General features: G+C 45.0%; 3 long non-coding RNA genes across 4 annotated transcripts; 1 reads left to right on the plus strand and 2 right to left on the minus strand.

The window, feature by feature from the left end:
• The first annotated feature begins 17605 nt into the window (after positions 1-17605).
• Positions 17606-24307, plus strand: LOC147654338 (uncharacterized). The gene is made up of 2 exons (XR_015284975.1): positions 17606-17772; positions 18316-24307. It is a non-coding gene; the product is annotated as an uncharacterized LOC147654338 (long non-coding RNA).
• Positions 24308-53561: 29254 nt separating this feature from the next.
• Positions 53562-53938, minus strand: LOC147654339 (uncharacterized). Its single transcript, XR_015284976.1, has 2 exons — positions 53837-53938; positions 53562-53718 (listed from the first exon to the last, which is right to left on the minus strand). It is a non-coding gene; the product is annotated as an uncharacterized LOC147654339 (long non-coding RNA).
• Positions 53939-62801: 8863 nt separating this feature from the next.
• On the minus strand, positions 62802-68861 carry LOC147654340 (uncharacterized). Of its 2 annotated transcripts, none has more exons than XR_015284977.1 (4): positions 68161-68861; positions 67287-67425; positions 66001-66166; positions 62802-64801 (listed from the first exon to the last, which is right to left on the minus strand). It is a non-coding gene; the product is annotated as an uncharacterized LOC147654340 (long non-coding RNA). The 2 variants fall into 2 exon arrangements; XR_015284978.1 differs by having other exon boundaries at positions 68170-68854.
• Positions 68862-71522: the final 2661 nt, after the last annotated feature.

Raw genomic sequence — 71522 nt, forward strand, 5'->3', positions numbered from 1 at the left:
TAATGCTACTCCATTTTATTTAGCTGTGTGCTACTTCTCCTACCACTTCTTCTGTATGACCTTGAATTACTGTGGTTGCATTTGTTGTGTGGATGTTTTAAGGGAAAAGGGTGGGATTGAGATGCAGCTGTAGGGCTGGGACAAGTCTGTAACCACAAGCTGTAACCAACAGATCCCTCAGGATTGAAATACATCACTGCACTGTCTTTGAGGTGCAGCAATCCACAGATTTCAGATCCAGATCTGAACTGTCAGTATAAACTTATCAAAGCAAGTTCCATATAAGCTAGTGGCTTAAACTGCCTTAAAGAAAGAGATGATGAAAAGACACTTACCATGAAATGTGTTGATATGTTTGGTCAACATTTGAAGGGTTAAAAAGAAGTTTAAAAGAAGAAGTCAACTGAATAAAAAGAAAATAATTTCCTGGTTGAGCCAAAAATGCAGGTGAAAAAAGATCTGGTTTGGATGAAACCTGAAAATGTGGCATGAATCAGGAAATAAGCTGTTTATTTCACTGTAGGCTGAGAAATTTAATTTTTGTGTCCAGTGTTTCCTTTGAATGTCAATGTCATGTTTTGTTTTGAGTTATTTAATTCCATTTTAAAATATATACATATATTTTCTTGTTTTCTCTGCTGGGTTGATCAATTCTTAAAAGAGTATGAAAAGGTTAAGGTTTGTTTAGGAAATGTCAAAGTGAAATATTTCAGTGTATTAAAAACTTTTTTTATGAAAATATCTCATTAGAACTCCTCCATTACCCAGGTTCTCTGTTTATTTTTTGTAAGGATTTTCCCCTAAGGAAGGGGTAGAATACTAAGAAAGGTGGTTTAGTCAAACCTATTTGCTACATCAGGATGAAACAGGAAAGTGTTCTGCTCTCCCTAGTCTCTACATTTTAAAGCCATTTTACCACTCTTCATGATGTTATTTTCATTTTTTTTAGGGTGAACTATCAGTTCGTCATTTTGGTGTTCACTTTTGAAGCACTAAATCCTACTTACATTTCTGCCATGTAAGCCACAATTTAGCCCAGCCTAAGACTTCTCCCGTGTAGATCTTCTGTAGCTCTAGGCAGCAAGGTGAAATCTGACTGCAGGTTGTAATATCTCCAAAACCCAGCTACAGTACTTGTGAGCTTTGCTTTGGCCCAGAGTATTTTTCTTTCAGGAAAAAAAAAAATAAAATTGCAGAGACATAATATTTTGAAGCTTTGCCAAAAGCTCCTGGAGTGACCTGAGGGAGACCGCTGGTAGGTTTTTTGCACTGGTTCCCCATCTGTAAAATGGAGACAAATGACACCGAAGCACACCACCAGGGGGTATTTTGAGGCTAAATTATTTAATGTTTCCAAGGCTCTCAAAGCATATAGTGGCGAGCTCAGTAGAAAAGATGACATGTTACATAAACCCATTACACAGGCCTATGCAATTAGAAATGATAATAAACTTTCTCTATTCATGTGCAGGAGACAGTTTTTAAATATTAATAATGTGGGGGGTGGGGGGGGGGCTGCTGATTGTTGTTGTTTTTCCAAATGCCAGATGTGCTGCCTCTGCCTCCAAAACGAAGAAGGACAGTGGGAGCTCATCTGAAAAAGCAAAGCCACTCAAATATTTACATGTTACATCAGTACAGTGAGAGCTTCAGCTCACCATAAGTGGCACCAGTAACCTCCATTAACAACTTTGTAGTGACAAAGCGGTCCTTGTTTATCCATACTGGTGTTTGGAGTGTTGTTCACACCTGAGCTTCTTCGTTACCAACGTGAGAAAACAAAATCCAAGAATGAGTTTTCCTGAAGACAACGTCTCCTCTTAATTACAATGGTGTCTCCAAAGTTCTTCTTTCTCCCAGAGATTTCATTTTCTTTAGCAGAACGCAAAGCTGCAGCCAGGACTTTGGCTTCCAGCAGTATCCCTTCCTCCCCAGGATGCTGCTGTGCACTTCACAATTGAAAGCTGCAGCCAGAAGCTCAGGTAGCTCAGTTTGGCCTTACCCTCCCTGCAGCTTTCTGCTGTGTCCTTTTCCTGCATCCATGGGCAATCCTTTCACGCGCTGTGGCCAGGCACATTTTCACTCAATGGGCTTTACAAGAAGGTGTTGTCATACAAACTGGGGATTGATGATGCTGGTGGACACTCAGGAGGAGGACGGATGGCACAGGGACGGCAGAGGTGCAGACTCCACATGCAGCAATTCATTTGGCTGCAGACTGGGGATCTCAGTCATCAGGCAGAAATGGAGCTACACGTTTCTTGTTCAGCCACCTCATGTGGGCACAGACCAATGAACTTGCTTCAATGGCCGTGTTCTCTGTGTTGCTCAGCCTGAAAGAAGATAAATACCTCCCAAGTGTGCTGAGCACTTGCCCAGAAGGTCTAAAGAATGCAGGATTGCAAAGTCTGTGCAGTGCTCAGTCCATAATGAGCCTGTTGTCAATACTTACAGGCAATGTGGACACGGCCAGGAATAAACTCCGGCTGAGGAGCTGATCCAAATTCTTCCAAAGTCTGTGGCTGTTCTCCTAAGGACTAGAGCAAGAGGCCTCTTAGGAAGGTAGGCAGAAGTGGAAAGTGCACTATTCCCCAGGGCTGTGGCATTTGCAAGAGAATGCAGCAATCACAGCCAGCCAAATTATTACACGTGTTTTTGAGGAGCTGGAGAACATGTCTGCTGTGCTTCAATGGAGCTGACTGCATACAAGTCTAATCCTCTTACAATTTCAGTCAGTAGAAGTGCTCACACTGATTTCAAAATAACCAGGGGTTTGGCTCAGAGTGACTACTGACCATCACAATGGCACAGCTTTAGCTTACCTTACAGAGGGTGAAGAGAGCAGAAAAGAAAGGGGTGGTGATAGGGAACAAAAGGCTAGAGCTTAAAGTTAGCTCCTGCTGAAAAGGACGTGTGATAGCTGTGCTTGGATGAGTTTTTCCGAAGCTCAGAAACAAAATCTACACCCTGCCTAAACAACATGAGCTATGCTGCCCTGTAAATAGGAAGACAGAACAAGCAGGCTCTAATTGTCTTGCAATGGCCCTCCCCGAAGCTGCAGCATTCTTTACCTGTAGTCAAGCAGCTCCTGTAAAAGCCTCAGCTCTTTTCCTGCATTTGCACACATCAAAGAAATGACTCCCAGTGTGATCCTCACAAGCAAAGTGTCCTAATGATCAATGCGGGAGAATGGCAAATGCACTTGGCATCCCTGTGTAAAGTCAGTTTTGATCCATGGAGCCATTCAAACCAGCGCCGGTGATTAGTAAACCACATTCCGCAGTGCATGACATAAGATTTCTCCAGTTGAAGAAAGGACTAAGTCGTGTCTCTGGAACAAATGCCTCCATGAAATCTCTAGGCCATCCATAAACCAGATTCTGGGATGAAATTTCTGCCTTAATTCCAGCCTCTGTGGGAATATGAAAAGGGCATAGTGATATGTGTTAAATCTATGCGTATTTTTCTTTGCTTCTGCATCCAAGGTTTTTATAAGCTGTTCCACACAGTCTGTACCTTTTAAGACAGCTAGGCTGTCAATACATATTCTGGGAGAGGTGTCAGCAGCCCAGTTTTGATCTAATAAAGCCATATCTTTCATCTGGTATTCTATAAGGATCTGGAATGCATTTTAAAGGCACTGAGAGAGGCTGCACCTGGTCCCAGCCAAACTTTACAGAAGATAATTGCCAAATCACTATGATAATTAATTAGTGTAATGAAAGATTAATAATCTATGGGCATATCAATAAACCAAAGGTATAATATGCTGTGTAACCTGAAATATTTACAAGGTTAATAATTGGGCATGAATCCTGCAATAAGACACTAGTTCAGTCTTCTAAAATATTTTCCTGGCATAGCTGTTCTGGGATGGAGATCTGCACTGTTGGTGTCGCCTCTACATCCTGAGCCCCTAGTTCTTTTTTTTTGTTTTTTTTTCCTGAAGAATAGCTTGGGCTTTTCAGTCCAGCTCATCACTGGCCAGTTTGTGGATGGCCACCCTGGAGAGAGGGGACAGAGCCCAAGCCATCAGCTCCAATGGATCCTGAACTCAATTACTGACAGCAGAGGAAGGGGTAGTGTGGAAAGGTATGGTACTCCTCTTCCTCTGAGGAATAGACTTGGGTGGGGGGGGGCTTTACAAGAAGGCAGGATGTGGAGAGCCCACAGAATTTTGGCTGGAAAAGAGCAATGAGGCTGTGAGATTAATGTGGGACTGGCCTCTTCAGGAAATCTTCTGCTTGGGGGGGCAGTAGGGCAGAGGGGCAAGAGACCTTTCCATGAAAGAGTGAGAAATAAGCTTAGCAGATAAGTCTTTCTCTCTAAACAAAATTGCTGTGTTTATTCTAGCTTCAGTCTTATTTTTTTTTGATGGTCAAATAATCTTTCTGATTTAGCAGACATTCACCAAGAATGTATGTGGGCTTCTGTCTGGAGTTGCTGTCCCAGTAGTGCTGTTTTCCAGTAGAAACCGACAAAAACAGCTAACAGAGAAGAGGAGTGCTTTGGGCTCATACTTCTCTGGGCTATATTTCCCTCTCAGGGGGTGTTTGGCTCAGGTTCAATGTTTGGGAAGGGGTTCTATCAAAAGTGCTGTACAAATGGTCTTTCACTTGCAAGGTATAAATGAGAAAGTGAATGGCAAGAATTTCAGAAGTTATTTATGGAGAGTTTCAAAGGTTATTTATGATCAAGGCTGTGATTCTATACTCTCTATTCTGGCATGTCTCCTGATGGGGGAGCGATGAAGAAAAAAGGCAAGAGGGCTTTGAGGTTGTGGGTGATCATCTCTCAAATGTGTTCTATCCCTGCTGTGTCTTCCTTCCAAATACTGAACTTCAGTGACTTTCAGGCACTTCCATGACAAATATGGATTGGCCCTGGCTATGAAAGGCTCTGGTGTCTCATCAGCAATACCCTAGACTATCATTAAAAATAAGAACAATAGTAGAACTCAACATCTTCAGTTAACAGCTATGCATAAGCAGTATATGTAAATTAGCACCAAATCAAGACGAAACTTTAGTATTTGGGGTTTAATGCTTCACCTGCACTTTAGGTCTGCTTAGATCTAGTCTGAGTATTTGGTTCTATCTTCAAGTATTGAAGAGGACCATTTAAAAAAAAAAAAAATTCAAAGAAACCCCTCTTTGGTATATCTTAGATGGAATATTAAGATGATGCTTTCATTGTATTTTAAATTATGATTTGCAAGTGGATAAGCAAAATAAGAGAGGACCAGAGTCCCCTCTGACATCACCTGGCCTGACAAGGACAGCTTTCAGAAAGAGCAGAGTGAGGGCCTCCAACCTGCTGCGTGTGGATAGTCCCCAGCCTCAGCACAATTTTAATAAGGCCATCAGTAATTTAGGCACACCAACAATTCAGCACCATCAGCCACTGAATGCCCTGGGCTGTAAACTTTGTAGTTCACTGGTGTAACTGTGTCCTCCTGATCAGTGTGAGATGGTCTTTTTTACTTCTGTGATCTAGCAAGCACTTGCAGAACCAAAGAATGTGAAAATTTTGCTCAATATCACCTCTAGTGTGCTTTCTGGTCACTGTTGCTGCAACAGGGTTTACTGGTATTAAATGGTTTATAATCAAGGTCCTGATTCTAACAATTAGTCTGGGTTTATTTGGAGTGACTGCTAGGATCACTGACATAAGTAAGACATGTTCTCAAGGCTTGGCTCAGGTTGGTTAGGTTTGTACTCAGTGACAAGTCTGTCTAAGTAAGCTACTTCTCTCCTTGAGTCTGTTCCCAGAGCATCTTGTCTGTATTCACTGTGAAATTACAGAATCACATAATGGTTAGGGTTGGAATGGACCACTAGCAATCATCTAGTCCAGCATCCCTGATAGAACACTTTCTCTGGAGCAGTTTGTACAGGACCAAGACCAGGCCAGTTCTGAATATCTCCAGAGAAGGTGACTCCATGGCTGCTCTGTGCAGCCTCTTGCAGTACTCAGTCACCTTCACAGTAAGGTATTTTTTCCTCATATTTAAATGGAACTTTATGTGCTTCAGTTTGCACCCTCTGTCCCTTGCCCTGTCACTGGGTAGCACTGAAAAGAGCCTGTGCCCATCCTTTTGAGCCCAGCCCTTACGAAATTTCCATGAATTGGTAAGATCCCCTCTGTGTCTTCTCCAGGCTAAACAGAGAGACTAGCCTTTCCTCATAATAGAGATGCTCCAGTCCTCATGAAACATGGAATCATAGAGTTTCCTGAGTTGGAAGGGAGTTGTTGTCCACCAGGATTCCCAGGTCTCCCTCCTCAGGGTTGCTTTCCATCAAGTCAACCCCTCCTGGTGCACAGGGTTATTCCTTCCTCATTGTATCTCAACTGAGAACACGATAGCTCTTTGTGGACTGAAATCAGCTTTAGTTAACTCAGAGTCTTGTAAATGGCCCTTGTGATCAATGAACTGAACAGAAAAAATCTCTAATCAACAGAGGAGATGTCTCTGAGGCTTGGACTTCTAAAATTAGAGGAGGAATGGAACCTTAGTTATTACACTGTGGATTTTGACATATTCATGGAAATAATTGTGACAGCAGAGATGTAAACCTGGAATTAAAACTAGTGATGTGAAGACTACAGTGTCAGATATGCTAATTTCCAGAAGGGGTCTGAAGGGAGACTTTACTGAACTCTACCTACTGCATTTAATCTGTGTTTCTGCTGAAAAAGAAAAGCAGAAAAGCTTTTCTTCTTTTTTTTTTTTTTTTCTTTCTTTCTCATTGGCTTTCAAGTTAGCTTTCAGACTTCATAACTTATTTGGAGTACAAGAATGTTCCTGAAAAAAAAAAAAAAAAAAAATCTTTGATTCTTAGTGTTGCTTCAGAGACAGAGTAATAATTTGAGAATGAAAGAAATATTTAATCCAACTCACTGACAGGGCCTAGGAGGGTCTTTTTTATACCACATTTCTCTTTCTTCCATGTTGGGTGATACGGATTCTTAGAATAATGCCTTGGGAAGTTCTTAGGCTGAAAAATATCTTCTTGTGGAGATCAGAGTACTATGATTGAAACATTTGCATAAAAATTACTGAGAAATGCAAGTCTGTACTGATACACTTGCTAGACAGGTGTCATTCATCTACTACAAATACTGAAAATATTTGTAGTAGACCTCCATACTTTATTTGTTTAGCTTTTAGGAAGGTTCAGGCTACTGGCACCGTTATTTCCATGTTTTCTTTACCTACATTTGAGGAGAATGAGAGTTATACTTCAGTCTATTATTTCACAGGGGAGTGTACTAAGAAAATATTAATTTTGGTTGATGGTTCTAAGTTTGGTATCTGGTGCTTGTAGTCTTCGTTTGCAGGGCTGGAAGGAGTCAGAGTGCTTCTGCAGCATACAATACTGTAGTGTTCACTGTCTCAAAGTATCATACACACACAGGATGCCTGGTGTAGCAAAGGGGTAGGAGAAATAAGGGCTTGGGACAGTCACCTGCACTTAGGACCATCCCATTTCAACTGGGAATGAGCATTAATAAAGGCAGAATTCCTCAATGAAGTTGACTGGGAGCTGTGCAGGCTGGCAAGATGGTCACTGATGGCTAAAGAGTTAATGTTTTGCTAGTGAAAGGACATATTACTTATATTCATTTGCATGGTTGGGAGCAAGCCTGGACTATTTGTATGAAATTACTCCAGCTTTTGACTTCTTGCTCTTATCTGTTCCACCAGACTTTCTCTCATGACCCCATCTTTTCCTACTCATTTGAATTTCCTGCCAAGAGTGTGCAAGGGAATGCTGTCTGCTGCTGCTTGTGCTCTTCCTCCTTGACTAAATAATGGTTTGCCTTCAGGCTGGAGACTAGCAGTAAACTGACAGAGGAATGGTATCGGGCTTTTTGTTCCTTGTGCTCTCTGTTGTCCATACTCATGATGTCCCATTGATGATAGCAACAGTGGAGACTCTAAAATAGACAAGAATCCTCAAGCTGGGGAGTGTGCTTTGAAGTGGCGGGTGGCTTTGGCTGAATTGTCTGCTGTTAAGCTCCTAATGTTGCCATGGATGCAGCAGTGGGAGCAATATGGGAGGGGGGGAATGGCTCTCTGGTCCAAAGTAGCTTAATACTGTAGGCAAAAGCCAGCAGCAGCAGCAGCAGCAGCAGCAGCAGCAGAGGGAAGTTGATCCAATTTATATGAGCTGGGAAAGGAGCTGCTTAGTTCTGCTGGCTGTCCTTGATAGCTGAGGACAGTTGGTGTACTTGCTAGGTGCATACAGGGTCGTGTCTGCCTCCTCTGCCTAAGGACAGGTGCAGTGGCAATATACTTGACAACTCACAAGGTGTCATATCGTTAGCCTGTAATCTGCAGTGACTTACTGTGTGCCTTCTGTGCTGGGCTCCCTGAGTGGTCTAGGCAAAGTGAGAGCGCTTTCAGGTCACACAGGTCTCTCATCACTGTCTCCTGTTGATCTCAAATCAGCACAAATTTGTAGCATGTTGCAAATAGGGCAAATGTGGCAAGTTGGCCACTGCCTCCCTCTTCATTACCATGAGCAACTCTGTGAGTCACTGTCTTGCACAGCTGTCCCCTCTTGGAGGGTGCACTAGATGCAAGGAGTGCTGGCAGCCTCGTGCCCCATTCACCCTGACCTGCCAGCATGTCCCATGGAGAGACAGGGACTCTGGCCTTCCATGCCACGTCCTTCCTCTCATGTCAGACAAGTTCTGCAGAGCTCAGTGACCCCTCCTCACCTACTGCCAGAGCTTTCTTTGCTCTCCCACCCACAGGTCCCCATGCCGTGGATTAGGAGTTGCAAACACGCAGCAGGTTTCTGCAGCACAGAGTCTGATCCACAAGGAAACTGCAGCTCTTTGATAAGTCCTCCAGAGAGGACTGGTGCCTCTGAGTTCCCACAGCTAAGAGAAGAAATCCATGCTGACACATCCTCAGCTCTTTCCCTTCTCTTTTGCAGTGTAAGAATGTGGGTCTGCCCAGTGATATCCCAGCACAGGCCACCAACAAACACAGCTCCAGCTCCCTGAGAATCAGCCAGTAAGCAGGGCTTTGCTGAAGTCCTCTAAATCTAGTGAGGTGCTCCTCTAGACCCACTGATCCTTCCTCTCTCTGTCAGTGACTATGAGGAGAGAGATTTCATGTCTGACACAGGAAATACTACTATTTCCCAGGGATGTGGTGTGGGGCTATTTACAGGTGTTCTGGACCTTTGCCCTCTGTACTCAGCACACATGTAGGAAAATGGGGATTCCCTGGAGGAATGGGATCTACAGCAAGATGCCAAACTGAGTATTTCCAGCTCTAGCTAGTGCTCATTGCTGTATGGGAAGAGGAGAAAACAGTGGGAGCAAGAATATTGAATTTCCATATGCCTTCATTAAATGAACGGTTTCAGAACAAGTTGTTCCTGAGTTATCACATCAAAGGCTTCAAACTATCTGCAGCACAAACACACCCACTTAAGGCAAATGAGCTTTTTGTTCACTCAAAACTCAGCACTTCATTCAAGTATCAGCTTTTCCACATCCTACTGTCCCTGAAGCTATGGATGTATAGAATAATCCTGCAATGAATGCTGAAAAGCCTTAGTCAGGTGCTGAATTCCTCTCTTGAGCAACATCTGAACAGGGGCAGAATGGCTCAGTTTGTTGCAAACTGAGATGCTCAGATCTGTAATCTGGGCATAGCAGAAGCTGAGGTGCCCAGGCTTATTAGAGTGGGGTCTGGCTCCAAACCTGTTGCATGTGAAGGGAGCAGCTTTCTAGACCTGCTTGTACTAGAGAGGCTTGAACAGTATAACTCTTGACTGCAGCCCAACAGCAGCTCACACAAATCCTGCTATGCTTAAAGGTAAGAGCATAGCTTATGAGGAAAGCCACAGGGCTTGTGATAATCAAGATCCACTAGTCTGGAGAAATGGGATGAAATTTATCTGGGCTTCAAAGATAAGAACTGGATGTTACAGAGAAGGCTTTGTACACAACGCACTGGATGGCTGCAGCCGTCCCTTTGAGATCTCCATGGACTTGAAGTCATTCATAGTGGGACAGTGAGAGGCACGTGCTAATCAGAGACCTGTTCACGCAATCTTGAAGCTGCAGAGAGCTAACTGCTTTGCAGTGCCTTATTTCCATCTCCCTTCCAGCTTAATCTGAAAACACCTCCTCAGATAACCCTCTCTCCCTGCCTGCTCTTGTTTGCTTGATATATGAAGGCTTCAAGCAATTCTTTGTACCAGGTTTTGGCGACACTGTCTTGCTGCATTCTGTCACTTGCTTAGCACTGCTTGTAGTACATCACGAGGCCATCTGCAGGAGACCCACCACTTGGTGTAGTACCAAACTGAACTGTGCTGTTTTGTTTCCATGTGTTGTGAATGAGTGGTGCCAGGGCAGGTACAGAGAGCAGAGCAAGAAAGGAAAACCCTGTTATTGCTCTCTGGGGCAGCTGTGTCCTCTCACACCAAGAGTTTACAGGTGCTCCCCATAGAGAACAAGTCCGATGACAGGCAACTGCCTGTTGGAGTCCCAGACACAGAAAATGTCCCTTTATCTGTGCTGGCAGGCTCAGGGACTCAAGAGCCCACTGGGTTTAACGTCAGACCATGGAGAAGGCTTCTAAAACTGAGTGGAGGAGCTGGGAATGCCAATGTGTGAATTAGATAGAATTATGTTAAGTCACTGGGTGAAAAATACAGAGTTTGAGATATAGTAGTGAATAAGAGACAAGATGGAGGTTCTTGAGTGTTGGTTTGTCTTTGCCTTTCTTCCTTCTTCTTCATGGTTTCGGGTGGTATTGAGTGATTGGACACAAAAGTACACAGTGCAGAACATGGGTGTTTGGTTACTGGGTTAAAAGTAAAAATAAATTAGTTGGCATTCGATAATTGGATGGCTTATGCTTAAAAGGCCTTGTGGACAGACCCCTATGTCACTGTTTGTAGCTTGTTAGGTTAGAAGTAGAAGTAGAAGCACTTGCAGAAGTGCTTACTGTCTGTAAGAATGTAATATAGATAAGGTAAAATAAACATCCTTAGTCTGAACATGAAAACCGTCTCTCTGCTCCTCAATCTCGATCCTGGGGAAAAAAACTGGACACTTTTACATTTAAGTGTCCATGTAAAATGCAAATGTAAATGTAAAACTTCTACATTTGGTGCCCCAGGGACTTTTACAGCTGTCCATGTGGTGGACTTGGACCTTTCGCTGTACACACACCAGGCTTCAAGGCAGGGGAGCAGGTGCCAGTGGGACAAGCACTCCTGCTGAACCACGTCTCCAAAGTCTGCCATCCCCAGGGAACTGCTGGCTTTGGGGGGAGTCAATCCCTCTGTGCACCCATGCAGGCTTGTTTCTGGTGTTCTGTCTTCTTCTTTTTACTGGTACTGAAAACAAAATTCCATCTCCTGACAGCAGGCCAATTCAGCTGCAGATTCCTTTTTTGCCTCTGCCAGCAGTGCACACCAAATGCAGAGCTTGAAAGAGTTGCAGCATCCAAGTCTCTGCTTCTATTTCCTCTGAACTCTCCAAGTGACTCCTCTTTCAGGATGAAATTGCTCACACTTAGTCTAAGCTCAAAGGATTTGTTTAGGACTTGTTAGGAGGTTTTTGACAAAATTGATCTGGCTATTTCTGAGTTATACTGGGGGAGAAATATTTTTTAAAAGGAGGCTGAATATACTGTTAAGAAATATTTAAAGATCATGCTTGTCACAGATTAAAAAAATGGATTTTATTTTCATATATATCTGAATCTATTAGTAGATGTGTTTTCCAGAAGTTAGTGAACTAGTTAAGCTCTTGACTGGTGAACTCAAAATGAACCACAAGCACCAACATGTCAGTAAAACTGATTTTTCCTTCACAAACACCATGGGAGTGAGGAATTGCAAATAAGAATGTAACCATACAGCTGGAAGCTGTGTCTCAGAAGCATTTTCCGCTAGCCTTAATTCCGTCAGCATAATTTTAGCTGCAGTCACCCTGTCCACCAGCCCACTCGTGCGACCTACTCAACCGCGTTTCTTCCCAGAGCACACCTGCTCTGCCCTTTCCTGTCCCCACAGCCCCCCACCAACATTCCCACCAACATTCCCACTGATGGTTCAGCAGCAGAGAAAAGATACAGGGGCACCTTCTTGCCATGTGCAGCCTGGAAAGACACCAGTTCACACTGGGTCTGGATTAACGATTCCTGAAGCAAGTTATTCACTCACAACTTAGCTAAGAGTGTTCAGTCAGGCTAGAAATTTTATTAATGAAAGGTTAGAATAGAAATCTTTTTCCACTGGAAAATATTGACTTGGAAAAAAAAAATTGCCTGGGGGATTCATTTGGTATGTTTAAAAATTTCAAGGAAAAAGCATTTTCAAAAAGTTTTTTAGAAGCATTTCGTCAGAGTGAAAATACACGCCAAGTACAGCAAAGGTCTGGGTTTTTTTTAATACTGGTTTTAAAAGTGATTAAAATAAAATGTGTTCAGTAAAACATATTTTTGATTTTCAAATTCTTCAATTTAATTTGAGAATTAAATTCCTATTCATTTTGGGCTGAGGAAAATAAATATTAATCAGCATGACATTTATCTTGCATGCTTCGGGTGTAAGACAAAAGGAGCAAGCTCTGTCTGCAGAACCTTCTCCTTCCTCTCATTCACTGAGAGCTTTTTGAACTTGTCCAATTTTTTGCAAAGGGGTATGGAGAGAAAAGAAATTTCTACTTTCTTTTGATACAAAGGTTGCAATATGAAGCACCTGTTATTTAAATACAGTGAAGCCTCTCACAGCTGAACATTGCCCAGAGGAAACCAGACTTTGCTAATCATCGTGAAATGTGTGAATGTGATGTTCTGGGGCTGCAATAAAGACTTCATGTCCAGCTCTGATTTGGTTTGTTTGAATTAGGGTGGATTCCAGGAGTTACAGGTAGGGATGACATTGCTGAAGAGATCCACTGGGAGTAATGAACTAATCAGGAAATATGTCTTTGGTTGACAGCAGCAGCAGAAGCAGCATGCCTTTGTCCGAAGGCATGCATTTGTAAAGAAGTTATAATCCCGGTAAATACACAACTTCCACAAAGTAGTATGTGTGACTAAGCAGTCTGTGCTGCTTTCTGTGTCTACTTTGCCTCATGGTGTTGGACAAGCTGTTTCACTTCTTTCCTTTTGGATATCTTTGTTAGGTGGAGTGGACTTCTCGCTTGCATGTTTATTCAGCACCTATCACAGTAGGAGGCCGTGGATGTGACTGTAATACAAACAACACTGACGAATCCACGTTTCCATGGTAGGCTAAAAATCTTTTCCTTCTGCACCAAATAATGGCAAGGGTAAAAAATACTTTACATCCATAGATCAAAAACATTCCTGAGCACTTCCTGTAAAAGCTTTCCTGTAAAGTGGCACTGACTTAAATTGTGCTATGTGAATTGGCAGGCGGTTGTGGTCTGAACTTTTTTCTCCTGGATGCTAATTTTGTGAACACTGTCAGTTTCTGTGGGAAGAATGATGGTAAATCTTCTGTACACTTGCCCAATAAAATAAGGACACATCTGTTGGTTGCTATGTCCAAAGATAAAGAGGGGCAGTGGTTTTTACCCAGTCCGGCTTACTAAAATCCAGTTTCTGCATTCCTAAATTCAGAAGAGCGGTTCCATGGTGGAAGACCAAGCCTTTGTAGTGCATTCATGAGGCACTCTTTGCTAAGAAAGAGAGAGGGTATCCTCCTCCTTAAAATAGAAAATGTTTTTCCCTCCACTGAATTTTAGAAAAGTGCACTTACATACTACATGTCCAAACCTTTTGTGCTCAGCTGGAGAAACACAGATACAGCTCATGCCATGCCTTTAAACCTGGTTCCCTGGTGTTCTCTGAAGAGATTTCATGGTGTGGGTCTGCTTCCACTCACCACGTTGGGATGGCTTCCAGAAGGAGTGCCCCTCAGAGCTGCACTCCACACACATGTGCTGGGCTTCACACAGTACCTGTCCTCCTCTGGATTAAATTGCTCTCCATGAAAAATATTTGGCAGTTTTTTCCTCATCAAAGTCCAGGTCTTTTGATTCCCAAATAGAAAGCAAGAGTTCTCAAGGGAGTCCTTAGGCATGAATACCAGCGTGATAGGTAGAAGAGCTTTGCAAGACAAGTGAAAAAGCTGTTAAGCCTCACCTTTCCTTGGCTTGGTTAAGAGCAATTTATTTCTCTGCTGTGACGCTTGTTTGGGGCACATAGTGCTTTTTAAGCACTGCCATCAAGTTTTTTTAGTTTGAAGCACCTGAGTCTTGAGGGAAACATCCGTCTTCTGGGACTACTACTGTCTCTCTTCCAAACACTGTTCAGAAAATGGATTTTTTTCATGACAATCTTCAGTAGTGTTGGAATGAAAATACTGCAGCATCCTTTAAGCATAAACTTCAGCCTCATCTTCAGCAAATTGAAACTCTCTTCTCATGCACTATAACCTGTATATTACTTCTTGATCTTGATGTTCTTGCCTCAAGGCTGATGTTTTTTTTTAGACACAGCCAAGTGCCCTGGACAACTGTCTTCCTCCTCCCTCAACAGCAGGGCTTTCTTTGTTTCCAAATAAATATTATACAATACTGACTTTTTGCTTTACTTTGGCTTGACTACCACCATTCCACCATCAGAGAGTACAATATTTTTCCAAAGGTATAGTTCTCTCCATTCCTCAATTCCATATTTGAAGACTTCTGACAGGGTTACTCTGTCCCATGTGTTGTCCCAGACCTTCAGATATGAGATAGCAATATTTAAAATATCTGTGCATCTCTAAAAGCAGGGGTGTTCCCTCTGGACTCAGGAAGAACAGTGTCACTCTCCATGCATTCTTTCCTGAAATATCACCACCCAAGCACGTCTCTGATCTTCACAGGGGGCGTGGGATGACCCCTCTTGCAAACTTCACTTTCTGTCTGAGGATGGGATTCTGGCTGTAGATGTCCCAACATCTCCCTGCAATGTTGCTGAGAAAGGAACCCCATGTTATTTTGATGATTAGATTCTAGCTTAGAGTTGCAGGAAAGGGCTGAAAGATCCATCTCCCTCTTGAAGCCGGATGGATGAACTGAAGCAGCAGACAGAGCCTGGAGGGAGAAAAGAAAGAACTGGTATGAATATTAATACATATAAAATATATACTATGTGATGCATCTCTCTTCTCACACATCCAATGATCATCTATCCTCCCTCACTCCCCTCCCCTCTGCTCTGCTTCACTATGTCTATGGAGTAAATGTTGGATTTACATTTTCAGTCTATTTAAATCTCTCATTTTTGCTGCAGTGTAGCAGGGGAAAAGCCTTAACTCTCTGTTTGCTGTGCTGTATCTGTCTAAAAGTGGAAGAAAGAAAAGCTTTTCTCCAAGGTCTTCAAATGTTTCTGCAAACTTTTGGTCTTTATTCCCTATAGTCCCAACTGGGCAGAGGCCACTGAATCTAGCTGCACATATACTGCAATTTCATTAATTCAGTACCTATGAATTTTTTCCACCTTTGCATGTCTTTAAAATCAAATGTTTACAATACTGCATGATTAGCAGTCAGGAGGTCTTGGAATCTTTGCAACAAAAGTCCTTCTGTGTCTCTTGGCCTTCTGCAATGCTGAGGAGAGTTAATACACTCAAGCACACATTTAAAGGAAAGAGGTTCAATGGTGTAGCTGAATTTGCCACCTACCTGTCTGGGAGATCCCAAGTGCAAACAATGTGAATTTATTTCACGTTGAGCCTCCTTCCATGGGCTCTCAGGGCATGAACTGTAGACCTGACTCTGCTCTATAGCTGTCCCTGCGCTTGTAAATTCTGGGATAAATGCAAAAGCCTTCACCATTCTGCCTGAATTGAAATTTTTGGGCAAAAGTGCTTCTATGTCTGAATAGAGTGATGCATCATAAACCTGACAGTTGTTTTGTTCTGTGTTTCTATTCAGGACACCTCATCTTTGTCATGCAATAGATATTTGTAAGTTTTCAGAAGTGGCTAAAGGAACGAGGAACAAAAAAATAAGACTGGGGTTAAAATAATTCATAGTATTCAGGTTATCCTGGATTCAGGTTCCCTTTCAGACTTAGCAAAAGATGAATCTATTGAAAAATTCAGCATTGGCTTCCATCCTTTCTCTTTCTTTTACAACTTTCCTTAGAAGGAATTACATGCAAGAGGGGAGAGGACATGGATGGTTTTGGGCAGATGTGTCTCTGAGGCCACTCTGTAAGCTTTTACTGGGATAAGGGGAACATTCTATCAAGAAATCAATAAGAGATGTTACACCCTAAATTATCAAGAGTGCAATAGGAAGTGTTGAATAGAGGACAGGTTTGGCAAGACTGGAAAGCATCTCACAGGCTGAAGGATGCGGTCAGGCACTGACATCGGCCATCATCCCCACAGCTAGCAGGGTGCTTCAGACACAGGCAATCAGCCATTTGTCTCTTTCCCACTTGGCATGGAAATGGGGACAACTGAAAAAAGCCCTGTTCCCAATCTGATGGACCGGGTGCTGCCAAGGAAAGGCTGATGAGTGACTAATACTCTGACAGCTACACCCTAGTACTGTGTGGCATGGTCACAGCTGCACGGCTCAGTGGCAGTGGGTGGCAGGGGCAGGAGAGGAAAACAAGGACCTTGTGTGGTGACTGAGGAATTCCTGCAGACCTCCTAATTTCCACTGTTGCATTTCCCCACATATAGAGACAAAAGCAAGCCAACTGCCTTGTCTCTCACCTCAGAGGCGCTTGGGCTCTGAAAGGCTGTGTTTTTCTCCATGGCACAGGGTCAGAGGAGGATCAAGGCACTGCTGCCTCCCCTGCCAGCCAGAGTGCAGACAAAGCAGCCCTACCTGAACAACTGCCTCAGAAATCTACTTTCCATACTAGCTTGAAGGTAGAAGAAGATGGATTCCAAATATAAGGGCTGCTGTATGATCACCTGGCAGGTAGGATCTTTGGCCTGTAGGGAAATGGGAGAAGGTCCTAAATTTTTTGCTTGATCTCCATCTTCCCCTTCTGCCAGAGTTTGCAGTGAACACTTCCAGAAAGGTGCTAAAGTGCTGTTTTTTTTAAGATGTAGGTTTAGCATGCTGGATTTCATTTCATAGTGATTCTTTTATTGTGAATGCAGTGTTTGCATGCACATTGCAATAATCTTCTTTGCAGACATGCAAGAGCAGGTGGGTGGCAAGTCAAGTTTTGAGGCAGCCACTCACAACTAAAATATCTCACAAATAAAATATCCCTTAGATCGTCACTCCTCATAGATCACTGCCCAGTATGTGTGCTGAGTGTGGAATGGGCTTTCTGTGCACCACTGTAGGATGGGGTTATTAAAGTCCTTGGTAAAATACACATGCAAGGTGAATTGTGGAGTGGGAGCAGGAAGAGGGTGAATTAAGGTTCCCCAAATAGGCTTAGGCCTAAGTGTTTGCTAACAAGTGAGTGCTTAACTTGGCAACACTAATAACACTCTTTTATGGTAGGTTTATATATGAGCAAGAGGGAAGATGAATCACATTGCAGAAATAAAGTCAAGCACTCAGCGATGTTGAGAATTGGCTTGGCTGGTTAACGAAATAAAGGGCCCTTCAATCAGGGAGCAGAGAGCTAATTGTCTCATTAGCTTATCTGCCTGCATTGTATTCCCCTGAGAACAGGGTGGGAGATGGAAAGGAGACAAATGAAATAAATGAAGCAGTCTTTTGGGAGGAGGATTTTCCTGGGAACAAGGGCCAGTGGCTGTACTGAGGCATGCCTGGCTGCGTTAAAAGGTGAACCTTGGAGGGTGGTGGGAGATACCCTGGGACAAAACTGCTGGGGAGGGGTGAAGGAACATGACTGGGGAGGACTCTTCTGTCTCTGCTTCCAGCTTCCCTGCCTCACTCTTTCCTCATGTGGTTTTAGCGCCTTAACATCATGGTTCTCTGGTTTTCATATTGAGAAGTATTTAGCAGACTTGAGAGACCAAGCTAAAAGCAATACCTCTGGAATAATCCCAGAACCTCTTGGCAAAGCCACTGGGGATCAACTTGCACTGCCATATAGCATCCTGGGAGCAATAGTACCCACGAGATATTCTATAATTCAATATATAGCTTTAGGAGTTGCCATTCATATTGTGCTCGATCCTGCAAGGTGTTCTAACACTACTTTAATACCAGGGAGCAATGTAACACAAGGGGCCTTTCCATCAATTTTAAAGTAAGATCTTTGCACCAGCAAAGACATATCTTCCGGGTTTTGGTTTTTTTTCATGCTCCAAATGACTTCTTGGGTTTTTTTTTTTTCCTTTTCCTTTTTTTCCTCTTGGAAAGGGACTATTTCTAGGGTTGCTTCAGAGCTTCCAGAGAAGGTGTTGGATGCTGAATCACAAGATTTATTCTGCCACTAGAACTAGCAGCAGTGTCTTTTGGAATAGCTGCTCTTGTGAAACCTCCTTGCAAATGCTCTCTTAAAACTGGAAGGAAGTGAATTTCAAGGGCTGTGCTGTTCTGCCTACAAGCCCTGGGGCTTTGGGAAGAGGAGTTATCAGGAGATGCATTCTAATACAGACCTTCACCCAGCTTGGGAGGTTTGCTGAATACCAGCCTGCTGAATTTAAGCTTGCTCCTGAGATAATGTGGCATTAATCCCGGTAGGTATAATCTTATAAACTTATAGGGAAATACAGAAATAAAAGGAACTCTTGTAGATACCAATAGCTGTGAGTCAGGTTTTCTATGAGTCAATGGATGCTGACTGCTGAGATAATTCTCTGACCTACATGTTGCTGTGGAACCTGGAACTGCATCCAAGCTTCCTAGTATTATCCACCACAACCATTAAACAGCCCAAGATCATCCTGAAGTGAATGAAGTTGTGACTTCCTAAACCCTGGATTTAACAATGTTTTTTAGTGTTGCATTGCTGAAATATCACCGGGAGGAGGATTGTCCTCAAAACATGACTTGATTACAGAAAGAAAAACTCCTCTGAAAGAATTTATACTATTTCTGGTTTGAAATAATTTCCTGGTTTTGCTTTTAAATAGATGAGAAACCAAACTATTTCCCTTGATAAAACCTGATAAACTGCTTATTTGATGTGAAATTTAGTGTTCTGTTATGGGCTGCGAGGCATAAGGTAGGGATCCGTTCAAATCTGAGGCTGCTCACAGCAGGAGCCCATTTGCTGTCTAATTCCCTGATTTCATCAAGTCTGTTAAAGGCTTCCAGACTTTTAAGAGCTGGTTGCAAAAAATCCATCCAGAGTTGGGACGGTGCTTAAAATTGTGACCATGATCTCAAAGGAAAAATCCTTTGGGACAAGGGTTTTGTGTTTTTTTTTTTCTCAGAGATGTCATCCTCAGTCATTTTGCTTCTTGTTTATGAATGTTATGCTTTGAAAACTGGGGTGCCCATCCTGTGAATGTCCCTGGAATGGAAGAAATGTCCACAAGGGAAGCTAGTGAGCAATAGCTGCCTTGCCCTCTCTTCCCATGCTGACAGCCTCTCAGAGGGATACATACCTGTTTCTATGCCATCTGCCATTTTCACTGTTTTCTCCCTACTCATGTAGGTGTCTGTTTCCATCTCTCTAAATCCCTTTGCCTTTTCCAAAGAGGAAAATGTCATGATAACAGGGTGTGTGGGGGTAATGCAGGCTTTTGGAGTCTGCAACCATATTGGGCTGTCATCCAGCCCACCACTGATCTCAGAGGGAATGAATTCACCATCTGCAGAGAGTCCGTGTCTCACTGAAGCCATCTGTTAAGCTCCTCAGCCCACTTGCACTCTGAACAATGGCAGTGCATTTCAGAAAACCTGTAGGAGATCATCTCTCCTTCCTCTGGGTGACAGTGCACTCCTCTGAAGATGAGTATCTGTGGTTCTGCCAGAGACACAGCTTTTAGTGGCAGAGGAAGTATTTGTGCTCCCAATCTGAGCATCATAAAGCTCATGAAGAGCTGAGTGTGGATACCTTGAGGTTACTGAGTCTCTGGGACTGCTAACTTTCTCATCATCTTTGCAATGAGGAAGATCTTGGAACCTGCTCAACTTACCGTGAGAGATGGCTCTTCTCAACCTTCTTTTTCAGCAGGACAAAACAACAGGGATACCACCAGCATCAGCAAAGATCCTGTTCTCCTTCATTTAGAGAAAACACCACAGACGAAATCTTGGCATCACCATGCTGTTGACTTCAAAGTGAAACTGATGCACAGGCCCTGTCTACTCTGTTATTCTGGTCCATGCTTCAATGGGGATCATTTCTCAATCAATTTCTTCATTCCTGTAAGCACTCCTATTTACCTCTCATGTTGTAAACTGCCAGGCAGCAGGGTGTAAGTACTCAGTGATCTCCAACATCACAGAGGCAATCTAGATATTGCCATTATTAAAAGGCTTAGTCTGCCACAAGCTTATGAAACCAGGCTGTTTTTTCAGAGGCTCTTCATTAAGGGATGACTTAATTCAGCCATGTCTTTTCAAATTCATTACTGCACTGACCAGTCATCTGCTTCACCTTCGTGGAGCTTATTCAGAAAGCTGCTCTGTCTGGTAGTGGCTTCTTTCCAAAGGCAAGGACTTAATCTGGACACAACATCAGAAAACTGAAGCAGCTTCAGAGACAGGGCTGCCTATTTCCCCTGCTCCCACGTGTCTTCTTGGCTTACCTCAGTTGCCTCCTAAGAGCTGCTGATGCTTCTAAAACCACGAGATCCCTGGGTTTGCAGGGTGTTCCCAGATTTGCTAGGTAATTCCTGTCTTCCTCCGCCCACACGCACATTACTTGCCAGACTCTGAAGGAAAGAAGGAAAACTTCTCAATTAACATTTAAGAGAGAAACTTGCCTTATTTCACTAGAACAGGGATTTGCTCTTTTTGCCATTGTTCTACCACCTCTGTCCTTTGGTGGAGTCCATGTGGGAAGAGCCTCTCTTTTTTATTGTCTCACCTGCTGCTACCTAACCTTTGCAATCTTCATACCAGCCCCAGGGCAGCTGTCTTCCCAAATTCTGTTTTGGGAAATGAAGTCCTCACAGAAGATAACAGAGGGGAAAAGTCTCAGATATGAACTGAAACAGGGGAGGAAAATCTGTTGCCAGCCAGGAATAGGGCTTTGCTTGCAAAGGGGAGGGTGCCCTGATAGAGACGTCTTCTGCCACTGAATGCTACTGTAAACAGGGAAGTTTACAGTCAAAATGTTCTGTCAAAGAGCTGTCAGGGAGTCAGACAAATATTTAAAGAAGCAGATTTCTTCCTGAGGGTGAAGAAACACTGCTCAGCACTTGACAGTACAGCTTGGTAGCTCCCAGCCCTGGGGACAAATATGCTTGTCGACCCTGTATCCAAAGGTCAGTGATAGAGGAAAGGAGGTGAAAGAAAGGAAAACAGCCAAATAATTCCTGCATCCATGCAATCATGCATGGACAAGAGTCCTATAGCTATGGTGGGTCATGGTAGAAATAGGTCCTTGTCTCTACAGTCTTGCTGGGGAGGTGTGGGTGTGTATGTAGATCAGTCTCTCTGCCAGCCACCCTCTGCAAGGAGGCAAAGCTACATGCAGAGCTGAACCCAGAGGGCTGTAGCACATGCACCATTACCTTGGGAAGTACTCAAAGATGTTCCCATCAATTTACATGCAGATTTTTCCCAAGCCAGACACTGAAACTAGTTTTTGCACATGAACATGCACTCTGCAGGGGTCTCCTGCTGTAGAGGAAGGAACTTTGTGTAAACAAACGGGCAACATCTAATATCCCCAAATGAAATTAATTTCTAAACTTATCTGAGCAAGTAGGATGAAACCCTTGGTCTCAACAGACCTGCCAGGGTAAGTAAATTTCCCTGTATTTGAGAATAAGCTCATGCACCCTAAGGAGCTGAAATCCAGATCAATGCTACACCTATGCCCCTGGCCCAGAGATGCTGGTCTAACTCTTGTCCACTTTCAGTACTGGGGTGTGACCCAACCAACCAGCTAGCCAGGGAAGTAAAGGAAAGATGCTTACATGCTCTGAAAATACCTTTCTGCATGAAATTTCCCTTTCCCCAGACATTTACTTGAACTTTGTGCTTTCCCCAACCCTTGCAAGAGACAGTTGTGAGTCCGGGCTCTCTCCTCTGTAAGCATCACGGGAAATTTAAATATTGTCCCCTTTGGCTATGCTGTCTGTGGAGATTAGAAATCTTCTCCCTTCCCTGCCTCCCCCCAAGTGAGAGCCCAGTGCTCCAGCCCCTTCCAAGCCACTGACCTAGCTCTCCCTGTCCCCAGGGATGGGCTGTGCATCCAGGTCCATCCCATGCCAAAGGCTGTGCCAGCACAGGGGCAGGACGGATGCAGCCTGTGGATTGGTAATGCAGGCAGCAGCAGCAGCACCAGCAGCAGCACAGTGCACACAGATTGAAAGTGGATTTGAATATGGGCTCTTGAAAAATATGAGATAGCGCACAATATGTTTTCCTCGGTGCTGTAATGTATTTCAAACAGCTCACTTCCATCTCCTGCACTTTAATTAGCATGAAAATTGGCCAGTTCCACAATCCCTTTAAATACGTTCGGTGTGTTACCAAATATATTTCAAAAGCAGTTACATACAAGGAGGCCAGGGCCTGGGGTGGGATACAAAACACTCCCCATTTTGATCTAACTCATTACTAACCTGCTTTGTGGCCTCTGAGAAAGCAGGCTAGTGGATTCACTTCAGTTTTTGGTGGGGAAAATGTCACCAGAGAAAACCTAAGTACATCAAACTGTACCTCTGGCTGCTGGGCCGAAGGGCTGCAAGTAAGAAGGCAGGCAAAAATTGACACTGTTCACATCCTGCTCTCTCCCTGACCTGAGGGAAAGCCATGGAAAAAGCTGTCAGGGATGCTTTCTAGTCTGGGGACAGGTTCCTCTGTGGTGCCCCAGCTATCACTCCAGCCAGCAGGACTATCTCTAGGATATGTCTATCTGCTGGAATCACAGCAAGAGACTGCTGCAGGAAGGAATTGCTCATCAAATGTATTCTTGTATTTTGGGAGTGAAGAACAGCGTACTTGTCTAACCCCAGACTCAGACTGTCTCCAGGATAACCATTTCCAGTGTATCTGAAATGGCTGGTGGGTGGCTCACACACATTTTCCCCCCATATATTGTGCCCCTAATATTGCTGGCTTCCCCAGTGTGGGGGCTACAACATGAACTGGGGTTCCTGGGTTTGCCCCATAAGTGTAGCTGTGCTGACACAACTGAGAGGAGCAGCACAGGGCCGGGAGGGCGGGAAGCTATGGCAGCCATCACAGCAGCTGGGAGATGCTGTGCCTAAATATCTCCTGATGGCAGCCATTCAATCAGATGATTTGTAGTGGAGTTTCCCTTTCTTTGTGCTGCTCTAGAGACACCACTTCTGCCTGTGGATAAAAGCCAGTATTGCCCATGACTCTTCAAATGTGCTCTTGGCTCCAGTTTGCAGTCACTCTCCATCTCTGGGCCAGCCTTTTTCCCTTCCATGCACTCCAGAAACCCCTAGGCTAGTAATTTTTGCCACCAGACCCTGTTTTCCCACCTCCCCCAACCCATGTCGTTGCACAGGATGCCAGGGTTGCCTTGCCCCAGCTCATGAGAGGCTGAGAGGGATCCCCAAACCTCACCAGGACTGGAGAGAACACCTGGCTGGGCACTGTCCCCTCAATTGCATGTGGTGAGGAACACAGACAGTAAAGAAGGAGGAAAAACTTTATTCTACCTGCTAGAAATTGTTCTCCCCAGTCTTCTCCTGGCACTGCCAAGGAGGAGAGAAAGAGATGGAGAAGGGAAAAGGAAGAGAGGTCTCAGGAGACTTCCTGAAGCTTCTGGCCCATATCCCTGGTCAGACACGAATTTCCAGTGGGCTATGGAGATGTGCCAGCTATTTCCTCCTGTATTTTCCCAGTGCTTTCAGAGGTCAAGGATGACAGAATTTATGTTTTGTTGGGATGGTGGGAGAAGACAGAATTTTGGGAGTCTTGAGGAGGAGCTGCAACTCCCTTGTAGCATGACTATATGCAAATGCAGGTAATTTCATGGAAATGTATGTAATTTTATGCAGATTTAAAAGCTATTGACTTTCTGTCACAAGATGTTGGCAGCTATGGTATTTGTTTGAGTCTTTTTCTTTCCCTTTTGAGCCTTTTTTTTCCTTCTGGAACTTAAAAGAATTAAATATTCATAGAAACATTTCTATGAGTCACAGGGAGATAGTACATCAAGCTGAAAAGTTCAGATGTGTATCCAAACTTTCTCAAAGTGCTTTGGGATAGGAAGTGGGATCTGAGAGCAGACAGTTTTCAGATGCAGTCTGCAGGAAAGCCTTTTCCATCAGAACTTAAACTTTGGCTAATGGTGACCCAGCAACTTTTCTAAGAATAAATATGGCTTGTTCTTGTTTAGTCAGGAAGAATCAGAGAAAATGTAAGTGGAAGAGCAAAGGAGAGGTTGCTCCAGCTTTTAGCACAGAAGCAAGTCACAGGCAGTGAGTGTTTTGCTGTTGCATTCTGCAGCTTTCTTTGTATTGCCTGGAGCTGGAGGTGCTTGCTTTCAAGACTCGGGACAGTGGATAAAAGATCAGAAAGGATTTGATCACCGATGAACAAAACAGGTGTCAAAGCAGAGACTGCATTCTTTTTTATTTTATTTTATCCCTCAGGTATTTGCAGGGGTATGTTCCCTTCTCTGGAACCTGTTGGATAAAGACCTGAACTTCTAAATAAGTATTTTTGGATAGGTGGTTTTGTGCAGTTTTAGATGACTTATAAAGCTGTGTCAGTTGCTTGTTGGACCACTGCTCACCCTGTGGCAGAGAGCTGGCCTAGATAGCTCCCCACTTGCAGGGCATTCTCCAAGAAATCACAGGGATCTCAGTAAGTCACTCTTGCTTGGGAGGAAAGGCCTGAATTTTATGGTCTTACAGGCTTGATGCAAAAGTCATGTATTTTTAAGAGGTGGTTTGAGAATGGCTAACATAAATTTTCTGAAATAGCAGTAATAGAAAGGAGGTCTTTGCAGCTGGCTGAATTGATATGAGTTAATTTCTTCCCATCTGAATGTTTGTTTTTAATGATGCTGGAGATATTATTCTGTTTTAAGACTAAAGTATTAAGCACGGTTAGAACTCTTGCCTGAATTAGTGTTTATCTGCTAACTAAACCTAATGAAAAATAAATCATGTACAGCCATACTTTAATAAAGCCTGGGCTCACTATATCTTTCTCTCCTTGGTTCGAGCATCGTGTATTGTCTGGCATAAACCTTGAGCTTAAATAACAGGAAAGATTTTGTTTCTTTTTTTAACATCTTGATTCAAGATGTGTCTAACCACACACTCTGTAACATTTGTCCTCCTTTGACTTCCTAGCTGGTGAGACTTTTTAACAAGTTAAGGAATTTGCATTTTGTAGTGGATTGACCCTGGCTGAATGCCAGGAACCCACCAAAGTTACTCAATTACTTTCCTGCACAACTGGAAAGAACAGGGGAAAGAAAACACAGCAAAAGGTCCGTGAATTGAGATAAGGACCAGGAGAAATCACTCACCAACTACCATCATGGGCAAAACAGACCGAGGTTGAGGTTACTAACTGAATTTACTGATAGCAAAATCAGAGCAGCATAATGAGAAGTAAAACACACTGTTAAAAACACCTTCCCCTCCATCCCTCCATCCTTCCCAGGCTCCATCTCCTCCCCCTCAGAGGCACAGGAACACAGGGAATGGGGGTTATGGACAGTTCACCATATGCTCAGGGAGAAGGGTTCTTGCCCTGCTCCAGCGTGGGGTCCCACAGGAGACACCTCCATGACCTTCTTGAACGTGAGTTCCTCCCACAGGCAACAGTTCTTTGTGAGCTGCTCCAACCTGAGCCACTTTTCCACAGGATGAGCCCAAGAAACAGGCTGTTCCAGTGTGGGTCACGAGTCCTGCCAGCAAACCTGCTCCAGCATGGGCTCCTCTCTCCATGGGGCCTGCTCCAGCACGGGCATCCCACAGGCACACAGCCCTGTTTCAGGTATCCACGTGCTCCAGCATCCACAGGCTGCAGGTGGATCTTTGAACTTCCTCTGACCTCCAAGGGCTGCAGGGGCACAGCTGCTTCACCATGGTCTGCACCACAGGATGCTGGGGAATCTCAGCTCCAGCACTTGGAACACCTCCTCCCCTCCTTCCACACTGACCTTAGTGTCTGCAGGGCTGGTTTCTCCCATATCCTCACTCTGCTCCGCTCTCCTCTGAGTGCAATTACAGCTGCACAAAACCTTTGTTTTCCTTCTTAAATATGTTATCCCAGAGGCATTGCCAGCATCTCTGATGGGCTCAGTGATGGGTCCATACTGGAGCCACTGGCAGTGGCTGTGCTGGACATGAGGGAAGCTTTTGGCAGCTTCTCACAGAAACCACCCCTGTAGCCACCCCTGCTACCAAAACCTGGCCACACAAACCCAATACACACTTGGATCTGAGCTTGAGACCCTCTGATGCTTGAGGTAGAGAGGTCTGTGGTGAATGGTGTCCTGGATGGTGTAAACTACTAAGTTTCGACTGAGGGTTTCGCCTTATATTTCAAATATCCCAAGCCTTAAGTGGCTCAGCCTCTGCTTTAGGATCAAGGAAATTCCTTATTGTTTAACTTTACAATAGACAGAAACTGTTTTAGCCATGAAAAAGCTACCTTTTATAAAAGCTGCAATGTTTTATTTTTTTATGTCTCCATTGCCATGGAAGTTGCCACAGAATTAACCTCCTGTCTCTGAATTGTTCTTTGTTTCAGTTCCATTTTTTAAAATATGTTTTCTGCCTTAAAAAAAAAAAGAAGAAAGAAAAAGCTAGAAACAATATCAGAATATCAGTTGAAAATAACTCTCTGCTCTAGTATTTTCCACAATACAGCTTCAGGAACAGTAGCTCTGATTGACATGGGTCTCATCACCTACCTTAATAAATGGCTAATCCTGAAATGTGCTGATGTCATCTTCAACAGCTACTTCACTTCTGATATTTTTTTTTGGTGTGAATGTCATTAAATCCTTTCTCTTCTGCTTGAGGCTAGCTGCAGCTGCCCATTTCCATCTGTGGAAACTCCTCACTTCCTAGCATCCTGTCACACAATTCAAGAAATGAAATAAATCTAGTTCCATGTTGAAAATGTAAGGGCTATGTGTATCTATTATCTAGCCAGGCTGTTGTAGTGCACCTTATATATCCCAAAGGTTTTGTGTGCTGTTTTCATACATGTGATTAACAATCAGAAACTCCCACATAATAAATTTATTTGAATGCAATTGTCATCCCCTTGAAATTTTTTTTTTTTTCTCAAAACTTTTATAGTTGTCATAGTTCATGCAGCAGCAGAGCAGCTGTGTCTTCCTGATACAAGTCAAATTCCAGACCTCTTTCCAGAGCCCCACTTTGGACACAGAACATGTTTCAGGAGCAGAAAAGCCTTTAGATCTGTATGGTTGGTCATTGCTTGGGCTAGACAAACACAGAATACACCTGCAAGAGACAGGATCCCCCACACTGCAGAGTACATGTGGGGAAATGGAGAAATATCTGCCTGAGAAGTGACTCAGAAGACACCATCAAAAGGAAAGGTAACAGCTGAAATAAAACCCGCACGCTCTGTGATAAAGGCTGCTTAAAGCAGAAATGTCAAGGGTTTTGGTTGGTTTTTTTTTTACCACTGTTCCTCTTGTCTGTATTTGAATACATGTTAGTGAATGTGGGTTATTTGTTTTAAAGTCTCTTTCTTCCCTATCAAAGGCTGTCTTCTGACTTCACTCTGTGTTTTGCTGGAAAGATGCATTTAGTAATGTAAATGTGATTCTTCCCTGTGGCAGCTGCAAAGAGTGGCACAATTCTGTCTGTGCTTGCATTAGTAGCACATATTTGCACAGAAAGAGAACAACTGACGGGTGGGAGGGATGGCTCAGGGATTTTTACTGTGTTGTGCCCCATCCTCTCAGCATCAGTCTGCACCCAGCCTTGGATGAGCTCCAGTGTCCAACTGGAGGAGCAGAGCAGGATGACCCAAAGCTGGCAGGAGCAGGTGGGCAGAACATAAGAATTTGATTGGCCTACTGAGCCTTCACAGGCCTGAGAACGTTTCTCTTTCCTAAATGTTGGTAGGAACAGTTAAATGCAATAAGAAGTTCCTCCCTTGCATATAGTTTCTTCACATGCAATGAGCTACTGGAATTTAAAAGATGGACCCTGCCTATCAAGCAATTTTTGATGCCTGTTTGTTCTGTGCAGTGATTCTTTTAAAAACCAGACCTGTCAGGTTTCACAGGTCTGGAGAAAACTCTGTCCATGCCCATCCCTCGGCACCCTCCAGTTTGTCCCATATCTTGGGTGCTTCCAGCACAGAATCCTGCTACCTCACCATGGGTTTTCTTGCTGGGATAAGCTGATTTCACTTCAGGGAACCGGGGACCAGGATGGGGTGTTCCTTTTGTTGTGCCATTAGGATGCACAATTCCAAATATGTGGTCCTGCTGTACCGTTGTGAGACTTTCTATGGAGCCACGTTAAGTGGGGACTGCAGGCACTATGAAAGATACAGGAAACCCTGTGAGAATCAGAGATCAAAGGGGTTAAAATTCCCTAGTGCAATTTCTCTCCTTCTTTTTCCCAAGGGAAATCAAAGCCCATGGGGTTTTTTCAAGGCCTACACCTGACTATAAGAATTACGGGGGATTTGTTTTCCCTCCAGTGGGGGAATGGAAACCATAGAATGAACCTATGATTAATCACAACAAACCAGCAGCTCATGGCTAGAATACTAACTATGGAGTACACAGGCAATGCTTTTGTGATCAATCTGCAAGGGTGGTTTTTTAAAGGGGAAAAAAAAAAAAAAAAAAAGCCCTGCCAAAAATGTGTTGAGTATTTTCAAATAATGAGTACATTCGAGGAAATTTTGATTTTGCTCAGGGACCATCTGCGAGCAGAGAAAGGGACTAAATTCTTTCAGCAAATTACTGGCTGCAAATTATTTTCTCAGCACTAGTTATGAATGTTGTAACTGCGCAGCTGAAAATGTATTATTAAGCTGAGAACTGGGGGTTTAGGGACCACAGATTGTGAGTTCTTTTCTTTTAGGTGTTTTTTTAAGTGTCCCATGGCACAACAGACACTTTCAGCTGGAAACATCGTGAGGTTCAAAAGGAGCACCACACGCTAAAGTACTCCAGTATGATGGACAAGGATAAGTTTTAGAACATATTCATGTGGGAGCACCTCCACATGTACAAGGGTTGGGGTTTGGTTACAAAAATGAGCTATCTGAGCTCCTGGCATAGAAAGATATTGTAAATAAAATCTGCCTAATGGATTCGAAGCAGGAGAATTTGATGTTTGGGAGCTCAGTTGGTTGCTCAGTGCTGGGACTGCCATGGCAAGCAAAGCCCTCAGTGCCTCAGACGGGCACTTCAGCAAGGGCTGGTCTGAAGTTACTGAGTGAAGTGGAAGTTTCCTTGCTGGCCCCTTCATTTCACCAGGGTGGGGAAGTGAGATGGATGCTGGAATTTCGAAATGGTCCATGGCCCATCAGTGCGCTGGAAGTCATTCCCAGCTTGGACACAGTTGCATCTCACAGGTGGGTGGCTGCTGCAAGCCCTGTGCCTGACCATTGTTCCCAGAGGCACGATTTAGTGAAATAAAACCTGTGACTATCCACTCTCAGGATTCAGTTTTTTGAAATATGGGCTTGACATGGAACTGAAATTAAAACCCTAATTCTTGAAAAATGTTTTCTATTAAAGAATATTCTGGGGAAATGATTTTGTGTGTGTATTTAACACTTGATTCAATATGTATTTTATTTTGATGAAAATGAAGTGTCTTTCATTTAAATTGTTTCTTCTTCTGTTATATAATGTGCCAGAGAATACATTTTCTGAATTACCTAATGAAAAATAATCTCATAGAGGAAAACTGGAGACATTTTCCCCTACTCCTCACTTCCCCCAAGAAATTCTGGCTAAATTGACCTAATTTCATGTCACTTTTTTATTTCAGAGAAACAGTAAGGCCTGCTGTATAAAGCCCTGTAATCACCACTTGCTCAGTTTACTGTAACCAAAAAAAGAATAAAAATAGAAAAAAAGTCAGATTGCATGATGTGAAATAATCCCATTATATTTCAGTTAATTGAATCCAGGAATACTTTAATCAAACTGGGTGTAGTCCAAAATGTCTGCTTGAAGACCTCAGAGATGTTCAGATCTCAGTACAAATTTTGCAGATTAGTTTGAGCTGTGGCACACCATTTCCAACTCTTGAAGCTTTGTCTGAGGCCTGATGGGTAAGGGAGTGGAGGCAAAATTATCTCACCTGTCTCATGTGTGATTCCTATGCTGTTGTAAATGCTCTTCTTACCATCAGGGACAAGAACCTGGGCTTGCCATAAGGGATCAGAAATCATCACTCATTTCCTAACCTGAACAGGTCTGAACTGGTCTTCGCCCTCATTTGGAATGTTAGTTGATTGCAGACTGAAATATTGAAATGTAAGCTAAAATCCAAAATTAAGATTAATTTGTAGTCCTGTGCAGGTGATTGGGAGAATTACCATGCACATTCCAAAGATTGCTAGTTTAGTGTGAGATGCAAGAGTTGAGGATTATGTTAAAATGAAATTCAGCAAGGTCATAAAAAAGTTTTCAATTTGAACTTCTTGTATTTACTGCCTATCATCCACACCCTCCTCCAAAGACCAAACTACCTTTCTTTTCTCTTTTATTTATTTTTTTTTTCTTTTCCCTTTGACTCCTCTCTTTCGTGCTCCCTCTCTTTCTTCCTTTCTTCCCTTTCTTCCTTTTCTTTCTTGATTTCTTGCAGAAACAGACTACTGAATTTCTTTTTTCCCCACACAGGATTTCAAGTGCTGAGAGGCTTCTGATCCATGAAAGACTTCATGGGAGGAGGTCATTTACTGATTCAAGAGGAATATATAAAGATAATGTTGATACTAATAATAGTCTATCTGCAGCTTTGAAGGGATGAATATCCCTTCTGGGACCTCACTTTTACTCTGCAAAAAGTGACTTCACTCCTGTGAAACAATGTAGATCCTCAAAAGAGAGTGAGGAAGAGGAAGAGGCAGAAACTGAAGCAATCAAGTGAAAAAAATGTGAAAATTCTGGGAAGAGTAGGAAGAGAGAGGAAAAAGAAATGAGAAGAGTTAGGGAGAGATAGGGACTTGGGAAGCAAGGGGGAAAGGAGGAAAAAATGATGGGGAAGATCAAAAAAGATAAGGGAAATGGTGACAGCATATGGGCACAGGAAATTAATGTAGTGGATGAAGAAAAAGCAAATGGGTGTGTGTGTGCCTGGAGGGAGAGATGAAGAGAGGCAGTAACAGAAAGAAGTGAAGTTGTCTAATGTGCAGAGATGGGAAGTGACATGTTTGTGTGAATTTGGAGGCTGCTCGGCCCGGCTGCACTCTGGTTTCTACCTTTGATCAGCTGCATGGCAGGCTGGTGTCAGATCAGGAAGCAAATGAGATGATAAAGCAGCTGAAGCTGCAGTGACTTCAACAGCAGCAGACTGGCAGGGGTGGGAGGGAGGAACTGTTGAACAAGGTGAATGCTCCTTGTGCTTTAATTCACAGAGTCCTGGCAGGGAATGCAGCTGCCTCCTCTGCTGAGAAGTTGCAAATGGCCAGAGCAAGAAGCTGCACTGAACTGGTGACATAAAGGACCTGCCTCCATGTGCTGGTACCACTGTCAGCAGCACACTTGCCAACTGCAAGCCTGGTTGGAGCATCAAAGAGGGTTAGTGGGCTGACAGAGTGATTAAAAATATCAATGCCTGCTTTAGCTCTGCTTGTCTTCCAGTTTTTGGGTTTGCTGTGGCTAGCAGAAATGCAGGAAACTGTGAGGAGCTTTCCCGTGGCTGGCGTTTCTGGGTTAGGGATAAAGGGACAGAAAAGGGAGGCTTTGCTCAGGACAGAAACAGTGACTATATCATTGACACCTCAGGATGTCACTGGGGTTGGCACTGTGTTGGGAAACCCCTGCTGCCTTGGAGGAGGGAGGAGTGGGAATGATCCGTCTGTGAGTGGAAGCTCAGGACTGAAGAGAAAAGGACAAGGCTCACCAGCAGGCAGCTCAATTCAGGCACACACTGATTGCATTGCCATTTTCTGTGAGTGCTAGTGCAGGGTCCAAGCTTGGAGGCAGGGCCCAGTTCTGGGATGGAGTCGGCAGAGCTAACAGGAGTTGCACAGAGACGGAGGTAATGTTTTCTGCAAGGTGTAGCAGAGGTGTTTATTAATCCTGAACACTCAAACAAGTGTAAGGTGCCTGGAGGCATTACCATCATGGTCCATACAAACCCTTCCCTCCAGTGTTTGGTGACTCTGCCTTGTCTGCCCAGTGCCCTTGGATGGTCTACATTAAGGCAATCCACGAGAATGTAAGCCCTGTTGCAGTGGGGCTCACAAGGACCGATTCACAACTGGTTTGGGGATGAATGGCTGTGAAAAGAAGATGCTAGGAATTAGAACTACTTGTTCCACCAGATTCCTCCTCACCTTGGATAAACCCTTGTCCTCTCCCATCAAGGAGGAGCAGGCACCTGTCCTGGCATTGTTATTGATAGGCCAGACAGATATCCTGAGAGCAGGTAGTTTCATATCTCTGCCTTGTATTTTCCAGCTTATAAAGTGGAGTTTACATTTCCTACCTTTGTTCCTCTGCAGACCCTTACATTCCTTCATTTTCCTGGTCACAGATTATATTCCAGGCAAGCCGTGTCCCGATTCAGGAATCCAAATACTCTAAACACTTTCTGGCACAGATGCTGGGCTTTTGACAGCTCCATCATGCCATTCCCAGAATGAGGATTTCTACAGTGATGTTCTGGGGGTGGAGGTTGAAAGAAGTTTAGGATATCACAGAACTAATTAAATGCAAACTAGGCTGCCTGCAGAAAGCTGTGTGTGCTGGTTGCTATGTTTCTGGCAGGAACAGACTGGGAGAAGGGGGGTTGAGGGAGGGCTGTTTGTTTTTTCTGTTTAAAATGAAGATGCCGACAAAGTTCTGGTTACTCACCAGCCTTTGAAAGGTAGATGAGATGTGAATTCTTGCAGCCATAGAAAAAAGAAAAGTGAAAAGGGAAGGTAGAGTGAGAATGGATCAATGTATGGATATATTAAATCAGAAAGGGGAGAAGGGTTTGTTTTTGTTTATTTTCATACATATCTCTACATTTACATATGCTTTGACTTCTAGATCATGCTCAAATAATATGGAGGTTTTGTGGTCTCCTTTCCAATGATATATCCTTGTAAACTGCCTTGAAATAGAAATCTTCAGAGCATGTGAGGCGTGACAGAAACCTACACTGTGCCCATGTCAGCTCCCCAAAACAGTGAAGTTCACAAAGGCCGGCAGGACTGGGTTTCCATTTTGAGGGGGGAAACTAAAATAATTAAATGAGTGTGCAAACACACGTGCATCCAGGCTCACTAAACTTGTCTGTGTTTCATTAGTTCTTTTGCAGGTAATCAGAGGACATGTTAAGCACGGCTTTCAGCTGCTTCACCTGAGCAACACTTGGGGGGATAATTAAGGAGTTGCCTGAGAGAGCAAAGAGAGAGGCAGAAGAAAGAAGGAAGGGAATAAATAAGCTAATTGGGATCACTTCAAGAGTGAACTTGGCTTTGAAGAACACCCACTGAAGGTATTCAACTTGCTGGAACGAATGCATTACTCTAATGCCCATGTGGAAATCAATACTGAACTACCTTGGGCTGCTTTCATGTAAACCCTTAGGAAGAGAGGACAGATTAGTACAGAGAATAGGGCTTCAGTGATGCCATGCCATGCTTTAGGCATCACCCTGGATCTTGGCAGAACCTGGCCAGTGACAGAGGCCAGACAGAACAACAGCCATCAGAAGCAACACTGGCTACGGAAGAATTTGTGGGCACCTCTCAGTCAAGTATTACACTCAGGAAATCCAATCAAGCACAGGACAAGTTAGAGCTGGACCAGATGGTTTGAGATCGATGAGAGTGGCAGTTCTAAGTGTGGGGGACAGGGTGCCAGGTGTACTGAATAAGGATGGCCAGGATGATTCAGGGACAACGTGCCACCTGTCACAAGCAAGGGCTGCCCAGCCAGCTGGCAACCTCTGCCATGCCATCCCAATGCACACATGTTAGAGGGTGAGCACTTTATCCTGGTGGTGAGGCAGGATGGCTTGCCAGCAGGCAGGGCTGCCCAAAAGCTGGTCCAAGTGCAAGCAGGGTGTGCTGGCACACTGCAACTGACCTCAGTGCCGAGGAGATGGGAGCACTGACACATGGCAAGGGCAGGTTGACAGTCCAGAGCCTGACCCACAGTGAGTTTTTCTGCCTCCCCTTGCTCCTTCTGCCACATAGCTGGCACTACTTGAGTTCCCAGGACACAGTTACAGGTCTTCTCTTTCCCCTCCATCCCTGAGCACAGCCCTGTGCCAACAGTGTGAGCAATGGCAGTGCCCCAGCAGAGAACTGGGAACCCAGAAGACAGAAATAATAGGGTGGTTTAAACTTACTCTTGGCATGTCCAAATGGTTGAGGGCAGAGACACAGCTGCAAAGGGCATCTGGACATGTGGGGAAAATATTACACTGGCACAAGGCATTACAGAGGGTGGGAGAATTTCAGAAAAGCACAGTGTTTCCTGCCCTCCCTGAAGTCCCCAGCACAGAAGGAAGGTAATAAAACTCTGTCTCTCACTCCCTTGTGAAGGCTGCACTCACTGCACAGCCTGGAGCCAGCCCCTTCCTCTTGGAAACCTCTTCCCTTAATGACAGCACCGTGCTCTAACGAACGACAGTTTTGGTGACAGCACAAAATAAATGGGGAACACTCTCAATCTGAAGTTTGTATTGAATTAAATATTACAGCATTGATTGGGTTATTCATTTAGCATCTCACTCAATAAACATCTCTTGCAGCGCATGTTTCTCCATTTATCTTACCTTGTCGTGGAACCTGCACTTACCCACCTTGCTTGGCACTGCTGCCTGGCTGAGGCAGGGAGGAGGGAGGACACATGGCCCAGGAAAGCTTAGTTCAGCATTTCTTCCAAAGAGAGGGAGCTCTGCTTGTGAGAAATGGACCAGAGCTCTGGTCTGTGGAGGAGAGGTGCTCGCTTCTCTCAGGCCTGGCTAAAGTCAGCACAGGTTTCTGGGGTCTCTGCTGAGCTGTGACTCCATGTACTAGTTTGAAATCAAACCAGTGAGAGATCGCAAGTCAGAATTATAATTTAATAGGAAAATGATAAAAAGAATAAATGCAATAATATCAAAAACACTGACAGAGTCAGAATACAGCCTGGAACCCTGTTAGGGTGATGGTAGTCGTCTAGATGAGGTGGTCTTGTTGAAGCGTGATCCTCTGGAAGAAAGGGGGTCTGGTCTTCAGCTGAAAGTCCAGCAGTAGCTCCTGTCCTCTGGAAGTCCCGTAGGTAAGGGCTGCTGTGGTGTTCGAATTCTCAGCTTATATCCAGTATGGAATGCTTGGCTCCTCCCTCGGGGAGGAGCATCTCACAATGGGATGGTGAGTCATGAGATAAGGCTTTGATGAGCCATTAACAGAAAACAGTCCAGGAGGAAGTTATCTCTGAGTCATGCAGCAAGGCAGTGGTGGGCCCATTAACAGGGGACAATACAGGGGGAAGTTATCTATGAGTCATGGGGCAGGGCATTGATGGGCCCATTAACAGAAGGTAGCCCGGGTGGGGGGGGGGAGGCAGGGAGCACTGCCTCACCTGGTTTCAACAGTACATGAGGATGGTGATAGAATATACTGCAACCCAGGACATAATCCACCCCTTATTCTATTACCATCTACATAATTCCAAATCAGTACCTTCCTTAAACTCCACACACACACACACACATATATATATATATATACAATGGAACCTTACACACAGTTCTCACTTAAAATGAGGTCTCTTTGTGGCACACATCGGGTTTCCCCATCTTTCCGCATTACCCACCAAGTGCAACCAGGTCTTTGAGCGAAGACAATCTCACGGATAGGTTTGCTTTTGCCTGAGGTGGGATTAATCCAAACAGTCTTTCCTAACATACCTCTCATGTGTACCACAGGGACTTTATCTCCATCCACCGTGTGCAAGGGTTCAGACTGGGCAGGACCAGCTCGATTGATGGATCCTCTGGTGTTAACCATCCAGGTGGCCTTTGCTAAGTTCACTTCCCAATTTTTGAAGGTTCTTCCACTAAGTGCTTTTAGGGTAGTCTTGAGTAGTCCATTGCACCGTTCAACTTTCCCAGCAGCTGGTGCATGATAAGGGATATGATAGATCCATTCAATTCTATGTTCTCTAGCCCAAGTACTTACGAGGCTGTTCTTGAAATGCGTCTCGTTGTCTGACTCGATTCTCTCAGGGGTGCCATGTCTCCAAAGGACTTGCTTTTCCAGGCCTAAGATGGTGTTCCGGGCAGTAGCATGAGGCACAGGGTATGTCTCCAGCCATCCAGTGGTTGCTTCCACCATGGTCAACACGTAGCGCTTGCCTTGGCGGGTTTGGGGAAGGGTGATGTAGTCAATTTGCCAGGCTTCCCCATACCTGTACTTGGACCATCTTCCACTGTACTACAGAGGCTTCACCCGCTTGGCCTGTTTGATTGCAGCGCAGGTCTCGCAGTTGTGGATAACCTGTGAGATGCTGTCTATAGTAAGGTCCACCCCTCGCTCACGAGCCTATTGGTACGTTGCATCTCGTCCCTGATGACCAGAGGCATCATGGGCCCAACGAGCTAAAAATAATTCTCCCTTGTGCTGCCAGTCTAGATCCACCTGTGATATTTTCACCTTGGCAGCTCGATCCACCTGCTCATTGTTACGGTGCTCTTCATTAGCTCGACTTTTGGGTACATGAGCATCCACGTGTCGAACTTTCACGATCAGCTTCTCTACCCGAGCGGCGATGTCCTGCCAAATCTCAGCGGCCCAGATGGGTTTCTCTCTGCGCTGCCAGTTGGCTTTTCTCCAGCGATCTAGCCATCTCCACAGAGCATTAGCTACCATCCAGGAGTCAGTGTAGAGATAGAGCCTCGGCCACTTCTCTCTTTCAGCAATATCTAAAGCCAGCTGGACAGCTTTAAGTTCTGCGACCTGACTCGATCCACCCTCTCCCTCGGTAGCTTGTGCAACTCGTCGTGTGGGGCTCCATACAGCAGCTTTCCATTTCCGGTTAGTGCTTACAATTCGGCAGGAACCATCGGTGAAGAGGGCATATCGTCTTTCACTCTCCGGTAGCTCATTATATGGTGGGGTTTCTTCAGCACGTGTCACTTGCTCCTCTTCTTCAGAAGATAATCCAAAAGTCTCACTTTCAGGCTAGTTTGTTATAATTTCCAGAATCTCAGGGCGGTTCAGGTTTCCAATACGGGCACGCTGTGTAATGAGGGCAATCCATTTGCTCCAAGTAGCATCGGTGGCATGATGCGTGGAAGGAATCTTTCCTTTGAACATCCACCCCAGCACCGGCAGTCGGGGTGCCAGAAGCAGCTGCGCTTCAGTACTAATGACCTCTGAGGCAGCTTGGACTCCTTCATAGGCGGCCAAAATTTCCTTCTCTGTTGGGGTGTAGTTGGCCTCGGATCTTCTGTAGCTTCGGCTCCAGAATCCCAGTGGTCGACCCCGAGTCTCACCAGGCACCTTCTGCCAAAGGCTCCAGGACAGACCATTGTTCCCGGCTGCAGAGTAGAGCACGTTTTTCACTTCTGGCCCCGTTCTGACTGGACCAAGGGCTACCGCATGAGCGATTTCCTGCTTGATCTGGGCGAAAGCTTGTTGCTGTTCAGGGCCCCAATGGAAATTGTTCTTCTTGCGGGTAACTAGGTAGAGAGGGCTCACAATCTGGCTATATTCAGGAATGTGCATTCTCCAAAAGCCTATGGCACCTAGGAAAGCTTGTGTTTCCTTCTTGTTGGTCGGTGGAGACATCGCAGTGATCTTATTGATGACTTCAGTGGGAATCTGACGCCGTCCATCTTGCCACTTTACCCCCAGGAACTGGATCTCCCGGGCAGGTCCTTTGACTTTGCTCTTCTTGATGGCAAAACCAGCCTTCAGGAGAATCTGGATGATCTTCTGTCCCTTCTTAAATACTTCTGCTGCCGTGTTCCCCCACACAATGATGTCATCAATGTACTGCAGGTGTTCTGGAGCTTCACCCTTTTCTAGCACAGTCTGGATCAGTCCATGGCAGATAGTAGGACTGTGCTTCCACCCCTGGGGCAATCGGTTCCAGGTATACTGCACACCCCTCCAGGTGAAGGCAAACTGAGGCCTGCACTCTGCTGCCAGAGGAATGGAGAAAAACGCATTTGCAATATCAATGGTCGCGTACCACTTTGCTGCCTTGGATTCCAGCTCATACTGAAGCTCCAGCATGTCTGGTACGGCTGCACTCAGTGGTGGCGTGACTTCATTCAGTCCACGGTAATCCACCGTCAGTCTCCATTCTCTACTGGACTTACGCACTGGCTATATGGGGCTGTTAAAGGGTGAACGAGCCTTGCTGACCACCCCTTGGCTCTCCAGCTCACGAATCATCGTATGGATGGGGACCACAGAGTCTCTGTCGGTGCGGTATTGCCGACGGTGCACTGTTGCTCTGGCAATTGGTACCTGTTGTTCTTCAACTCTCAGTAGTCCCACAGCAGAAGGGTTGTCTGAGAGACCAGGCAAGGTACTCAGTTGTCTGATGCCTTCTGTCTCTAGAGCAGCTATCCCAAAAGCCCAGCGATAACCTTTTGGGTCTTTGAAGTACCCGTTCCTGAGGTAATCTATGCCGAGGATGCATGGGGCCTCTGGACCAGTCACGATGGGGTGTTTCTGCCACTCATTCCCAGTTAAACTCACTTCAGCTTCCAGTACCGTGAGCTCCTGGGATCCCCCTGTCACCCCAGAAATAGAAATGGGTTCCGCTCCCACATACCTTGATGGCATTAGAGTGCATTGAGCGCCGGTATCAACCAAAGCCGTATATCTTTGTGGGTCAGATGTGCCAGGCCATCGGATCCACACTGTCCAATAGATCCGGTTGTCTCTCTCCTCTACCTGGCTAGAGGCAGGGACCCTCTAATCCTGGTCATGGTGCACGTTGCTCTCCTCCGGTGAATATGCTCTTGATGTCCCTTCAAGAGGATCACTCATATCATCATTTCTATACCTTCTGATGTTCTGGCCACGAGAGACCGGAGCGGCGCTGGCTCTAGATGAGCTCCTTGTGGTAGTTGTCCCTCTTTTTAGTTCACGTACCCGGGCTGCTAAGGAGGAGGTGGGTTTTCCATCCCACTTCCTCATGTCTTCTCCATGCTCCTGGAGAAAAAACCAGAGGTTACCTCGTGGAGTGTATCCTTTCTCCCTGGCTGGGGAATGCTTACTCCTAATAGCAGAGACTCTTGTTGGTTCTGGGGAGACGTGGTAAATTTCTTCCTTAAGTTCCTTTTTTAGTTTCTGATGGCCCTCTTCAATCAAGCTCCGGACTTGCTCAGCCAGCCTTGTTTCCACAGATGAGACATGGGTGCGAAACGGGGCAGTGACAGTGTCCTCGTAGATTCTTAGTTTATTGGCCAGGACACCCACCCTGTCCTCACCTTCCCTCCATTGCAGTGTTGCCAGGTAACGGGAGTACATCTCTGGTCTAAGCTGTGCAAATCTCAGCCACATCTGTGACGTGCACTGGACACCATCTGGGCTCTTAGGAAATCTCTCATCTTCTGCAAAAATGATCTCCAGCACAGCCAACTCCCTCAGGCATCGGATACCCTGTTCCATTGTGCTCCATTTTCCCTGGTGCACCTGGAGGTCTTCTTTGCAGAGGTATCTGTCCCTTACACTTGTCAGCAGTCGCCTCCAGAGGCTGAGAGTTTCTTGGGTTCTCCCAATCCCCTGGTCAATGACCACATCCCGGGACAGCGATCCCAGTTGCCTGGCCTCACTTCCATCCAGGATGGTGTCGTTTGCTGCAGCGTCCCAGATGCGGAGCAGCCAGGTTAGGATGGACTCGTTCGTCTGGCGGGTGAATTCCCTCCGCAGGTCACGCAGCTCACCTAGGGATAGAGAGCGAGTGATAATCTCTGGTTCTGTCTCCTCCGCTGCGTGTGAAGGTCCTGCCTCACCCTCATCAGTCACTATGCGGACTGATTTGCTTTTTGATTTCTTTTTCTGAATGGGGGCAACTTCTACCGGTTTAGGCTGCTCTGGTTCGGTGACTGTTTGTGTGGAGGTGCTCATGGCCCTTTTGGTTCCTTTCTCCTCTGTGGTAGTCTGCGTAGACATGGACGCTGTTGTTTTGCTCTTGGTTCCTTTCTCTTCTGTGGCAGTCTGAGTGGACACGGATGCTGTTGCTTTGCTCTTGGTTTCTTTCTCCTCTGTGGCAGTCTGCGTAGACACGGACGCTGTGGCTTTGCTCTTGGTTCCTTTCTCCTCTGTGGCAGTCTGTGTGGTCATGGATGCTGTTGCTCTGCTCTTGGTTCTTTTCTCTTCTTCTTCAAGAAGACGCTGTACCACACCAAACAGTGCTTTGTTTCTAAGCATGGTGTACATGGTGCAGGCCATGCAGAGAAAACAAAACAGCAAGACTAGGCTGTCCTTGGCATCCAGAGAGAACTCAATATTTTTAAAAACTGCTGTGCCTGACCTGAAAGGCTGGAAGAAACCACTCTCCACTCTTCCTACCAAGGGCAGGGTGCGATTGTTGAGAAGGTCCCAGATGTAGCAGCCCAGACTAGGACAAGCAAACAAAATTGAGTATATATTCCGAATGGTATTCATTGCCTCACAGGTTATCATGCCATAAGCATAATAAACCAATAAAGCAATTCTCATACCATTCCCTGGTCTCAACAGGAGCAATACAACAGGCAAGTAGTTCCCCATGTGAGGGAAAATATAGAGAGCAAGATACAGTACCCATATAGACAAGCCAACCACCATGGTGGATAGGTTTCTGTTAATATGAAATTGCAATTCTGACTTTCTCTCAGGTTAATGCCCCACGTTGGGCGCCAAAATATGTACTAGTTTGAAATCAAACCAGTGAGAGATCACAAGTCAGAATTATAGTTTAATAGGAAAATGATAAAAAGAATAAATGCAATAATATCAAAAACACTGACAGAGTCAGAATACAGCCTGGAACCCTGTTAGGGTGATGGTAGTCGTCTAGATGAGGTGGTCTTGTTGAAGCGTGATCCTCTGGAAGAAAGGGGGTCTGGTCTTCAGCTGAAAGTCCAGCAGTAGCTCCTGTCCTCTGGAAGTCCCGTAGGTAAGGGCTGCTGTGGTGTTCGAATTCTCAGCTTATATCCAGTATGGAATGCTTGGCTCCTCCCTCGGGGAGGAGCATCTCACAATGGGATGGTGAGTCATGAGATAAGGCTTTGATGAGCCATTAACAGAAAACAGTCCAGGAGGAAGTTATCTCTGAGTCATGCAGCAAGGCAGTGGTGGGCCCATTAACAGGGGACAATACAGGGGGAAGTTATCTATGAGTCATGGGGCAGGGCATTGATGGGCCCATTAACAGAAGGTAGCCCGGGTGGGGGGGGGGAGGCAGGGAGCACTGCCTCACCTGGTTTCAACAGTACATGAGGATGGTGATAGAATATACTGCAACCCAGGATACTCCAGCTCAAAACTCAGGACAGCGGAGGCATGGGGAGAGCAAGTAACAAGGAGAGCTAATGCAGTGCTGAGGGCTTATCTGTAACCTGTGCACATGTTTCTCTAGAGGCTCTAATATTAATGCTCCACGTAAGTCATTTTTGTGGCTAAAAGAATGCAAAATCTAGTCTGATCCTGTTACTTAATCAGCAATATTACAAGAGGACCAGAGCTATTTTAAACTTCACTCCTTAGAAAACACTTGCGAAGCTAGAAAGCCCCATAAAAATGTCAATGCAAATGCACACACTCAGTGATTTGGGTGTAGGCAGTGAATCCACTCTCCTAGGCATAGAATGGACACAGACTGTAAAATGCTTGGCAGGCTTTTGGGCTCCATAAGTAATCCAGGAGCCATTCTGGGAGATGGAATGCAATTACTAGGACTAGTTGATACCAATTTATTTAGTAAATGTGCTCTGTTCTGCTCAAGATCTGATCGCAGCTGCCCAAATTTGTTTGTTGTTTGTATTTGTTCATTGAATTATTTGTGCAGGTAAATTATAGCCTATTAATCACGTTTATTATGACAGTGCCTAGGAATTGACCAAGAATGCACCCCCTCTGCCTGCTTTCTGGGTAGTGTGCAAAGACAGAATAATAGGCAATCCCTGGCCTCATTTATGTTTGAATTGAGTGCTTTCATTATTTGCTATTTGTCAGTTGTTGGCCGTTCAAGTTGTTTAGCATCCTTTATTTTCCTTAAACCTGGTAACATAAGCTCTTCAAGTAAGAATTAAACCTTAAAAACAAATCACAGGAGCTTTGTTTTTCTTGGAAGGTAGGTGGTGGGTTGGGACAGTGGAGGTGAGAACATTTACTAGGAAGAGAGAAAGAACAGTTGGACCCCAATTTTTCCTCATAGCTGGTGGGGGGAGTGGGAGAGCTGCATGCAGTAATGACCTTGTGTTCCTTCTTCTCCCATTAGGCTGTATTGTTGCATGTACCTTTACAGCAATAATCCAGTGCTTTGTAGTTTTAGCTGCGTTCTTATTTGTTTGTTTAAATAAAGGAACTCAAAGCTGGGTGTCACAGATTTAAGCTGTGACACTCTGCTCTCCAGTCACTGATGTCACTCCTCGGCAGTCCAGGTCTTCTGGAATGCTGTTTGTTGCAAAAGCCAGGACTGCTCCATGTGTCTGAAGATGTGCCTTTCCCAGCCAAAAGTTGTGTTCCTATAGCATCTGAAGTCTGATAAAGCCACTCCTTTGTCTGTCACCTTCCCTGTTTCCAACACAGGTTGCAAGTGAGTCTTTTCCTGAAGTCTCTTCTCTGAAGTGATCCTCCAAATTTTCATCATCTTAAACCCTTTGCCTTCTCTGTTATCCATCTCTCCTCCTTGATTTCATCTTTTCCCATGCCTAGTCTATTCAATTCTCAGCACCTTTTAAACATGGACATACAAATCTGTGCCCTGAACTTGATTAAAAGTTTGGGGTTCTTTTGGGTTTGTTTTTTTCTGTTCAATGGGTAATTTATTCTCTAATTTCATCTTGTTCAGAGGAAAATTCTTGAGGTGGAATTCTCATAAGTGTCACAGAAGATCAAAAATGTTAAACCAAATTCCTGTCTAGTGAGGTTCTGCTCACCAGTTTTTCACTTAAAGCTGACATCAAATAAGGTTTTTGTGCCAATAAAGGAAAAAAAAAAAAAGAGAACTTTCTCTGTTAAAAATTTTAAATTGGATTTCTACTTTCCACTTTAAACACCACTCTTGAAATGTTTTTCTTCAACCTTGCCAACCTAGAACTTAATATGGTGCTAAAGTGGCAAGTGCAGTCCGTGAGATCTTTGTATTAGGACTCACTTCTAAACAAAACACTCTCCCAGAGGAGAATGGAGTAAAGCTCAACCCCCACATGACCCTGCAGCAGCTCCCAAGGCATACATCTGCTTTTTTCTTACTTCATTTTTTTCTGAAGTTTTAGTTAGTGAAAATCCCAGGGTTCAATTAAAGGAAAACAAACAATCTCAGTGGGTGTTTTTTGAGCCAGCTGTTATTAAGACCTTTGACAACCTCTTGTATTCAACACTATAATTCTACTGGGTATAGAGGCCAGATCCCTAAAGCTTGTATTGCCCTTAGGATTTATTCTTCTTTTCCTCTCTTTTTCTCTGACATATAGCTGACCACAGTGAAGCTTTCTTTGACAGTTTGCTCATGCTCATTATTTATCTTCCCTCCCATGCCTCTGAGCATCCCAGTTTCCTTTCCAGATAAACAGTGATCCTCAGGGAAAGCAAAGAGTTGGAGCTGAGAAGAGCAGAGGGAGGATTAGTCCCAGAGGATGCCGTGATCAGCTGAGTTCTCAGTTTGAAAATCTGGGCTGTATTCCCTGGTGGATTTGAAATAACTGTAGGTGTGGAAGCTTGACTATAATGCATTGTGGTTTAAATCCTTTTGTATTCACAAACCAGGAGTCACCGTAGCTACGTGGCACAATGAAATGTGCACACTGAAATGAGTAAGTGCTCTTTGTCTGGGGAGGGAATGGAAGCATTTCAAATCATCCCTTTGAAGAATGGTTCTTCCTGGTGCTTATTTGATTTTGTTATACATACACAAAGTGTTCAAGCTAAATGCCTTTGCTAGCTCAATTACTACAGTTTACTTACCAAGGCTCTGTTAAATGCTTTCAAGCACAAGTCCCTTCTGTACCATTAAAGACACTTTCCATTTCTGTGATACTGTATTAAGCTTCACACTTCCACTCCCTAGTGGACTTTGGCTTGTAACTGGATCCTAATTCATCCTATTACACAAACCAAAGTGATCAGGCAGGGCTGTGCTGCAGGACTTTTAGAATCCACTGTTCAAGACTTCTTCAAGCAGTCCATTTGGTGCCACTCCTCATTTCCCAAATTTTCCACAGAGTCAGATGTAAGCCTGGTTACTTTACCTGACAATACATTTTTCACTCGTTTGCTGCATCTCAGTTAATATGGTGGCTGGACAAGGAGAAAAACAACACAGTCTCCTCTTAGGAGACCCTCTGACCCAGTTACTGTGCAAGTACTGATCCTGGGTCATACCAAAGGCAGTGAAATGGATGATGAACTGTAGTTGTGAGGGAATATGAACAGCAGGAGAAAAGGGGAATTCGAAATTCTTCTGCTAAGTCTGTGACAGAGCCCTCCCATAACATCTGTGGCCAGTTCTCTCCTGTGTGAAGAAGAATGAAGCTGTATCTCCTGCTGTCCAACCAATGTCTGTTGTAGCTCCCCTGGTGCCTCAGGACCAGCTTTTCCATGGGTTGATTTCCCAGAGAGCTAGCTGTTTGCAAACACGCCTCTCCCCATGTTTACTCACAATCCTCCCCAAGGCACATCCACACGTGCTCCTCGGTTTAGGTTAAAAAAATATCAGGTGGAAATTTCTGCAGGTGAAGTCACTAGTCACTGTACTGTGTCTAATAAAAATCCATTGACGAGAACTGGGCTGCCATATGGCTTTAATGACTAATCACACTGGAGAGAAAACAGTAGACATAGTACAGGTAAAGTGCCTAGTCTGTGCTTCCTAAAATAGAGTTTTTCCTGTGTGGGGGCACTCCATGTTTTCTAAAGAGTGGGCCACCTCCTACCTGAGAAGCTGCCTTACAGATGCCTCCCTTCCATTCAGAACCACGGGGGATGTGTTTCTTCTCATTGGCAATGTAATAATACCCCTGTGACAGCTCCAGTGATCACTTGCAGACGGAAGTCATATGCTGATGGTATTTTGTGTATTGTTAACATCTTTAAATGCGATTTAGCAGCTGGAAACAAGGAAGAGAAGCTGGAACCACAAGACCATGATATCTGCATCGCCTGTGTTTAACATCTGTGAGCTCAGAAATGGAGGAATGAAAGAGATTCTCACTGCTAAACTCTGCCCCAAGACAAATGAGGGGCTGTGGTAGAACTGCTTGGGTGAAGTTTCCTTTTCTACATGCAACTGAATACTACCTGCTAGTGCAGAGGTATCCCCGTGGCACCAAATAAATAAAATAATTAAAAAAAAAAAGTAAACAAGATAATGGAAACTTGGAAAGAGAAATATGTCCTGTTTATAATGCAGACTAGATGCAGTTGCCATGTAAGTTCCTCTGAAACAATCCCTGAGGCAAAGAGACTCTAAATGAACAAAAACTCTGGACTGCACCTCAGACAATATAAGGCAGATCATGGCCTCTTTTTAAAGGAGGCCCAGGAACAACATAGAAATCTTCCCTGAAAAGTCCTGTTAAAAAGTCCAGGTTGACCAGAAAGTCATCCCCTCTGTCTGCAGGCAAGCAGAAAAAGTTAACTCTTTGATGTGGAACTCGGGTCATCTTAATGATTTCCTCAGTTGTCTGTGTCATCCTGTAAAATTGGGGTAATCCAGTGGATGGAGAATATTTTTAGGCATCCTCCACATAAAATTTCTGGCAGGAGTCCCCTGACCCCTGAGATCCCCCTGCCTGCACTACATGTGCCCAACCACAGAGTTATCCAGATGCCCTCAGGAGGGAGGCAGACCTGCCCCTCGCTTTGGTGCAGCAAGTGAGGTGTGAGCACCATGGAGAAGAACCACTCTGGCAGCTGCAGCCCCAGCTGCCAACATCAGAGACACCACACACTGCACAGGAGGGCTGGGAAGCCTGCAGCACAGCAGGTTGAGCCAGCATTTGGGATCTTTGTACCTGAATTGCAAATATACCAGTCTCACAGTGGTAAGCTGCTGATACAGCACAAACTCACACAGATAGTCAGGACATGTTGGTGGGGAAAATTTTTTTGCAGGCTTTGCACTGGAACAGGGATTGCCTATGCATGTTCTTTTAAAATTAAACCAGATCATTGGGTGTCCTCTTTTCCCATAACTGCCATGAGGCAGGATACACCCCGCATTGCAAGCATGAGATATGTGCTTCCATGTGCCACTGCCTGGTTCAGCTCACATTTACACAACTGTGGTCACTGGTACCATACAGATGCGGTACTGAAGGGAGGCAGGTGCACAACTTGAAGCACTGCAGTGTTATCCCCTAGCTCTACTAGCAGCATTCTGGGAAACTGAAATCTGAGACACAGGCAGGAAGCTTTTATTTTTTACTGGTACAGCAGCATGAAGCCATTTGTGATGGTAGAGAATCCCTGCCTTGGGTTTGCTGAGGCTTTCTGATATTGCACTGGTGGAATAAGCCTACACAGCTGGATACTAATCTCTAGTAGTTACACTTGTGTAAGTCACCTAGGCAGAGGTAAAACCTCACTTATTCATACCTCCTTCAAATTACACTCCAAATTTTCAACCCTGATCTTCCTGTTGGCTAATTGATATGTCCAAAGTTCTTGGTCTTTGAGCCCATTGTCAAGCGTGAACACTGACATCTCCAGCCACAGGGTTTACCCCCTGCAGTGGGAAAGCAGGTGGCAATGAAAAGGAGCTGAATTCCCAGGAAACAGATGAGCAAGGCAGGGAGACAGCAGGTTCACATGAGATCCTGTGTCCAAGCCTTTCCCTCCCATCCTGGGGACCATCAGTAAGGAGGCCGTTTAGCCAATACATATTTTCCTCTTTAGTACATAATAGCAACCTGAATAAAAGGTTTGAATTACAAAGCAGGCTCACCCAGCACATTCTCTGAGCAATGACTGCCATTTGTGTCAAGAAAATAAAGAAGGAGAGAGCGTGCTGGCACACATGGGCAGGAGTGACTGAGAGCAAGGCAGAGCGTCGATTGAGGCAGCAAGCTGGAAGTGAGAGGCTTACCCTGCTGAAGCAAAATTAAGAAAAGCCACAATGACAAAGGAAATTTGATTAAAAGAAAAAAAAGTAGATTGTTATTATTGGAAAGTTGAGTGCTTTGTTCTAGCAACAAAGCAATATCGTTCACCAAAGTCTAATAGGGATTGCTTCTTTTCCCCGTTCCTGTGACTTCTCACCTGCCTTGCCACTCCCCACAACCAGGGAACAGTGAACCAGGGCCAGTGAAGATGTGGGGTGCATGGGAGCTGGCTGGAGGGTAGGATTGCTGTGGGGCTGAGGCAGTGAGCCTCCCTCCATAACTCTATGAGAACCACATCCTTCTTTTCCTGCCACCCTTCTTCTTGCATCTCTCACTCAGCCTCTTACCTTGCTCCTCTGGTGCCCTTCTCTGTCCCTCTCTCCATCTTTCCCTCCCTCCTTCCCTATCTTCTCCTGCCTCACCTATTTTTCCTTTTCTCTGCCCCCTCCATCTCCTCTCCCTTTTCTTCTTTCCTGTCACTTAGCTGTGCCTCTCCTTTCCCCACTTCACTCTCCCCCTCTCTCTCCCTGGCTGCGCTGGGTTACTAATGTGCAGTAATGGTATGGCTGGAAAGTCATTTGCGCTCCCCTTCTCTTTATTTTTTTCCTGCAGTATTATTAAAACTGTTCCATCACTGGCTGTAATGGGAGCGTCTGTATTTTCTCCCTCTCCCGTATCCCTGACATGACATAATGCCTGCCCTCACCAAGACGCTATAACACCGAGGTAATTGAAACATAACTCACCGTAAATTACAGGCCGTTGTTCCAGGCAGGGGCCCGGCCATGCTTCCTGGAGCTCATTCCAACTGGAAGCTAAACATTACTTGAAAAGGGATGCTTAAGCAAAACAAAGCCATTTAAAGAGCGACACAAACACAGAGAGGGAGGGGAGCACAGGACTGGGGCTCTCCTGGAGGGGTAGGGTCCCATCTGTGTGACATTCTGTGGGACTGAGCAGCCAGCAGGGGATTGTGGTGACTTTTCCGCGCTCTGTGTGTTCCAGACCAGGGAGAGATGTCCTTGCAGACACAAGTGTTGGCATCAAATTAGCATCACTGTTAGCAGAGAGGCTGAGGACAGAGCATGCCATGTAAATGACTTCTTAGCTGAAAAGCACATCAGGTGCAGAGCACAGAGGTGCAAAGCTTTGATGGGATTCCTGCAGAATCGATGTGCTCTAATGCCCATTGCAGGTGTGGTAACCTGAGGCTCTCTCCATCCCTGTGGGATCTGAGTTCCTCTTGACAGTGATAAAAGCTGCAACTTCGGAAAGGTCCAAATCAGTGTAGGTTGCAGGATCCAAAATACTGCAGAGTACAACCTTCCCTCCCCACTCATAAACCTAGCAACAGATGTCTGTACTCATAATGGAATGTTTGCTGAACCTGAGACTTGAAAGACCTTGAGCTCTTGTAAGTTCATCGTTTTAGATTCAGATCTCCCACTGGTCTGAACATCCTCAGGTAAGTCACTTTACTTTCCTCTGTGCTTCAGTTTGCCATTCTGCAACACAGCACAAAACACTGACTTTGTAAAGCAGCCAGTGACCCTGTGATAGGACAAGGGGGAGTGGCTTTACACTGGAAGACAGCAAATTTAGATTAGATGTTAGGAAGCAATTCTTTACTGTGAGGGTGGTGAGTGACTGGCACAGGTTGGCCAGAGAAATGGTGGATTCCCCATTCCTGGAAGTGTTCAAGGCCAGGCTGGCTGGAACTTTGAGAAACCTGGTTGAGTGGAAGGTGTCTCTGCCCATGGCACTGGGGTGTAACTAGATGATCTTTAATGTCCCCTCCAACCCAAACCCTTCCATGATTCTATGTCCCCATGATGTACCAAAAGCACGACAGTGAGGAAAGTGTGATTACCCCACTGCAGCCAGGAGCATGAACTGCTAGGAAACTTCATTTTGCAGTCAAGACAGCCCAGAGAATCAGGACCCCTGTGTTTTGGGTTTGGCTCTTGCTTTAGCTGGTTCTGCACCCATCAGCAAGCTTCTCTAGCAGCCCTTGACTTAGCTGCCCCCCTACCCTGTAATATCACCCAGAGAACTAGCCGGTTTCGGGTTTGAATTCTGGGGAATTTTGAACAAAACACACAAAACTCAGAATGTGCAGTGATTCTTCTGTAGTAATGGAAGTGAGTATTAGGAAACTTTTACAAGGTCAAGATTAGACAGAGCAGCCTATCTTTCACAGGCACAAATTGAGGTCTGCCCAGGGCCTTTCCATTTAGTGTCAGTCGACACCATGGCCCGAATCTGTGCCTTGGTGTCATGGGACTGGTGTCATAGGAATAACAGGGTCTCGTGAGAAACAGCCTTTGGTACACTGCTTCACAACATACAAAAGGTTTTATTTTAGGGAATGAGATTTACTATTTGTCCAGGATGAAATGGCAAAAACCCAGGGAACTATGACCCTGTGACTGCTCTGGTTTTCCCTGGAGACCTTCACAGTCAAAACTATTACAGTCAGCAACTGCTTCCAATGCCCTGGAAAAGCCCTTTTAAGGGTGGTCAGGGAGAAATGCTCCTGGTGCAATGTTGTGTGGTAGGGAGGTCCACCATGCCTGTATGCTCTGGGTGAGTCCTAGGCTTGCAAGGGAAGGCTGCAGAGCCACAGGGGACACAGCTGCAGAAATAAAGCCTTAGTAGAAGCTTCTTTTCGGTGCTAAATGAGGTGTGTCTGAGGCAGTTCTGGTACCAGAGGCTGAACCTGCTCCTGAAGTCACAGGGCTGCTTCACGGGTGCCCCTTGTTCCTGCCCAGCAGTGGCTGCACTTCTGGGCTTCACACCTCTAAGGGACAAAGACAAGTCAAGTAGGAGTGCAGGGCAAGAAAGTGTTGCGAGGAGAGGCCTGCAAGAGCCCACATCCCCTGTTTGCTCACATGCCATGGTTACAGCCCCTGAAGGTGGTCGATGCAGCATCCAGTGTCATCTCCTGCAGCAGCTGTGGTGTGGAGTCTCCCATCCCTTCCTTTTCCTGGTGCCTGGTTGGAGATGATTGCTTTCCATGAGGCCTGCCACATGCCCCTTGAAAGTGTTTCCATCAACCCTTTTACCGTAGCTAAGGTTTCAGCAATCTCACCCCTCCTCTCTTCGACATTATTGGTTTATCTTTGTCCACTGGCAAAGTTCCCAAGCAATTCAACAATAACAGTTGTTTCTCTGTGGCTGAAAAAGTCATCTCTAGGACTGGCTGTTATTGATCATCTTACAGGAACCGGACATTTTCTTTTCCTTTCCCATTTTTTAAAATACATATTTTGAGTTTCAGTCAATTTTAGTGCTCATGAAAGTGAAAGACTGATGGTGTTGACTAGAGCTAAACTTAGCTCTTCATGGCTTCCCCTATGCACACATCTCTACTAATGCACCACATTTCTCGCTTGCATTAACTTCTGGCCCTCCCAGCCTGGGGCTTCCCTCGTCATCTTGCTGCTGGCCCCTCCTGCCCCGCAGCCCACCCGTCTCCTCCAGCTCAGGCTTCCCACACCAGCCCCTCACTGCTCCCCTGTGCAGTGCTGATCTGCCAGCTCCTGCCTAGCTGGAGATATGGGGCTGGGCTGGCTGCTGTGCCCCAGCTGATGATGGTGAGAGATGCTGTCAGGCTTGCCAGAGCACGGTGAAGGCAGGGGCATTTCACTGCCCACAGTGACAGCGCGTCAGCTGGTCCTCCTCCAAAGCAGTCACTCAGACTTTTCCAGCCTCTTTTCCCTGCAGCCCTGGGGCTCTGTGGGGGCAAATAGAAGAGCACACCCTGGCATCCTGCTTTTCTTTCAGGCTGAGGTGTGCTCTGTCTGGATAAACCTGGCAGAACTGGCATGGAACAATGGGATATGCTTTTCCCACTGCACTCTTCTTGCAGTAGCTCCAGAATTTATAATACCAAAATCAGACTGAGCCCTTACTCATCTCATGACACTGTTTCCTGCTTTCTCATCTTATGCAGTTCTGCTGTTCTCTGAGGGAAGCCAATGTACTGTGTCTGCAATACCTCCTGTCCTTTTGCTCCATCATGGGGATAAAATGGCCAATCAAACCTCTAGAAATCAGGTGCTCACCCCCTCCACAAAACTAGTAAATTGTAACTAGCATTTCAAATCACCATTTCTAAATGAAATGCCTAAAAGTCATAACATGTAATTTCATTTTCAGGCTATTGTTTGGTTTTTTAATAAGAAAAAAAGTTAAAAACTCCAGATTTATATTTAAGTGCGTTTGGTGTGAGGAAAAAAAAAGGCATGATAGGCTAAAACAAAAATTGAGATTTTGATTTTGAAGTATTTATTCAAAATAAAGAGTGGGAATTAATTTTGAATCAATTCAGAATTTCTGGTGAGAACATACCCATTATTCCCTTGTCTTCTTTCTCCTTTCCTCTCCCCTCCTCCTGTAGTCTATCAGGTAAATTAGGTAAGAAAAAAATAACAGCAAGCAAGGACACACATCAGTGATGCCAGAGTTTTCATTAAAATGTTTTAAGTTGGGACAATGGCTCTATTAATCTTCCACCCTCCGTGGGAACACACGGCACGCAAGCCTCTGCCGTGGTGAGCCTGAGAACAAAATGGCTGTTGTCTCAGCAAACGAGCCGAGACCCCACACTTTTAGTGCACAAAACATCTCCCTTCACTCTCTGCACAAACAGATGGATGTGCACAGTAGCACCAGTAGCACCTTGCCCCCTCCCTGCTGTGCAGGGAGTTTTGCCACCTGTATCCCACCTGATGGCTCGGTAGGGACTGAGCTCCTGGCTACAGACTCCCACAGGGTCACCGTCCCCCAGGAGCTCTGCCCCAGGATTCTGTAGCCAAGACACCTTGCATTTTGCATTTTGCCATCCTGAACTTGTTTTCAGCCTGGATCCCGTTTGTCCTGGATCCCTGAGGACAGCTCTGAGCTGCTCAGTTAATTGGAAGTGGCTAAAGCCATGGAAGGCAGCTATGGAGGTAGAGGGGGCATTGTTGGGTTCAATTTGCAGAGAGTGGTGGAAATCTCTTGTTTAGTTTAACAGTCATTCACTATTAGGGTGAGGTGCTTGCCTGGGTACCTGTGGGACATTTCTGAGATGTCCCAAGGGACTGTGGAAGTGATGGCAATTATCTTCATCTGTGCTGTGTTTTATTAAATAATGGTGAGAACTGTGAGAGCTGGAAATGAGCAGAGGAGGTAAATCTGAGTGTGAGCATGTGGGAAAAGGGTGCACATTGGAAAATAAAGGGGTAAGGAGCATGCTCACATGGTCAGGTATATGTTAGAATGAATGATTAAAGGGAATGGAGAGGGAAGAATAATGAGCATGTTTAGTCTGTGACAGACAGAGGGTAACGATCAGGGAGGCTGGAGTTAAAATGAAAAAGAAGGGGGTGTATCAGTGGGATGGGGCTCACTCATGTCCCTTTCATGACACAGACAGAGAGGGAAAAGGCACCAGGAGAAGTGTGTGTGCGTGTGTGTGTGTGCGCGTGTGGTGTGTGTGTAACACAAGGGAGGAGGAGAGAAGGGGGTGTGTGATGCCAAGCCCATGGTAATGGACTGTGCCAGGGGGAGGGAAGGGGCTGGAGCTGGCAGAATGTGAGTGTGCTGGTGAGGCATTTCCCAGCCCTGGAGTCCAGAAAGGCAGCTGCATTCAGGTTTATGCTGATGACACATCTTTCCACTTGGGCAAATGGACGGATTCCCTCTCTAAATCACTCCAACGTGATTTTAATAGCAGGCAGAGGTGGCTTTTGGATAATAAATGGGTACTAAACCCTAAAGAGACACAGGCTGTGTCATACAGAACAGATGGTAAATTAAAAAGAATGGAAGCCCGTGACTTCGCTTAGCTGTGCTCCAAGCCGAGGAGCTCTCACTCTTGGTATACCAAGTATTTAGTATTTACACTGCAAGGTTGCTTCTTTGCCTACCCTGACTTGGAAGATTGCAATTATGTATAATAACAGTGAGATCACACTGATTAGAGAGGTGGCAGGAATGGCAAGGCTGGATGACGGTGATGATAATCATCATTCTTATTAGCGATCATCAATAATTAATAATTGCATTGTTTATCCTTCATCAGTGGCAGAAAAGACACCCAGACATGCTAAAAGGTTTAAAAATCAGCTTGCTTTGTTTTGTTTACTGACAGAGAAAGCATTCCTTTGCATTTGCTTTTTACTTGGCCTTGCCAGGGCCATGGGTCCCTGTTCACCTTCCAGCGGGTGTTTCAGCCGGCGCTCAGCGCCCTTTGGCTCCAGCGGGATGAGATCTGTGTTAAGGGATAAGCACAGAGTTAAACACGGGGCCGAGCAGTGACTGAAGGGAGCTTGCCTTTGGAGTGGTGGGAGCAGCAGGGCCAGAAAATGCTTTAATGGGCAGCGACGGACCAGAAGTGAAGCTGCAGCAGGAACCCTCTGTAGGAATGCCACCGGCTGTGACACGGTCCTTTGAAGCTGCTCCGGCGATTAAGATCCAGCTGTCACTGCCAGCCTTCCCCTGCCTTCTCCCTGCTCGCAGGGCAAGGCTGACCCCTCAGGAGCAGCGAGCCGAGGTGCTGCAGGAGGGTCGGCAGGGACCCCTGCAGATGGGAGATGCAGCCTGGTGGCAGCCAGTCTCTCTGGAGGGGGACAGCACCCTGCTCCAGCTTTGACAGTAGTTCTGCAGAGGATGCATTGTGATCATCACAGTGGCTGCGAGAATGAGTGCCTATTCATGTGCCCAATGTGCCTCATGGTACTTCTTGGGCCATTTCACAGCCCTGGAAACTGGGATAACTGGGATGGTGTGGTAAAATCTGGCAAGGGATCCCAGCAAGAAAACATGGCAGCGCACAAGCACAAGAAATCATTGCTTTAAACACAAAAGCAGCCAGTTAAGGCAGCACTGTTACTGCTTCTCTGTCTGATATACATGAGAGGGAGCAAATCCTAAAGCAACTGAAGCCATAAAGGCAATCACTTACCAAGGCCATAAGATACTGATCTTCCCCTATCTGAACTCTGTCAGGCCGGCATACTGGAAGATGTTTGTTCCCTTTAAACAGGTATATGACGAGGAAAGAGTGAAGGCAGCACTATTAACCTAGAATGTTGCTTGGGAGATCTAAGAAAAAAAAGTCCTTCATCTTCTGGGACCTCAGTTCTGTTACAACCTTGCTGGAAAGAAGCTTTAAAGAGAAGTACTCCTGGCTCTGCTGAGCTCTTAGAGGGGAATGAAAAGGAAGAAGGGGAATGAAAAGGAAGAAGATGAGTGCATTTATGTTTTGATTGCCATTCCACATAAAAGGCATATTAGGCCCTAACTTTACTATTGTGGAGGCTCCTAATCCCCACTAATTTAGGGCAATAGTCTCAAATTTGCAGATAAATCCTCCCATACGATAAAACTTTCTGAGAAATCTTTGACTAGTAAGAGAAGGAACTATAAAAAAGAATAACTTATGTTGAATATATATTTTTAAAGAATTATTTTTAATTCTTACCCCCCTCAATCTATGCATTTCATTTAAACTTTGGTGACTGTACATTATGGATATGTTTGTAAAATAAAATAATCTTCATTGAGAAAAAATGCCTTTAATAATTTGAGAAAAAAAAAAACAACAAACCAGCATCTGAAATCTCTGAAGCTTAAAACAAGTTATTTTCTATTAGTAATCATGAAGATTATAGGCACTGGTAGTGGCCAGCTAAGATCAGATCCTCAGTGTATGGAGCTCCATGCAAATGTGGAGAGCAGATGTTCCCTTCCCCCATAAGCTCATCATCCAAACAGACAAGGCATTCAGAGTGTGAAATGGATCAGTCACACACACTACACTGAAGTGGGAGATCCAAGCACACTTGCAGGAAACTGAGCATCCAACTAACCTCTAATGGAATAGTACAGTCTTGTAGGATGATTGATGAAATTGTAATATAATTACATGTTTGTTTATAATGTCACTACAACTACCATAATAAAAAGGCCAAGGTTTAAACAGCAGAACCCCCCCAAATCTATAAGTGCTCTAATGAGTGGTAAAAAGAAATATGGCAACAAATGGAAAAATCCCAACCAAACATAAACTAAACACTTTGAAAGTTAGAACATTTGGGGGTTTCGTGAGCTATAGCGTGAGGATATTGACAGAAGCTCACCGATACAAAATTAGTTTGGTTTGCTGGTGTTTGATGTAGTAATATTTTGCAATTTAGATTTTCCAGTTTTCATAAACACAATAAAAACAAAATGATACCTCACACCATTCCAGCAGATTTACTACTAGTAAGAAACAATAGGTTCAGCAGTGAAAATGGATTCAATGAATAGATGAGAGAGCTCCAAAGAAAAGAGATGACACAAATATAAGAAAGTGGAATAAAGAACAAAACTAGAAAAAAAAAAATAAAATACTGTCTTCAACTTTAAATTTTCCACAACTTCTGACTAAATTGGTAAGGTGTTTCTCCCTTTGGTTATACTGAAGTAGCCAGCAGCTAGAGAAGGGCAGAATAATACATATAGCTCAGTGCACACTGAAGCACCTCAGCATGGCTTTCAATCCTATTTGTGTACCTCTAAAAATGGCCTAGTAGTGGTAGAGATCCCTTTATCACCAACTTACTTTCGGAGATATTAGAGCGACTTTTCTTTACCTTTTGTGTTTCCCTTTGACATCGTCCATAAGCCATTAGCAGAGCTGAGAAAGCTGAAAACCACTGCATTAGATAACTGTGCTTGAATAGAGCTTTTCGAGGCTGGTTCTGCAAGGGAGTGACAAGTTCCAGCTTTAGCCGTGCACAGGCTGCCCGTGAGGTGACATCCCAGGGTCCGTGTGCACAGACAGAGTGCCGTGATGGGAGAGAGAGATGTTAGTCAAAGCTGGGGAACGTGTCAGAGGCAGCCGAGAAGGTTAAAGAGGCATGCCTTTAATGATTAAAAGTATTTTTGTGTTGTAACAGCACTTGAGCTTTTCTGAACTTTCTGAACATGTTTTTTATCCTGAGGCTGTTAAAAATATCTGTCCTTTTAGGATTATGACAGAGGTGTACAGATAACTCTGTGAAGAATTTTTTCTTTTCAAATCTTCAACATTCAGTGTCATTTCAAATTTCAGAAAATAAGTGTGGAAAACAGCCTGATGACAGTTTTGTGACATCCACCTCTCTACCTCCATGTGCCTTTTATCCAACAGGAAAATAAAACATTCAGTTAAGGAAAACTGAAAAAACGTGTGATCACCATTTTTCCCCATCCGTTTCTCAACCACCTACATTTGTGTTTTGTGTGCTACCTGGAATCCTGCCACCTTCTGCTCACTTCACGTAGGCCTTAATCCCAGACTGTTTTCTCGTCCCTTGCTGCATATGTGACCTTGTCAGCCAGGATGCCAGGGGGAGGACGTGTGAGTGGCATGGGACTTAAGAAGGAAAAGGCCATTGCTTGAAGCTGCAGGAGGATATGGCTGGGAGTTCTTCAAAGGGACGAGTGCTCAGCACAACACTCACTGCCCTGTGCCATGAACCCACTTAAGCCCTTAGATGGCCCCATTGCTTTGAGGTGGAGAGGATACAGTGGTCCTGCACTGCAAAGAAATCTTTTGGCTTTGCCTTGGGGGAAACATGAGGTAGAAGCCAGATGAATGAGGTTTGAACGTTAAGTTTGAAACTTCATCTCACAAGCTCCATCTCCTTCCTGCCTCTTTCCTGGAGAGCACTGAACCTCCAACACCAGCCTTATTTAAATAAGGATGAGTGGCCATTAGATTAAAAGCAGCCTTGATTAGTGACAAAGGCATTTTCATATCAACTACAGCAGGTTCAAGGTAACTGCTGTTCACGTTAAAGCGAACAGAGCTTTGCAGTGCTGTTTGTGAGCACAGAATGCACGCTGCCATCTGTGCTTAATTACATTTGTATGGGGTCTTGCTCTTCAAGTCATTTTGCAGAGTCCAGTACTATTGATTTCATAAAAGTTACATAAATCTGACTGCCATTGGTGTTATTAAATTTCACTAACCATTTCAATGGGGAACCTTGAGATTCTCTCTCCTCCTGTGTGCTGATGCTGGAATTTACAGGGACAGTTCTGTGGGGTTTTTTTGAGCTACACCTCAGCAGGCCATTTTTAGGTTTGAGTTAAAGGCAATCAGGATAAAAGAAACATAGATCCTACCAGCGTATGTAGAATAAAGGACCTAATCTTAGCCAAAATAAAGTGGAATTTAGCCATCTGAGAGACAGAAGAGGTTCCCTGGCTTTCCTGAATTGTATTGGATGTCCCAACTGTATTGATCTGGACAGATGCCTGCCCCACACTTACGGCAGAAATCTAGTGGAATTCTGTAGCAGTGTCGGCTGTGACTGCAATACAGAATTGTTGCAGATGTGGTGATGTGTGCAGGTTGGTCCACATCTGCACAGGGGAACCAGTGTGCAGTGGATGGGACCTACAACTTTTGCCTCTGCCCGTGTTTCTTCTGCCAGCATGAAGGTCATTGGCTGCCCTGGTGGGTCAGTGATGTGGTTCTGCAGAGGAGAAGAGAACAGGAGAATGTGTAGTAGCATTTTGCTTCTTTTTGGCTGGTTCATGAAGACTTGAAACATGTCTGTCTTACAATATCAGTGTTCCTTTGGTCACACCGGATCTGTTCAGCAGTTGTGACCTAGGTGCTGAGTCCTGGACTCCTGTGCAACCAACATTGTGCCATTCCATGGTCATTTCCTGGTGTTTGTTCTTGCTCATGGAGTGCCATGTACTGATTCATAACAAGAAAAATACTAGAGGCCTTTTTCACTCTACTTCTGCTTTGAGGGCTTTGTCAATAATCCTGAATTACCTTCTGAAGCTTTTCATTACAGCCTTGTCAGCTAAAAAAAAACCTCCAATTTTTTCATATGTGTCTGTTGCAGGCAAAACAGTCTCAGTTCAGGGAATTTTACTGAATTTGATTTATTTTCAATTAACATAAACTTTTACTTACTGATCTGGCTGATAGAAAACAAAGAAGACTTAGATAATTAAACACCAAGGGAAGCTTCTTTTTTGCTGTTCCCCAGGCTCAGCTTCAGCCCAACATCTCTCTCCCACCAGCCCCCTTCCCTCCATTTGCACTGTGCTTTACACCCAGTCCCTGCCATTGGTGAAGAGATGGGCAATGTAGGGAAGCTCTTTTCGTGCTGCTGCTCCTGGTTTTTGCTCTTATCTTCCCCTGCTCTTTCCTCTCACTAATACTCTTCTCCATCTTGGGTCAGCCACAGGCTGCTGTCCATTCAGGAGTGTCCCTGCTCCAGTGTGGGTCCCCCAGAGGCACAGTGCCCTCCCAAGGTTGCCCCAGCAAGGACCCCTTCTCTTCAAAAGTTGTTCCAATCCCTGTCCTGTTCCACATGCCTCCTCCTGTACCTGCTGCTGTATCCCATTCCTTTTCATCTCCTTTTGTGCATCCTCACATCTCCTCCTCTTTCTCCACCTCTCAATTCTCTCTTGTGTCCTCTCCAGAGCCGCCTGCCCCAGCAGTGCTGCCCTCCCTTAGCACTAGAGAAAGGAGTAACTTATGAAAAGCAGCTTCTGTGGTTGGTGCAGCAGGGCTGGGATCCCTCTGACTGGCCATGGCCTTGGGGTCCCACCCATTATGGAGAGAGACAGGACTAACTGGGACCAGTACAGGACAGACCCTGAACCCTTCTGCACCGGGCAGATTGTGCCCCCACCACTGCTACCAAAACCCAAGAGACTCCCCTTTTACAGGGGTCAGAAAAGAACCTCCTGTGCTCATGTGCAGCCAGAGCTTTGGGAGGAGAAAAAAATATCCCATTAGACTGTGTGAGGCTAAGGGTACACTCCTGACAGTGTCCATGGACTGGACTGTGGGGTGCCATGTCTCTGGCTTCAGAGGGGTCACTGCTGGTTTCTGCACAGGGATGCCAGTGAGAGGAGTCACTGTCAGATTTCTGATGGACGTGACCCCTCCCTCCCCAAGGCACCGGTGCTGGGTGATGGCAAATTTGTGAAGAAACCTCCAAAAGAGGTCCCTCTAGAGAGCAGATCCATGTGGCCCCTCCTCTAGTCGGTTTGGGAAAGATTTCCTTGGAGAAAAGTGGGAAAAACCTGTTTATTTAACAAGCAAAGCATAAAAAAATAAAAGAATAATATTAAACAATAAAACCTCTCACAGTTCTGAAGAGATGGCAAATTAAGAAAGTCTTTTTGTGGGGTGTAGCTCGGCTTGCTCAGTCTCTTATCAGTCTCTGGCACTGGAATGTAGAGTCCCAGGCCTGGTGGGCCCCAGGTGTGAGCTCTGAGTTTTCTCTGGTGTTTGTCTGAGTTTTCAGTCCAGAGCAGGCTTGAACAGATACAAGATAAAAAGAAAAAACACAGTCCGGGGGATTTCTCTGCCTCAGGTAGCTAAAAACTGACTAAAAGCAAAGGAGAGCTCTGTCCTGCTGTCTGTCCATGCTGCAGACAGCACAGTGCAGAGCAGAATGTGGAGAAGTGAGTTTCTGAAAACAAACTGTGTTTCTTTTCCCCCCTTTGCTCTCAGAGCCAGTCTTAAAGGTGCAGAACTTAACATCCAGCATAAGCAGAACAGACAATTGGGATCCAAGCATCATTAAGTCACCCAGGAGAGCACCTTTTCTTCCTGGTCTTCCTGCATATGGGGGCATTCAGAAAGAGGGTTGAAAGGGGATTTCCACCTTGTAAGATCTCATCCATTTATTTCTCCAAAAGAAGCCAAAGCTGCCAGGATTTTGGTACTGTAGTGGAAAGATTTTTGGATAGGAAGTCAGTACAAGCTCAAGTTTTCTCACAGCTCTGACACTGGTGAGCTGGATCCAGCAGTTCAAAATTATTTTTTTTACTTCTGGACCCCAGACTGTGCCTGTTTTGGTGTATTTAGTCTGGAAGCTGTACAGAACACAGTCTGCCTCTCATCATGTGTGTGAGACACAGAGCTCAACAGGAACCTGGTCCCTGCTGAAGCCTTGAGGCGTGACAGTAACACAAATAATAAATAATACCGTTAGCAAAAGGACATACATATTTATATGAAAATGTACCGATGCAAAGAACCTTTGATTGACAGCAGTGCTCAGCACACTCACAGTGGCAGGATTACATTATATCTGTAGCCATGGATTTATACACAAAATGCAACCCCCAAATTAAACTGGTGATGATCTCTGCCTATGGCAGCCAGCATCCTCACCCTTTGCTCTCCCAGGGCATCACACCAACAGCTTCTCACCAACACAACAGCCCCAGAGCCACCTGTCAGAGGGAGGGCAAGGTAGAAGGAGAGTCAGGACAGGAGCTTTTCTCTCTTATGCATGTGACCTCACAATGTAACATTTGTGTTGGCCCCTCTGTTATGTTGCCCAAGTATATACAACAGCCCAGTAAGAAATAACCCTTACTCTCCCCTCCTTTCTCTTCTTCTTCCCCTCTCCTTTGTCTTCTGTCCTCCTGTCCTCAGTCTGTGCAGCTCTCAGGCAGAGATCCAGACTTGCAGGAAATGCAACATGGGCTATTTTCCCATGGTTACTGGCATTGTGTGTGAGCCTGTACCCTACCCATTCAAACACTCTTGCTCTAGCTGGGTACCCAGTGGCCGAGGGCAGAGGAAACTCTCAGGAGCACACACCAGCACCCCACTGTGCTGACACATCTTCCATGCTGGCTGTAGCATCACCCTGAGTCATCAGCATGGAGTGTGCCTCGAGCAGCTCCACAGAAACACCGCCTTCAGATGGCTCAGAGGAAGTATTTTAACTCACCCACAGAACCACAAATGCGACCACACATCTCTTGATGGCAGCAACAGAACTGTTATCACCCTTGATAAACAGACAGGGTGTCACTGGTTTTTCCCTTATTTCTCCCCCATAGGAGACTTCCATGTGGCATGGGGATATGTCAGGTGAATCTCTGGCTTTTCCCCTCTCCAGGAAGCGTGTGTACACCGTGGAGGAGGCAGCGTGTCTGTGCACAGACATCTCCATGGCTCCTGTTGACTTGTAAAGGGGATTCACATGGGCAGAGGAGCGATCAGGTCCCAGATGCTCCCGAGGAAATGGCGAAGTAATTCTCCACTGTTGCTTCTATGAACTTCAAAAAGACATTAGAAAGGAGAGAAATGCATAACTGAAAGGTGCTGAATAATTTGGGGAAATGGGGTCATGCCCACCCACCCATTTGTAGAGCTTAGAGATCTGTATAAAGATGCAAATGAATACATCTGTTGTGTCATTAAATGCAACTGCAGCAACCTAGATGAAAGGGAAAGTGAGGGAGGGAGAAGTGCTGACTGGTAATAGTGCCACAAACTTGTCTTCTATGATGAGGATCTGCCAAGTGCAAAGCCCCAGGCTAGTACTGTGGATCCCAGCTCAGCACCTATTTTCCCCACCTCTCTTTTTCTCTGCTGCTTCTCATAGTCTCCTGACCTGGCATCAAATACAGTCCCTTGTGCTCTTCATATGAAGGCTGTGGGATCTGATGGATATGGAGCCGCTGGTTTCATCCCCTCATTAACCTCCCTGTGCAGTCTGGCTTCCTCAGCTGGTGTTTTGTAGGGAGAGGAGAAGACAGGACAGAGGCACCTGCACCTCCAACAGACAGCAGCCCTCTGCTGCTGGGAGCACCTCTGCCTCTGGGAAGGGACAGGGGTGAGGTCAAGTGACAAGGTGTGTGCACAGGCTGCCGTGAGTAATTGAATGTGGGAGTGATCCTGACAGCATCTCTGGCCCCACTTGCTGCCTGGGCACCATTCAGCTGTGATGCCAGCATCTGAAAAGACACTTTGGAAATGTCACAGCCAGAAGGACCTGTTAGTGTGACACCCAGCATCAGGCTGGTGCTGGCACCCAGACACGCTGGCTCAGCAACGAGAGGGAGAAAAAACTTTCCCCATTCCCTCAGCAGAACAGAGAAGACCCCCTGACCACCCCTCTCCCCTCCTCACCACCCTCACCACACACCCCTGACAGAAAGCAGGGGTCCTCCCACCTGCAAGTGCTCCACACTCCCTCCATCCTGCTAGTGTTCCCTAGCTGACAGGTGAGAAATGGTTGATTTTTACTGGAGCCCCTCTCCCACTCCTGCAGGTTGCTGGGCTGTTCTGTGGCAAGGCTTTGTACAGCCCTGTCACTAGAATCCCTCTTCTCTTTCTGAGGACTTCCACAAGGCTGCTGCAGAGGACACAAGCTCTGAGGCCCTTTCTCCTGGCTTGCTGGGGCTGGACTTCTTGTCACAAAGTTGAGATCTGTTGTCTGATTTCTCCCCACTACTATGTTTGCCATCAGATTCCCTCATCTTGGCCCTGCTCGTCTATATGTGGTTTTTTTTGAACTTCAGTCTTCTAATTAATGCTGGTTGTTTCTGTTTTACCTTTTATTTTTTTTTCCTCTGAAAAAATGGAACATAAACATTCTGAATTCCACACTGTCTCTCTTACTGCTCAGTTTTACTGAGTTTTTCTCCTTGATCATCTTCTGGAGTGACTGTGCTATGCTGGCCTCTGAGGCCTCTGATAAACTTTGCTGGAGGAGCTCCCAATTCTCACACATGCACGAATGAGTGTTTATACAAATATATACATATGCATTATATGCTCTCTCCTAATACATTTTACTTTTGACACTTGAGAAGTTTGCCTTTTCAAAGGGCCAAGTATATAAAAATACATATTATTTCTTGACAGGATGCTCCCTGTGCTCATATTCGGTGTAATCAAATCATGATCACTGGTCCCTGTAGCTGCTTCCAGGGACTGACAGCTCCTGCTGCAACAGGTTTGAATGAGCATCCAGTGAGTAAAACCTTTTATTAACTCTCTCATTCAGGTGATCAGGCAGACAGGCACGTGTGAGCCCTCTTGTGGGTTTGTGTGTGTGTGTCCAGGTGCAGGGACACTCACAAATGCAAAAGCAATGTTTTTTCATAGCATTTTTGTACCTGTCCATGCTGCTGGTATTTATGCAAAGGCTTATGCAGGTGCTGCATAAGCTTTTCCCAGTGACATTTCTCCACACTGTTATTAACCAGTCATACACTAATCACCCTGTTAAACATGGATCATTGAATAGCTGCTCATGCCAATTTGCAGTCCAGGAGCTTATCATTCTTCTAAGTTATTTATAATTGTCCTCAGTGTTTCTCTCTCTATATTTATGGTTCCCAAGCTGCTTCCTATCACTACATATCAGAGTAATGTGTTCTTGAATACATTCAAGTCTGATTTTTTTTTTATACTGATTTCCACATCTGTCTGTCCAGTCTGCACTCCTCATTGACTTGAGAGCTACCTTTCAGAGGCAACAAACAGCTTAGACCAGCATTTCTTTCTTCTTCACCCTTCCTAATTAGAACAAGAGTAGACTTTCACCTCAACCGGAATGTAATGTTTTCACAGTAGAAAATAATCATCTCTATTCTTCAGAAGCATTGGTGATGTTTCCTGTTGACTGCATAAAACCTCTAGCAATTTTTGAAATTGGAATTCTTCCTTAATAACTGTACTTTTAATTTCCATATGCTACAGAGATGATCTGAATTTATTAAATCATTAATTTAGTGGCGTCTGAAGGCACCCAGTAGGCACCCTCTGAAAAGTTTTACTAGTAAACACAAGGATCAGTCTCTGCTCTGGAGAACTGAGTAACTAAAAAAATGCAGTGGTGTCTTTAATGCAGAGCATCACACCTATGACTTCACTCACTCAATTTTTCCTCAAATGTTTGTAACGTACGCTGTTTAAAATTCAAAGTAATGTGACTAATCCCTGCAGGTTTCAGCAATGACAGAAACAGGAAATTTGTTCTCATCAATGGGAATTTCCATTTCCAGCTTGCCTGTTTCCCTGAAGTCTAGGACCGCTGTATAAATAATAGGAAAATCTCTTTTCTTCACGACTTTAGCGCAGCAGCTCAATTTGCTTGCAGCATGCTGAGCTTGAGATCGTATTGCATTTGCCTTCTTAGCAGCTTCCTTCCATGACATCAGTCAGGCGGTCACCTGGCTGCTCCAGCTTGTTTCTGACAGAACGGAGTGGCTTTGAAATGGAGCCCATTCTGCTCGTACATGGCTGCATGTATATATTTATAAAAGACTGAAGACAGCATTATGAAACCTCCAGCAACTCGACTACACACTGCAGCCACTTATTTTACACTGACACCAGAACATTCTTTTTTCCTACTCACCAGCTGGTGAGAAGTGTCAAGTGACAATGCCAGCAGATCGCAGGAGGAGCCTCTGCCTTCAAACACCAGGCTTTATTAGCATGAGGACAACTGCATCAACCCTGCTGCTACTGGTCCTTGAAGGTGCTTACCCCCCAGAGTATCCCTGTTCCTTGGTTCATTCCTCAGTAGCTGGCAGGAGGTGGGAGAGAGAGTGCACATAAACCTCTGAGCAATCAGCAGTTTCTCACCGACAGCAGGACAGGATCTGCCGAATCAGATATCACCTGGGAGTACCTTCCTCGGCAGTAACACCTTATGTGCCAGGGGGTAGTACAGGCTGGCTGGCACTCCTCTTCCTCCTCTGTCACACTCACAGCCAGCATGCTGATCTGGCCCTTTGTCATCTGTCATATTGACACTGAGCTGGGACAAATCAGCAGCATGGCAACTGCATGGTCTGGTCAGCTAAGAAGGTTGATATTCTCTTTATAAGAGACCATAATAAACTGAAATTTGGTGACCACTAGTAAAAAAAAAATATATGTATTTATCTTGGTAATTTTGGACTGGCTATGTGTGATTATCAGAGACCAATTCAGTAAAGTCTGAATTTTAAAAAGTACTTGGAAAATGGAATTTTTTCTAACCATGTCTCTAAGTTTCTTCTTGTTTATTGTCTCACAAAAAGATGTGAATGCAGGCAGCTTCCAGCAAGTGCTGAGGTAGTTTGAAGTAGCAACCTCAACTTTGTAAAAAAATGGTTGCTGTAGAGCAAAATGATGACATAAAGCATTTCTCCAGGGCTGCCTGGCACTAATGACTTTAATACAGTGAGTTGAACAAACTTATGTGGCAGCAGTGACTGTGAAGGAGGACTTTTAACTTGCCTACAATAACTACCTTGCTAGGAGCTGAGTGTTTCAGTCAGAGTGATGAATAGTGAATAGGAGCCAGAGCAAGGCCAGCGCGTGGAGGCAGCGCAGAAAGTGGATCTGGATGGAGTAGGGTGCAGGGCAGAGCACCCTGAGAGAGCACCAGAGAACATCTCTGGCAGCAATACAGGGGTGTGGTGATGTGTGCATTTAATTCCTAAAACTTGCAGCAGAAATCTTGGCTGCATGGGGAAGAATTTGCCAAATCAGGAGTGGGAATGCAGAAGTGATACACATAAAAGGTGCACGCATGAGCGCTCACATGGGCAATGGCTGCGGGGTGCTGGCAAAGGGCCCACGAGCTCACATGAACCTGTGGCAGATTCATGCCATCCAGGAGTTTAAGTATGAAATAGTGATGGTGGTGTGGTTCCTGACAGCTCATACCACAGCCCTCCTTGAGCACTAGCAGATGGTGACATCAGAAGCAGCAGAATTACGGTAAGCAGCACTTACAGAGCTGATGGAGGGCTGAATGCACAAACCCTCTTGCTTTGTGACTCTTCATCTGTCCCAGGCTGATGCACCTGTAGGCCTCCTCCTGCCATCAGTCTCAGTACTGTTCACAAGACTGAGCCATACTTCCAATTATATTTATAGGCCTATTAGTAAAACCAGTGATCTGTTCACAGACAAGGCATGAACACAAGAGAAGAGTCAAACACAGCCAATTACTTACAGCAAGAAGTAAACTGTGCCATCAGCAAAATTTTGTATTTCTGTTGTTCTCTGCTTTCTCTTAGATCGTTAATAAACATATTGAACATCCCTGGGCCTGATGCTGATCCCTGGAGCATCTTGCTATTAACCTCCTTTCACGGAGAGAATTGGGCACTTATTCCTCTCCTTTGTTTTTTACCTCTTATCTAGGTTTTAATCCATGTCAGGACTTTGCCTCCCACCCTACAGGCAACAAATTTCTTTAATAGCCTCTTGTGAAAGACTTTATCAAAAGGCTTTTGAAAAGTTTAAATAAATTATATCCCCACCACCACCCCTTCTCCTCAGTCCAGTATTTCATTAACTCTTCCCCAGAATCCTAATGGGCTAGAGGAATACAAGTCACACTTAGAGAAACTGGCAGACAGGTTTATCTCTATCACATTAGACTCATCTAGAATCTTTCTAACTCTATCTTTAACGATTTTTTTCAGTGTTTTCTCCTTGTTCTGAGGTAAGGCGCTCTGTTTTATAATTGGATCATCTTTAGCTTCTTTGTAAAACACAGTTACAATAATCACCCTCCATCCCAGCCCCTTAGTCCCACAGGCGTTTGTAGAAAATGCTATTTGAATAAGCCACTGTCTGCTTTGTTTAAGAGCTCAGCAACTTTGAACTCCCCTTCCTTGGGCATTCAAAGATTCTTACCATCCACTTGGAAGTTCGAAATTTTATCTGCTGTGAAATCTCTCTTGCCTCTGGCCCTTTTCAGCCCAGAAGAAACATCTGAAAGTTATTCCCTCTACTCACTCTTCTCCTCACTTCCCCAGGTGAAAAACCCCAGAGGAGAAAAATACGTTGTTTTCCATGGTCCTTGTCTCACTCTAGCCACAGATGAACCATCCTTCTGGCTAGCCAGGCAGTCCTAAAGCTAATATTGATGGCCCTTATGCAAGGCAGCAACTTTAAACCTTTCAAACCTTGCTTGAAAGAACTGATGGGCAGAGTTCTGCTAGTGCTATAGAGCACACACCTATTTCCATTTCCACCAGTGAGAGAAGAGGTTGACATCCCCAAAGTACCTTCTTGTATGGTGAGGGGGGGACTTTCTTCATTTCCTCCCACAGAGACAGCTGTTCTGCTGTAACGAGGTGCTTTCAGTTCCACAGTGCAACCGTTTCACCCAGCTCTCAGGGACAGCAACACGTGGCCAGGCTGGGTCTGTCATGAGGGAAGAAAATCAGGCCTGCAAAATGTCCATGTGGTGTTACAGACACAAAGGTCTCTGTGCTGACCCTCGCAGCTGCTGCACACATACCCAGCAGCAGTGTAGCATACTGCTCTGCAGCGTTAGGCCCAAAGGTTGCAATGCACCACAGGCACAGCTCTGCACAACCTTCAGGACTGAGTTGAAGCCTGGAAGTTACAGCGGTCCCTCAAGCTCAGGAAAGAAGAGGGCTTCCAAAGGTCCATGACTATGCTGACTCTGCCTGTGTCTCACCAAACCAGCACCCCTCTGTCCTTCCTGGAGCCTGCTACTGATCTGGCACCTCCCATGGGGGGCATTGACTCATGGGTCTTATCCTTCCTCGTTTTGTTTCTATGCAAGCTTATCTCTAACAAGCCTCTTCTACAACACTGAAATGTGATGCAGTCTAAAAAAAAAAAAAATTGACACTTTTGGAAAGTAGGCAACATTTGTCCTCGTCTTGGGTTACACATGGCTCTCTAACCACAGTCCCACTATCCCTACTGTGCAATTTTCAGCTCTTTTGTAGGCCAAAACCAATACCCTAATCAAAAGCTGGAATCAGAGAGGAGATCAAAGATCTTTGCAAGAGGTTTCTTCATGTTCCCACACTTTTGGAGCTGCAGCGCTGTCAGTCTGAGGAGGCTGATTTACCTGAATGGCTGAGGAAACTTTGTAAGTACTCTGAATGTCAGCTGGTGACTCACCATACTTACGTCCTGCAAGTTGTTATGAAGGCTGCCTCTGCAGGATGACTCCTGTGCTGTGGGAGGAACTGCTCCCTGCCCTGAGCTCTCCTTTGTAATCAGCTCTTGTCTTCTTTTTTGGGAGAACTGCACCATTTTGCTCCCAGGGGGAAGTCAAATGCCCACAGAGTCTGAGCATGGGTTTGCCACAGTATGATTTGCTCAGCAAAGCTCATTATACCCTCCTTAATCCCCATTTTACATCTCCCTTGCTGCACTTTACATTCTCTTATATTACTACAATTTGGGCTGCTTTTCTGTATTTTAGAAAATTCCTCACTTAGAAAATCCCCTTTGTCCATGGTGTCACTCCTCAGCATTATTTCCCATCTGTGGGGAGGGTGTATATGCATCATATGGAAGTACTTCAGAGCAGTAGTCAGCGACCTCAAATGATCTGGCTGTTCCCTGTCCTAACACATGTATGCATTTGTTTTAGGAATCCAGCTGCAGCGTTTCTTCCTGCAGGCCTCGAGACAACTTCCAAACCAGAGTAGTTTGTTGTACCTCCAGAGAGCCCAAGCCCATCTAATGAGGCTGGAGCAGGACCCCCAGGCCTTGGGTGCTTGAGCACATCCATCACCACGCTGCCTGGCTTTCCTGCACCAGCAGTCCCATCAGCTCTCTGTGAAGCTTTCTGGGGAACAGGAACTATGGACAGTGCTCACAAATTCCCTGTAGGCAGCTCTTCCATTATGATGCAAATCCCCAGTATCCAGGACTCAGAACCTGGGCTGCTCCTGTGTTTTGTTGTGCCTTGAAGTTTCACATATTTCCTGTTCCACATGAGTCATTAGGAAGAGTGTTTGACAAACAGGAGCTGTTCAAAGGAGAGCAACTGAAATGATCAAGGGACTGGAAGGATTGATTTAGAAAGAAAGATTAAAAGGATAAAGTCTGGAGAGATTGGTTAAACAGCAACTACTGTGAGCATGATAACCTACACATACTTAAAAAGTATTTCAGAAACAGGAAAACACAAGTAGCATGATACATGGGGAGACAAGTGAAAACAGGCAGGAATTGAGAGTAACCTGAATTTTCCCTTTGAGATTAGCTTTCAGACAATAGGAAAGGAAATGTTCTCTGTCACTACTCTAACCTGATGGCAGCATGAAAGAAACCCAATTGCTCTCAATTTTATAAACCCTAGGACAAAAAATACTAGCAAATGTAACATAAGGTAGGATGCCCAGGAATGGCACTGGGTTGGGGAGTGGTGTCCTCCCCATGAGCAGGCCACTTTGGGAGAAAATGTGGGCAGAGCAGCTCTTGTTCCATAGCCCCACAAAAGCCAGGGAAACTCCCCTTAGACATCAGAGCTTGCTCTGTACCTCTCCAGGAACCTGCTCTCCTCAGCTGGCAAGTGGAACGGCTTGTGGATGAGACCAAGACTTCCCTGACGGGGCCGTGTGCACGGATGAGGTTCCTGCAAGCCCCCCTCACCATCTGGTCCATGAGCTCTGATGTGCTACAGCTATTTTTCAGTTTTAGTCGTGACAACTTCTCATGCCAGAGTGTGCAGCTGAGCAAGCCTGACCAGATGCTTATCAAGTGTAAATCGGCGCAAATGTCTATTTATATCAGCTGAGGCTGTGCACCACTCTTTATAATGAACCATGTGTCCATTGTGCAGTCATGGACACAGAGATGAAGACTAAAGGGACTTCTAGATCATCTGTTTTGACCTTCCAAGTATCACAAGCCATTAATTTTCACCCAGTTACCTCTGGATTGAACCCAATAATTTGTCGTTGACTAAAGCATAGTAGGTATTTAGCTAAGAAGAAACTCTTTGCATGAGGTCAGTTGTTGAGCTCAAGACATTCAAACGTGACTAATCCTCTCCTTCATGCAGGAGTTTCTTGCTCTGGCTAATCACCTTTGCTCTTTCATAAAAAGCATTGCTTCCATTTTAACCTGCCTGGCTCCATCAGATGTTATCTGCTACTGAGGTCCAAGCTTGCTCATGTTCAAGTCAGAAGGTCTGATAATTTGTGATCATTTTTATGTTTGTTCAGAATTATCCATCAAAAGTATTTTGAAGTGGGTTAAAAATAGTTTATTTTTGGGACCCACACAAGAATATTTGATATTCTCCATGAAAATCACTGTATGTTAAAAGCATGAGTATATTGCTTAACTTAAAAGATCAACTAATCAATCAACCTGTTTGTCTGATCACTCATAATATCCACCCTACCTGAATATTTGAACACATCTCTGTCATACTGGTAGCAACAGCAAAGTCCCTAATGGGTTTATCTGTGGCATACTTGTCTTTGGGAGAGTAGTTGCTCCATTCTCACATTTCCTTGAGTTTCTTCTCATGGTTGCTGCAGGAGATAGTATTCTGTGGTACCTGGACCTGTGGTCTGAACCAGTACAGCTGCTCCTATAACCAGAACTATGCTTAAGAAAGAACATGGAACAGTTTTGCTTACTATCAGTTTTCTCCTTTCAGGCACTAGAGGAGCTGGGGTGCAAACATGAGCCTGTGTTTTGGGTTCCATTCTTCTAGTGGAAATGCTTTTTAATGAAGCCAGAGAAGAGACCTGTTAGAGCGTATTCAAAATGCACTTTCTGCAAATAGTATGCAACACTGACTTAAAATTGCCATGTCTACAAACATTCCTGCCAGTAAACTGATTTGTGAGATTGTTCATGGAAACACAGCAAAATAAGGGGAGTGAACTCAGCAGAAAGGAATGAATTAAAAATTTGAAAGAAGATTTGTGGGTCGTTCCTCAGGGCCTGCTAACAGATTTAAGGCAGCTTAGCAAAGAGCTGATTTGGGGGGTGTTTGTCACAACCCCTGGCAGTGCTGTGCAAAGGTATCCTTGATTGCATGGGAATCTTTCACAGGGCTTACAGGAATCTCCCTGGGTGAGGTAATGGGCCAGATACTGTGTAACACTTGTGACCACAACAGCTTTCTTATTAGCTTGGGCAGTTCCAGAGACACGCCATCTGTGAGTGGCCCAAGCATAGGAAAATGGAAACTAAAGCAACGAGTTTTCTGTCTTTTTCATCCTCTGCCCTGTGAAAGAAAGAGACGGAGTAGTTTATAGGGTGATTTGTTTGTTTAGACTTCTGTATGTGAGCTTATTGATGGAAGATTATGTTGGGGAACTGAGTTTCCTGTGGAGAAGGCAGAAACTACCACAAGGGTTCTCACTGTACCAGGGAGAAATATAGTGATCCAAAGTCCTGCAAAATCCTGTCTCCAGCACAGACTCTATCCTCGAAGTCAACCATCTGCTTGTTCCTGTATGGCAAAGTAACCGTGGGGTTATGCAGAAAGGTGAATTTCTTCAGCAACT

Source organism: Cyanistes caeruleus, chromosome 3 (genome assembly GCF_971803275.1).
Source record: "Cyanistes caeruleus chromosome 3, bCyaCae1.hap1.1, whole genome shotgun sequence".
Classification (NCBI taxonomy): Eukaryota; Metazoa; Chordata; class Aves; order Passeriformes; family Paridae; genus Cyanistes; species Cyanistes caeruleus.